Genomic DNA, 68,563 nt, shown 5'->3' on the forward strand with positions numbered 1-68,563 from the left:
CAGGATCTATACCATCCCCGTCCTGCCAGAAGCTCCCAAATGCACCATCATTAATACTAAATACTACCAGCTGGTGTTTCACTGAGGCTCTCCCAGCAGCATCCTGGGGCCTTGGGTCCCTACAATTTCCCCAGTCCTGCCAGGACACCCCTACCTGGACCCTCTCTGCCTCACTCTTCATCCCATAGGATCTCCTGGAAATGCTGTCTCCCCAAAACCACCTGAGTCTTCCAGGTCCTTCTCTCTTCCGAAGACCAGTCCTGGGAAATCCAAAAGCTATTGTGAAGATAGCAGGAGGGGAGGAAGGGGCCTCCCATTGGCCGTGAGAAGCCAAGATCTAGGGAAGCCTCCAATTCTGAAGGGTGAGGCGCAGCTCCTAGGCAGCCCCCTCTCAACTGTGGGAACTCTGAAAACCAGCCCCATCTGCACATGTCCTCACGGGGTCCTAGCAGAGTGGTACTACACAGGGAACACCTCAGTCTGTCTGCCTCTGAGTGTGTGAGCTGCTGGAGGGAGGAATCCCAGGTGTCTGGTTCCCCCCAAGCCCACCACTGGCATGCAGAGGCCCACAGAAATGTGAGTAGAAAGGAAGGACTGGCATCAAGTCCCAAGGTTGGGACAGGAAGCAGAGCTAGGTGACCTGACTCCACCCCCAGAGCCAGCACCACTGCCCTGCCCTGGAGAGGAGACAACCTCCTCCACCCACCCCGGGCCCCCCAAAGGCTCCCTGCGGGCCATGACTTTTTTTGGAGGCAGCGGTAAGAGGGGGCTGAGGTCTCTGAGCTGCATCTCTCCCCCTGCTCGGCTCCTGTCTCCTGTCTTCTGCTCACTCGCGTTCTCTCTCAAGCTCTCAATCTCTCCCGGTGTCTCTGCTGCTTTCTCTCCCTCCTTCCCCACCTCTCTCTCCCTGAGTCATTTGCAGAGCGGAGATGGCTTAGTCCATCTGGGAGCGAGAGCGCGGCTGGTGACGGAGGTGCAGGTAATAGCCGAGTGGAGGAGAGAGACGTGGAAATTTATGACATTGAAAATGACTGAGAGAGAGTGTGTGTGTGTGAGAGAGAGCGGGAGGAGGAGAGCGTGGGGTGAGCGGGAAGGGAGAGAGAGGGAGTGCTCGTACTCTCTCAAACCCACACACTCACAGGCTCACGCTCCCGCCCTACCCCTCCCTCCAACCTTGCAGAGAGGAGAGGACATGGGGGAGAGGGCTGCCAGTCCAAAGAGAGGCAGGCAGGCAGGCAGACAGACAGATAGTGGGTAGGGGTAGGACAGCTTGGGCAAAGGGAAGGAGGGGGAAGAACAGCAGGGAGACCAGGAGACAGTGAGACTGGGGACTTCTGGGGCAGAGACAAGCAGTATTTGGCTGTGGTGTCTGCTTGTCCCTGTCGTGGTCCCCACTTCAGGAGCTCTTATCTGAGGGCAGGGGTGTCCCCATGGCATATGGCAGCAAGGAGTTTGGGGCCCGAGCTAGAGCTGGAGATCATTTAGGGCTGAGTCTCAGAAAGGGCCAGAATCTGCTCCAGGCTGCCCAGAAGGCTTCTGTCCTCTTTGCATGGCTGTCTCCCCAACTCCCCAACTCCCCAACTGGGTGAGGGGGGCAGGAAGTGGATGGACTAGCCCTGGAGACCGCTCAGCTCCTCCTTCTGACCATGGGAGGCAGGCCAGAATGACCTGCCCATATCCTCTTGAAGTCACAGGAGAATTTGTTTCTTTGGGGGTGTTAAGCCCCTAATCCTTTCTGCCCTAACCACTCCTAGACCACCACCCCCCACCCCCGCCAATGGCGCTGCTGGAGACAGGAGTAATTAGACAGCCTTCAGAGAACTAAGCCCCCACCCCACGGCCAACCAGACCCAATACTCCAGTCCCATCCTTGGCTTCACTCTGTTACCTCCTGGCTCTAATGCTGCTGAGTCCCTTCCCAGTGGGAGACCTTAACCCTGGGCTCAGCTCTTTGCTCAGATTCCTTCCTTCTCTGGGCTGAAGTTTCCTCATCTGTAAAATGCCTGCACCCATCCTCCTTGGGCCAGAGAAGCAGTGCCAAGGCTGAGGGTGGACTCTGGTCTACCTAAGCCTAGAGACTCTTCTCCCTTGGAAAGTATGAGTCATCCTAGCTCTAAAGGTGTTCTCAGCAGTTCTGGCTTACTTTGTGGGTGAAGGTGGAGGAGACAGAACTCCCAGGCATTCCCTGCCGCCAACCCCATCACACACACACAGCTGTCTTCCAAGGAAGCCTATATATCAGGTACTCCAAGGACAGAATCTTCCATGCCTAGGTACCAACAGAAGGCTGAGGTCACACAGCTAAGAAAGTCTAAGCCAAGCCCTGGTCTACATGCCCAGGCCATGCACCCGGCCCCTTGTCCTGCCAGATGTGAGCAAGATAGGTGCCTTAGGGCTCTGAGAGACCTTGCCCACCATCTCCAGCAGCTTGGAGCCCAACTCTGAACAGGTGTCCAGATTTCCCCAAAGTGAAGATCATTCCCCACTCCACAGCTCTGCCCCCATCTCCCTGCCAGCCTTACACTAAGGCCCCTTCCTCTCTCCTCTCTTCTTCCTCCCCTGTTCTGTAGCCCTCTCTGCTGGAAAACTTCCTTGGATTAACCCTCCTGGACCAGAGCATCAGAAATGCGGTAATTGAAAGCATAAGCTTTAGGGCCAGAAAGGCCCTAAATTACAGCTCTGTCCTTGGGTTAAGTGACCTTGGACTCTTTATTTAATGTCTCTGAGCCTCATTTCCTTATCTGGCAAATGGAGCTACAAATGTCTGGCCCCAGGACTGTGGGAAGGATCACAGGAAATCATGGATGTAAAGTGACTAGCACAGAGGAGGTGCTTGGTAAATGCCAGTTGGCATCTGGCCCCAGGTACCACCACGACTGTGTCTTAGCTTTCTGGAGCACTTAGAGGGATGAGGGTGAAAGCTAAGGGTGGGGAGAGAAGGAAGAACAGTGGCAGCAGCTTCAGAGGACTCTTGCTCACTTGGAAGAAATGGAGCCAGAGCTATAGGGGGAGACTCAGGGCAGCCCCAAGAGGGACCTCCCCATTTTGAGACCCAGGAGGAAGCTGCCTGGTCCAGGGTGTTCTGAGGCCCTTGCCCTCATTCTGGAGGCAGCTCCAAGGCAGTAGTGGTTGCTCTGTCTGGGGAGCAGTGGGGGAGGTGAAGAGTTCACTAGGCCCACAGGCTGCAGGCCGAGGGCCTCCCACCCAGCCCCCGTGCCCTAGCCCAGCCCATTGTGGCCGCATAAAAGGTGACGGATGGTTAATGGGGGAGATAACAGGATTCATAAGGGAAATTTATCGGTCACTCTGGTGGTATAAATATGTTTATAGCAGACCAAGGGGAAATGAGGAAGCCCTAATAAATCACTGTAAAGCCACCAGCCATTAATAGGCGAGTGGCTGCAGGAACCCCAGTGTTGGCGCTTGCAGACACCCCCTCTGGCTGCCCGATAATGGCGTGGTGGGGCTGCAGGCTCATCAGGCCGGAAGCTGGCCCCCCTCACCACCATGGTGGGAACAAGACCCCAGGGGCCACCTCTGCCAGACCTGAACTGACCTGTTCACCTTTCCATGGCCCCCTCAGTAGACCTGGGCTCAGTCAGACTGGAAGGGCTGAAGGGACAGGATGGGGGTGGATGGGGTGTCCCAAATCTGGGAGGCACTGGGGCACGGGGATGAAGGAGGATCTGGAGTCAGACTTGACTTCAAACCTTGATGCTGCCAGTCCCCAATCCCTGCCCTTCTTTGAATTTTCTTGTCTGCAAAGTGACTTCACAATCTCAGAAAGCTGTTGGAAAGAAGAGAAAGATAACTCACTAGTCACAGGGCTTGACACCCGCAAGCCTCAATAGGTGGCAGCTATTCTTAGTCTTACTTTAGGCAGGGTCTTCCCCTCTGAGGCAAAATGCTATGCACACATGAGAACACCCGTGTAAAAGTGGATTGCACTGTCCCCATTTTATCAGGAAGGAACCTGAGGCTCAGAAGTTAAGAGGCTATCAGAAGCCACACAGCTAGAAAAGAAGGGGCTCTGCTTGATTCCCAAACCTAGACTTTACCCTCTGCCCTTTAAGCTCTACTCCTTCCTCCTTTCTGGGGGTTCCCTGTCCCCACCCACGGCAGAAGAAAGGGCCCTGAAACCCTAAAGGCAAAGCCCTGGGAGCCAGGGCAGCAACTTGCTGGTGCTGGTGATCCAGGCCTAAGCTCCTTGGCCTCCAACCCCTCCCCTCCGTGCACGGCTCTTGCCCTCACCCTTTGCAGAGCAAGTGCTAGACTCAGTGACTGTGAACTCAGTCCAGAACCAGGGTTGCTGGGAGCCTTTCAAGTGATCTGCACAGAGTGGTTTGTACTTGGCTTTTCCCATCCAAACTCTTGGTCTTGGTCACAGTCTCAGACCTGACCAAGGGCCCCTCTAGCCCATCTCACTCCTTCATCCATTCAGATGTATGTTGCTCCCTCCACAGGGCACAATACTCACCAAGGCCCTGCCCTTATGGTACTTGACTGAAATTTTCATGGAGAAAAGTCACACCTGGATCATAGAACAGAATGGAGTGTGTGCTTAGGCTAAGGCAGGCAGAGCAGCTAGGGAGGCCCAGAGTCAAAGAAGGAGCAGCAGCCCACTAGGAAAAAAACGTTTCCAGAGAGGAGAGCCTGGGAGGCAGACAAGACTTCCTAAGCCCCTGGGGCTGGCTGGTTTCACCTCTCCTCGTTCAGTGCTGAGAGGCCGCACAGAGGCCCCCGCATCAGGCTCTGTCCTCACTTCGTCCCTGATCTTCACCTAATGCTCCCGGTCACCTGACTGCACGGCAACCTGCTCCCCAGTTTCCTGCCAGGACAGGCTCCTCTGCGAAATACGCTCCCCACCCTATCCGAGCTCCACATCTACCCCCAGGGTCCCAGCCAGCAGTCCAGCCTCCCTCAGCCCAGGAGGCCTGGGTCTCCACCTGGACGTGGGGAGAAGCTGCTCCACCTCTACCGCCCCCGCTCTGCGGAGAAGGAATCAAGCCACCTCTGCCTGTCCGCTTCTCGGCGCGTTTCTCCAGATCTCTGTCTCTCGGTCTTGCCCTCCTGTCTCTGCGGGTCTCTGGCTCTCTTCCTTCCAGCCTCTCTTCCCCGTCGTCGCTCTCTCCCTCCCGGTCTCCGACGCCGTCTCTCCCGCTTCTGCCTCCCGAGGCCGGGCGGGGGGAATCGCTCCGTAAATAGGCGGATGGCCCCGGGCGCTCCGGGCGCAGACACTCGTTTTTAGAGCCGGTAATTGACTCCTTTCAGTTGATAATTCATGGCTTGCATATGCGCTTTAATGCGGGCGCCCGGGGAGGGCGGCGGGCGGGGCGGCCAGTGCGCGGAGCTGCCAGCGGCGGAGCGGCCGACAGCCGGCCGGACTCGGGCGCGTGGCGTCCGGCCGTCTGTCCCGCCATGTGAGGGCGGGGAAGGCCGCCTCCGCCGGGTCCGTCTGTCTGGCCCACGCGAGACCGGTGCGGGGGGATGAAATCTGAGTGCGGGGAGTGGGGCGCAGAGGCCCGGACAGCGCCCGGGGCAGCGAAGCGAGGCGGACCGTCAGAACCTTCGAGATGGATGGGGAGGAGACGGACACCCCTTCCCCTTGTAGCCGAAAGGGAAACTGAGGCCCAGAAAGGAGATAGGTCTTATCTGCATACCACAGCGCAGAAACAGGGCCGGAACCTCAGGTCCCGCTTCCTAAACGGTCCTCGGCTGGGGCGTCGGTCCCAGCCCCCGTAGAACCAACCACGCCCCTGGTGAGATTTCCTGTCTCTGAGCTCAACCCCTCTCCGTGAGCGAACCACACTAAAGCTCTCAGAGTGGCCCCCCAGGAGGAGCTGGGGATTCTGGACACAGACTCGGAAACCTGAACCGACCTCTCGCCCCTTGGTGAACCCCAGGCCGAGGAGGGGCAGCCCTCATCCTCTCCCACCTGGCCTTCACCTTCTGTGGAGGTCTTATCCCGGGGCGGTGACTGGGCCTCAGATACCATCATTATTTCCGTCTTAGAGAAGAAACTGAGGCTTGAAGAAGCTGGGAGACTTGCCCAAGGCCTTGGAGGAAGCAGAGCCAAAACCTGGACCTGTGGGCACCCAGATGAAGCTCCCCACGACGGGAAGTAATAGAAGTGGGAAAAAGAGGGCCAGGCGATGCCCTGTCTCTGGAGGTTCCATATACACCCAGGCACCTCGAAGAAGCCCCTAGGAAGAAAGGCTCTGAGAAAGCCAGTGACCTGCCTACAGTCAGGCAGACTGGGGTGGGGGTGGGGGGTGGGGGCGGGGAGGTAAGGGTTGGGGGAGAGGCTTCTGCTGAAGACGGTGCTGGCAGGAAGTGAGAGGTTAGAGGTCAGCGCTGGAGCTGGAGAGGAAGGCAGTTGTTGACCCCAAACTTCAGCTCAGGAGAAATGAGAGCAGCCCAGCCTGTAGGGAAGTCTGGCTCAGGGCAAGGGTTCCCATTTAACTATGCTCCTTGAGCTGGTATCTGCCACTCCCTTTCCCCAAGCTAATTTTAGCCAAAAATAGGATTCTTTCCCCATCTCCTAAAATCTGCAAATGCACCTGGTTTATTCCTGGTCCTCCTATCTCACTACATCTCCACCCAGTTTTCTTGGCAATGGAGCTAAGACAGGGAAAGTCCTGACGACAAGGAAGAAGGCCAGGTAATGTCTGGACTACGTGAAGCTCAATGCTGCCCCCTGGTGCCCAGACTTGTGCGGCCAGCAGGGTGTAGGGAAAGGAGGCAGGAGGCATTTGAGATAGAAAGCCTCTCTGCTCCTCCACTTCTCTGAGTCTCTTGACAAGGTGTGTGTGTTAATGCTCAGTCGTGTGGTGCTCTTTTACGACCCCATGGACTGTAGCCCGCCAGGCTTCTCTGTCCACGGGATTTCCCAGGCAAGAATACTGGAGTGGGTTGCCATTTCCTTCTCCAGGGGATTTTCCTGACCCAAACATCGAACCAAGTCTCCTGCTTTGCAGGCAGGTTCTTTACCTGCTGAGCCATCCGGGAAGGCCTGAGCCTTAGACCTCCCTCTTATGGGAGAGGAAGGACAGAGAAGGAGCCATACTAACCCTGACTGAGAAGATACCATGAGGATCCTTCTCCTGCAGAGATCTCAGACTCTGTGCTAGAGCCTAAAGAGAGGTGGAGGCCAAGGTGAGGTCAGCAGTAGTCCTGTCCAGCCTGCACCTGGACACCCCAGATGGCTGTTTCTATTGTAAGTGGAGTCAGAACTGCCTTTTTGATATGATTCCTGGGGTCTCCATCTTAGTTCAACTCGGGCCTTTTTCTGCGTAAAATTCCATCATTTTTGTTCCTGAGAAGGTACTCAACAAATGTAGAATAAATGAATGGATAGGTGAATTCCATTTATTTGCATTGGGATATTATCTCCAGGAGTTCTGGGCTATCAAGCACAGGGAGGAATGAGTTCATAAGTTTGCCTAGTTGATTGGAAGTAGGGCTACAAAGAGGAATGGGATAGAGGAAGGGGAAGTTTTTGGGGGGGAGAACCTCAAGAGAGTTCAGGTGAACGGAAAAGCATAGAGGAGATTGAGGGCTCAAAGAAGGCTTCCTGGAGGAAGTGACATTTGACACAGGACTTGAAGGGCAGTGAAGACAGTGATGATGTTTAGTTGAGGAGAACAGTATGGACAGAGGCACAGGCATACGTTGTGCTGGCAAGAGGGCTCCAGTTTGAGAGAAAGGAGGGAGGTTACGCCGTGGTGGAGCATGCCAGAAGAGGCTGTAGAGGTCCTCGGAAAATTTAGCAGCTCGTGGGCAAAGCTCTGGACTGTGAGTGGGGGACTGACTCCCAACACAGGCTGTGTTCTGACTTGATTTCACTCCCATGGCCTTGCTCTATGGAACTTTCTCTAGAAAATGGGGGCCATGGCAAGTTCTTGATTAGAAAAGTGCCTAGGAATCACCTCTCCCATAATAGTCAAGTACTGGCAAGTAACACAGACTATATCAAATCTAACCCCCTCAATTTGTAGATGGTAAGACTGAGGTCCAGAGAGGGGAAGTAACTTGCCTAGCATCACACACCAAGCCAGTGGCAGAGCCAAGATTTGGACCAGGTCTCCAAGCTCTCAGCTTGGGGCCTTCTCCCCTCTACTGCAGTCTGGGATAGCATCTCAGAAGCTGAACTGGAGGAGAGCAGCTGGAAGTAGAAGGCCACAGGAAGTCTACAGCCCTACCTCCCCATCTAGACCAGAGATCATGAAGCCAGCCGGTCAAAATGTTTATTGAACCCTTCACCCTGCTCCCCATGCTGGGATCATCTGGGAAGTCTGTGTACTCAGCAGCCACACAGAGGGACAACAAAGAAAACTTCTGGTGGGCTTCCAGGAGGAGGAGAAATGAGGCGGATCTGGTATTCCTGAGAAGGAAGGAACATTGAGAGCAGACTTGGATGAGGATGTAGAAAGACCTCCAGGAGAAGGAGTGTCTTGTCACTTGGGTTCCATCTGGTCCTTGACCAAGGTCTCCACCTCCTTCATAAACCGGAGACACAGTTCCTCTTCCCATGGCAAAGCGATACACTGCACAGCCACCGAAAGCCCCACAGATCCTCTCACCGCCTGCAGGGAGAGAGGGTCTATGGACTCAGAGCCTGCTTCCTGCTCACAGGCCCCTTGCCCAGCCATCCTCACCACCCATAGGTGTGTATTAATCCAAATATCTCACCCCCAGTCTTTATTAAAGTAGACATGCCCTGGATCTCAGAGTTCCAGGCTTCCTCAGCTCTCAGCAAAACCTGGAAAAACTGTTCTGCTTTGGCTACAATTCTCCAGGGTTAGGATGGAAAACTTGCTCCCTGTGTAGACAGCTGACTTTAAGGATGAAATATAAAACTGAGTATCCACCCCATGTTCTCAGCAAAGGAAAAGAGAATGTGCAAATCCCTGACCCAGGGCCTGATTACACTTCTGCAAGGAAAGGAGTGTCTTGACCCCCAAACACAGTTCAAGGAGCGTGGGGGTTTGAGCCTGAGTCCCTGCCATGAAAATCAAACATACTTGTAGGCATTCAAACATGTTTTCATTGCTTTAAGATACCATATAAGCCCTTACTTGCTTTCGTCTCTGGAGCCAGGTCCCATGGCTTTGAGTCCTGGCTCCTTCACTTCAGCTGGCAATGTGGCTTTGGTCAAGTCCCTCAACCTGCCTGTTCTTTCATTTCGTTTGCAAAGCCTCATGGGACAGTTATGGGATTTAATGATTTAATATATATACAGCACTTTTAAACAGCTCTTGGAACAGAGTAAGCGCTCAAGACACATTAGATAGTATCATTATTGTTATTTTCACAGAATTCAGGTCAGCAGTTCCACTGGGTAACTCTAGCACTAAAATCAATTTCCAGGAAAAATAAGTTACTTAATGTCTGACTCAGACACATGCATACTTTTCAGAGCCAGTTTCTCTTTCCCTCTCTCTCTTCCTCTGTCTCACCCAAGTCAGAGCTGTTATTTTAAACCATGAATTCAATAGGTCCATAGAAATATTTCCTTTGTGAAGCCCTCTCTGAATTAATAATAGCATTTTTTCAACAGTTCCTACATACTGGGCTTTATGCTAATTGCTTCAGTCTTTTTCGATTTAAGCTTTAGCACAACCCCACAAAGTGAAAGTAGAACAAAAAGTGAAAGTGAAAATCGCTCAGTCGTGTCAGACTCTTTGTGACCCCATGGACTGTATATAGAGTCCATGGGATTCTCCAGGCCAGAATACTGGAGTGGGTAGCCTTTCCCTTCTCCAGGGGATCTTCCCAACACAGGGATTGAACCCAGGCCTCCTGCATTGCAGGTGGATTCTTTACCAACTGAGCCACAAGAGAAGCCCAAATCCTGTCTTCCTAGAGAAAAAACTGTGTCCAGTTGAGTTACATAGTGACCTGCTAACCAGTCCCTTCGCCTTGTAATCTTCACAGTAACCTCCTAGCCTTCACCTTGCTTCACCGGCCCTGTCTCTGGGACCGACCTTCCCCACAGAAGTGTCAAGGAAACCACTGCTTTTGCACAGTAGTCTCCCCTGACAAGGGCAAAGGCTGACTTGGAGGTCAAAATAGTGTGTCTTCAGTGATGGGGTGAAACTGTAGCTGAGGTGGTAAAGAGCAAACACTAAGAGGGACCGGCCCCTCCCCACCCCAACAGCAGAAGAGGCAAAGAGGGAAACTGACCTCCAGGAAATTTTTGTCGGAGCTATCTCTGTAGTAGCCTTTATAGAAGGCCAGTTCCTTCTCATCCTGTGGCGTCACAGTGGTGACGGGCACCACGCCGGCAGGGAAGTTCAGGAGGTTGTAAAGGGCCAAGTAGGAGATGCTTGCTGTAGAAAGATCCAGGTTAGCTCAGGAAAATGATCAGCTCAGAAAACTCAGGGGACTTCCCTAATGGCCCAGTAGTTAAGAATCCTCCTTGCAATGCAGGGGGTGTGGGTTCGATCCCTGGTCAGAGAACTAGGAGCCCCCATCCCTTGGAGCAACTAAGCCCAAGCAGCACAACTAGAGAGTCTGTATGCTGCAACAAAAGATCCCGCATGACACAATGAGAACTCCGAGTGCTGCAACCAAGACTGGAGGCAGCCAAATAAATAAGAGATTAATTTTTTAAAAAAGAAAAAGACAGGGGGGACAGAGTGTGGGTGGGTGCCCCCTTGGGATCTTTCCTGGAACTGCAGCCTTCTGCTCGCAATAGCCGTTTCAGTGCAGGGAGTCAGACAGCTGCCTACTGCTCCCCACAGTGGAGGGAAGGAGAGAGTCAGAATCTGCTCTGTGCAGATGGCCAAAAAGCACATGAAAAGATGCTCAACATCACTAATTACTACAGAAAGGCAAATCAAAACTACAATGAGGTATCACCACACACAGGTCAGAATGGCCATCATCAAAAACTCTACAAAAAATAAATGCTGGAGAGGATATGGAGATAAAGGGACCCTCCTATCTACACTTACATTCATAAGAATGTAAATCAGTGCAGCCAGTATGGAGAACAGTGTGAAGGTTCCTTACTGTTAACAAAAAGTTAAAATAGAGCTATTCTATGATCCAGCAATCCCACTCCTGGGCATATATGCAGAGAAATATATAATTCAAAAAGATACATGCACCTCAGTGTTCATCACAGCACTGTTTATAGTAGCCAAGATATGGATGAAGTCTAAATGCCTATTGACAGAGGAATGGCTAAAGAAGATGTGGTATGCACACACAATGGAATATTACTCAGTCATAAAAAGAACAAAATTATGTCATTTGCTACACGGATGGAGCTAGAGATCATCATACTGAGTGAAGTAAGTCAGACACACAAGGACAAACACCATATGATACTATTTGTATGTGGATTCTAAAGCAAATGATACAAAAGAACTTAACTTATGAAACAGAAATAGAGTCATGAATATAGGAAACAAACATGGTCATCAGAAGGGTGGCGGAGGGATACATTGGCAGATTTGGATTGACATATACAGTGGAAGTGACACATAGATTCACGGGATTAGATCTGATAGAGTGCCTGAAGAACTATGGATGGAGGTTTGTAACATTGTACGGGAGGCAGTGATCAAGCCATCCCCAAGAAAAAGAAATGCAAAAAGGCAAAATGGTTGTCTGAGGAGGTCTTACAAATAGCTGAGAAAAGAAGAGAAGCGAAAGGCAAAGGAGAAAAGGAAAGATAGATCCATGTGAATGCATATTTCCCAAGAATAGCAAGGAGAGATAAGAAAACCTTCCTCAGATATCAATTCAAAGAAATAGAAGAAAACAATAGAATGGGAAAGACTAGAGATTTCTTCAAGAAAATTAGAGATACCAAGGGAATATTTCATGCAAAGATGCACAAAATAAAGGAAAGAAGTGATATGGACCTAACAGAAGCAGAAGATTTTAAGAAGAGGTAGCAAGAATACACAGAAGAACTATACAAAAAAGATCTTAATGATCCAGATAACCACGATGGTGTGATCACTCATCTAGAGTCAGACATCTTTGAGTATGAAGTCAAGTGGGCCTTAGAAAGCATCACTACGAACAAAGTTAGTGGAGGTGATGGAATTCCAGCTGAGCTATTTCAAATCCTGAAAGATGATGCTGTTAAAGTGCTGCACTCAATAAGCCAGCAAATTTGGAAAATTCATCAGTGGCCAAGAACTGGAAAAGGTCAGTTTTCATCCCAATCCCAAAGAAAGGCAATGCCAAAAAATGCTCAAAGTACCACAAAATTACACTCATCTCACATGCTAGCAAAGTAATCCTCAAAATTCTCCAAGCAAGGCTTCAGCAGTATGTGAACTGAGAAGCTCCAGATGTTCAAGCTGGATTTAGAAAAGGCAGAAAAGCCAGAGATCAAATTGCCAATATCCATTGGATCGCAGAAAAAGCAAGAGAATTCCAAAAAAAAGTCTGCTTCATTGACCACACCAAAGCCTTTGACTGTGGAAAATTGTTAAAGAGACGGGAATACCAGACCACCTTACCTGCCTCCTGAGACATCTATGCAGGTCAAAAAGCAACAGTTAGAACCAGTCATGGAACAAAGATATGGTTCCAAATTGGGAAAGGAGTACATCAAGGCTGTATATTGTCACCCTGCTTATTAACTTATATACAGAGTACATCATGTGAAATACTGGGCCGGATGAAGCACAAGCTGGAATCAAGACTGCCGGGAGAAATATCAATAACCTCAGATATGCAGATGACACCACCTTTATGGCAGAGAGCGAAGAGGAACTAAAGAGCTTCTTGATGAACGTGAAAGAGGAGAGTGAAAAAGCTGGCTTAAAACTCAACATTCAAAAAAACTAAGGTCATGGCATCTGGTCCCATCACTTTAAGGCAAATAGATGGGGAAACAATAGAAACAGTGATGGACTTTATTTTCTTGGGCTCCAAAATCACTGCAGATGGTGACTGCAGCCATGAATTAAAAGATGCTTGCTCCTTAGAGGAAAAGCTATGACAAACCTAGACAGCATAATAAAAAGCAGAAGCATTACTTTGCCAACAAAGGTCCATCTAGTCAAAGCTATGGTTTTTCCAATAGTCATGTATGGATGTGAGAGTTGGACTATAAAGAAAGCTGAGTGCCAAAGAATTGATGCTTTTGAACTGTGGTGTTGGAGAAGACTCTTGAGAGTCCCTTGGACTGCAAGAAGATCAAGCCAGTCAATTGTAAAGGAAATCAGGCCTGAATATTCATGAGAAGGACTGATGCTGAAGCTGAAGTTCCAATACTTTGGCCACCTGATGCAAAGAACTGGCTCACTGGAAAAGACCCTGATGCTAAGAAAGATTGAAGGCAGGAGGGGAAGGGGATGACAGAGGACGAGAAGGTTGGATGGCATCACCGACTCTATGGACATGAGTTTGAGCAAGCTCCAGGAGTTGATGATGGACAGGGAAGCCTGGCATGCTGCAGTCCATGAGGTCACAAAGAGTCAGACACGACTTAACCGATACACACTACTGTATATAAAATATATAACTAATAAGAACCAGCTGCATAGCACAGGGAAACTCTATTCAGTACTCTGTAATGGCCTATGTGGGAAAAGGATCTAAAAAAAAATAGTGGGTATATGCATGTGTGTTAGTTGCTCGGATGTGTCCGTATCTTTGCAACCCCATGGATTGTAGCCTACAAGGCTCCTCTGTCCATGGGATTCTCCAGGCAAGAATACTGGAGTGGGTTGCCACTCTTCTCCAGGGATCAAACCTGGGTCTCTTGCATCGAAGGCAGGTTCTTTACCATCTGTGCCACCAGGGAAGCCACCCTGGCCTCATTACATTGTTGTTGTTTTTTTTTTTTAATTTGACTGTGTCAGTTGTGGCTCATGGGGTATGTGTGTGTGTGTGTGTGTGTGTGTGTGTGTAAATTCACTTTACTATACACCTGGAACTAAGACAACATTGTAAATCACTATATGCCATTAATTTTTTTATAAATAAAAAGAATCCACACTGCAAAGCCTTATTCAGTGCCAGGCACTGCACTCCCCTCTCTACACTGCTGTGTCCTTGACTCCTCCCCTCCTCTGTGAGATGAGGATTACTATTCCCTGTGTACAAATGGGAAACCAAGGAGGCAGACAGATACACAAGTAGTGGCTAGCAGAGGATGCAGCTATGACTTCCAGTACTCAGGGCTCCAAGAGGGCTGGAGTGCAATCCTGAGTTGAAAATGTAGCTCCTCCCAGGAGCCACCTGTGTGCAGGGAGTGAGCATCAGAGTGTCAGGGAGGTGGACAGAAGACACTAGAGCAGAGCCACGTGTGGGATATGCCTTGGGCGACCACTGTAGGGGGACCCAGAAGAAAGGAGCCCAGGCTTGAAGGGGATTTGCATTCTGCATGGCATTGCATCTGAGACCTGCACCTGCGCTACACATGGGTGGCTGCCCTGTGTTGAGGCTTGCTTGCATCTGCAGGTGGGCTGCTGGGCTGAGGCCACCTCTGGAAGTGAGGCTGCAGAAAGCATGTTAAGAGTGAATGGGTATGCTAAGAGAAAGAAGTCAGACCCCTGCACCTCATACCTTTTGATTTTACTTATATGAAATCCTAGATGACGCAAAACTATAGTGATAGAAAGCAGACCAGTGGTGGCGTGAAACGCAACAGAACATGAAGGAAATTTGGCTAATGATGGAAATAGTCTCTATTGTGATTAGGTGGTGGAGGAGAAGGGGAAGACAGACGATGAGATTGTTGGATGGCATCACCAACTTGATGGACATGAGTTTGAACAAACTCTGGGAGTTGATGATGGACAGGGAAGCCTGGCGTGCTGCAGTCCATGGGGTTGCAGAGTTGGACATGATTGAGCAACTGAACTGAACTGATACATGTATACATACATATGTTAAAATTCACCAAGTTACTTAAAACTGGTGAATTTTATCTCATGTAAATTATACTTCAATAAAGTTCATTTAAAAAGTGAATAGAGGGACTTCCCTGGTGGTCCAGTGGCTAAGACTCTATGCTTCCAGGGTAAGAGGCCCAGGTTCGATCCCCAGTCAGGAAACTAGATCCTGCCTGATGCGACTAAGATCCACTGCAGTGAAATAAATTTAAAAAAATTTTTAAGTGAATGGAGGAAATCCCCTGGTCGTCCTGTGCTTAGGGCTCCGTGCTTCCATTGCAGGGGGCCACAGGTGCGATCCCTGGTCAGGGAACTAAGATCCCAGAAACTTCACAATAAAGCCAAAACAAACGAACAAACAAACAAAGGGAATGAAAATTGGTAGGGACTGATAACGGGTACGAGGTTTCTTTTCAGGATGATTAAAATGTTCTGGAACCAGATAGTGGTGGTGGTTGCATGACATTCTGAATATACTCAAAACCACTGAGTTATAGGCTTTAAATGGTGAATTTATGTTATCTGAATTTTATCTCCATTTAAGAAAATTTTTTAAAATAGTAACTAACATCAGAGTAAAGGCCAGAGGCTGTGGGAGGACTCAGAAGTCCTGGACACCACACCCCCACCCCAACCCCACCCCCTGCCAAGGACCCAAAGTTCTCTCACTGTTTGCCTTGGCAGGATAGCCAATATAGAAGGCGGGGTCCAGAGCTGGAGACAGCAGCACATCCAGGTCCAGGGACCTCCACTTGGCTATGAACTCTTGCTGATATTCCTGCAGGAATAGTGGCAGGCAGGAAAGGTGAGACTGGCAGAGGTCACTGTTTGCAGGACAAAATCAGACGCCGCCAGGCTGAGTCAGGTTAAACACCAGGAAGAATTCCCAGGCTGTGAGGTGCAGACTGATATGGGGGTGGGGCGGGGGGAAGTCAGGGTCTTCCCAGGGGCCAAGGAGGAAGGATGGGAAGGACAGTCTCAAGCTACAGTAATCTGGGGACAATGTATCATCCTGGCCCCAGGGAGACAGACTACATTAACTTCCTGGTCATCATCCGGGTGCAGCTGAGCTTCCCCTGAGGGCCAAGACAGAGATCTACCATCTGCTGGGCTACTTCTGTCACCACCCAGGGGTCTGCTGCCCCAGTTCTGGCCATCCCTCGAGGTCTCCCCAGGCAGGTATTACCTCCACTGCTTTGTGCAGCTCCCACAGTTTCTTGGGTGTCCTGGGGAATGAGGAAGAAGGAGAAGTCCAAAGGTCAGCATGGGAGGACTGCTTTTTATACAAATGAGGCATGACACCCAGGAGGCAAGTTCTGGACTCTATGCAGGGTGCAAATCAGCTGATGGGCTGGGAATCACCCTGTATCTTGTCCCCTGGCCAAGACCCATTACCTCTCCAATGTTCCCAGGGGGACCCATCCCCTGGTCAAAGCCCCACCACCTATGACAGGCACCTACAGGGTCCCTTGAAACCCCAGGTCCCTTCCCCTTAACTATGAGGCCCCAGGTCAACCCTCAGGCTGCTCCAGCCCCAGTTCCAACCAGCACTTCAATTCCAAGCCCACCAGGCCAAACCCAACAGCAAACCCAAACCAGACTCCTCTCCCAACCACATCCCCACCCCAACTCCAATCTTAACCCCAACCCTGACCCAAACCTAACTTCAACTCAGGCCCAACTTTTGTCCCAACCTAACTCAATTCTAGTGTGTACTCAGAGTTCAACTCCAAAGTAAACCCCAGTCCTACCCAAAAGTCTAAATTTAACTCCATGCCAGGCATGATTCTAAAGCCCTTATTAGATCCCAAAGCCTTAAACAGCCCTGCTCACAGTGGACAAGGCCTCCAGCTACATGACCCTTACCTAGTTCCCAAGGAAACCCCTCGTGAACTGGACCTGAGGAGCCTTGATCACTTACCCTACTCCACACCACATTTCGAAAGTCTGGCTAACCCGGGGCTCCTGGAGGTGGGGAGAGAGGGGGAGGGCACTTTCAGAAACCATAGGGTGATGTCACCTGCCCGGGACAGGGGTCTAGGAAGGGAAACTCTGCCCCGCTCCCCCCCAAGCCCCTGACCACAGCACCAAACCCTGATCCCCCTCTCTAAATCCCCTTCCCTCTCGCTGAAGCCCCATCTCTCTGAGCTTCTCTGAAGCCCCCTCCACTCTCAGACAGCACTGCTCTCTTTTGACCCCCATCTCCCTTCTTTCAGTTCCTCCCCCATTGAGTCTTTCTCTGAACCACCACATTCTCTGGGCCTCATCTTCCTCTCTGACCTGGCCCCCACCCCCACCCCACTCCTCACCTCCAAGGGAGCCCCTTCCCCTTTCTGAGCCCCTTGTCCTCTCTGGGCGCCACCCCCCCCAACTCTAAACCCACACTCACGATATACTTCCAGATCCAGGCCAAGAAACGTTTGAGTGAGTCTGGCAACCTGAGAGAGTTGACTGTGTTCTTCATGGAGGGGTCCACAATGTCCCCCTGACTGAGGAACCACAGACACACAGCTGGTCAGTTATGGCTTTCAGCTGGCCATCACCCAGCCATCAGCTTCCCCGCTGTAGATAAGCTACAGAGAGAGGTTTGACCCAAAGAAATACTCTGTTCCCAGCAGCACCACCCCAGAACATGTGCATCCTAAAGGCAGGGCTTCGTTGGGTGACTTGCTGCTTAGGGTCACACAATGAGCCAGAGGCACCAAAGCAGCCCAGGCCTGCAGCTCCCCACCTAGGGCTCTGCTGCCACCAGCCCCTTCCTCAACCCCATTTCCACCACACCCCACATCTGAGTCCCAGCAGACATACAGTTTCTCCAGAAGGGTGGCCCCTCCATCAGCAAACAGAGTCCCTAGGTACAGGTGAAAGAAGGCATACTCTGTTCGGGGGACAGAGAAGGGGATGACCTGGGGAGAGAGAGGCCGAGTCAGGGCCTGGAGCTCCTCCTGCTCTGCCCCATGTTCTCTCTGCATCCCTCAGGAATTAAAGAGAGAATACCACATCAGCTCCTCAGCAAGCTTGGGAAGCATTTGTGCTCTGCCCACTGCCTCACCCCCACACAGAGATGAGGCAGAATTTGAGCTGCTTGCTTAACAGTGATCCAACCCCTTGCCAAGTGCTTTATTGGGAGCTCATTCAATCATCACAGCCACCCAGTGCGGTAGCAACCTGAGGCTCATAGAGATGAAGAGACTGGCTCAGCAATTCTCAAAGGGGTGGGGGGGCAGGGACAAGCCACTGGGGCATGGGAAGTAGGGGAAGGAGGGGGGCACTCTGAGGACAAGAGGCTCCTTACAGCCATCTGATGGAGACAACAGAAACCCAAGCTCTAGGAATTACAGGACTGAGTCTCAGAGTTCCCGCTACTGAAGGGGGATGCCTTCCTCAGGGGATGGGACCCATTCTGCCCCCACCTCCACTCCGTCAGTCTCCAGGAAGCCTAGGGGAAACACAATGATCTCACTAGCACAAACTCAGAAGTAACCTTTCTCTCCAAGAATGGACCAACCCAGCGTCTTCACTGATCTGGCCTCCCTCCCAAGGGCTAAGTAAGCCTACCTGGTGTCCAGCATCCCGGAGCAGCCTGGATGTGAGTTTCACAGCCCTGGCCATGCTAGGTGATGGCTGGGTGAAGCCATCTGATTCATAGTAGCCAATTCGAAGGGGACGGTTACTGGAGTACACCTTGGGGAAAGAGGGGCTGGGTAGGGCTCTGAGGGGAGATTGGCCAGAAGACAAGGTGGCCTTTGAAGGACCAAGGCCCTTCAAGGGCCCCTTGAAGCCTCCCTATATACTCTCCAGGGTTTAGGTCCTCTGAAGAACCCTCCAGAAGAGGAAGAAATGGATGGGGACATGACTGATTGGATAGCTGGAGTGGATAGTTAAACAGATTCACGAATGAATGGGTGGGTATATGAGATGGTAAATGGGTGAGTGGGCAAGGGTTAAACAGATAAATGGGTGGGTGGATAAATGAATGGATGGAGGTGAGTGGGCAGGCAGGCAAGTAAGTACATGAATAGACACAAATATCTTAAAGCCAAAGAAGGGTCAGGAGAGGAAAAGGATGAAGAGACCAATAGAGGCGAATAATAGATAACAGACTGACCACAGGCTGATTGTACTACAATATGTGTAGGGAATCAGATGAATAGACACTGGCTGAATGGTAGACAAAGACTCTCCCTACACAGCAGATCCTGGAGTCAGATAGGGCTGGGTTCCAAGTCACTATGTGATCATCAGAAAGTCATTTCACTTCCCTTCAGTTTCCTCACTTGTCAATGGGAGGAGTGACACCCATTCTATAGAGTGAGTGTTAGAATGAACTACAAAGAGCCACCACATAGTAGGTACCAATAAGTGTTCCTGAGTGAGTTCATGCAAAAATGAAGAGTCAGAGCTAGAAGGGTCTGGAGCAAAGTTCTGGCTCAACATCTTCATTGTACCAATGTGGAGGCTGAGGCCTAGAGAAGAGATGTGACTTGGCCAGGGTTACGTAGAGGCCTAACAGCCCAGCTTCCCTTGATACCAGGCTCTCTACATCACACTTGCTGAGTTTACTGCCCCTGTGTGTTGGGTAAATGATGATGGAGTTCCTCTCTGGAGTAATATCATCTATGGCTCCAGGTGGCACAGAAGCCAAAGCAGCTGGCATCTGGTCAGGTTGGGGAATGAACTGATTGAGCATGTGGGCTTCCCGCTCGCTGCACCTTGGGCTGGGAAAGGAAGGCTTCCCAGGGAATGGTCCTAGTGGCTGGTTGTTGAGGACTGAAGGGAGAGGAGAGGGAGCCCTCCAGGCCTGCTCCCTACCCAGCTCACCTGCTCCCTGAAGGGCAGGAAGGGTGTGGTGGGGTCCAGTCGGTGCATGTGTTCACTCAGCAGCGCTCGCAGGCACAGTGCCAGGCTCTCCACGTCCCTGGCCAAGGGGCCAGCCACTGTGATCCCTGAACAGAGGGGGTGGAAAGAGGCAGACATGCCGCATCTCTTCTGCTCTGGGGACCCACACTGCCTGGCCTCAGAGGGTGGGACCCAAGGTCATGATCAGGGCAAAGTGAAGAGGCCCTGGGGCCATCTTGAGTCAGGGGTTGATAATGAGTGGGGTTGGCAGACTAGCTCAAACAACCTTCTGGCCTTAAGGGAGAGTCTCCTCTGGGGCAGAACACTAGGAGAACTAGGAGACCAGCAAGCGAGGTGAAAGCTAAAGAACAGGAAGCACCTCCCCAAGGGGCAAGGGTCATTGGACTAGAAAGCCAAGCAGAACCTTCCCCCATACTCCCTGGTCACTGGTGGTGCTGGTCTGTCTGAGATACAGTGAAATGTCCTTGGGAGAAAGGCAAGCACGTTGCCTTTGAATGGATGTGGCCAACACAGACAAGAGCTTACCTGCTTTCTTGCCCTTGACAGCAGAGGCAACTCCAGAGTAGCTGCAAAACCCACCCACCCAGAGCCCAGCTCAGCACCTGAAGGGAAGGACTTAGGGGCCAAAGAGGCTTGAACACCCAGCCAGTGCATTCCCCCAGGGCCCAGCACACAAGAATAAAAGCTGCCTCAACCCTCCCATGACTCTTTACTGTCCACAGCATAAATCTGAGCCCTTTTACTGCCCTTCAGGGCTCTAAATTATCAACTCTTTCCATAACTTCCTTTTCTAGCCCTTCCACACATACTCACACATTGCTCCAGGCAAAATAGGCTGCTTATAGAATTACAGCCTTCTAGATGCTACTCGATGGACATGAGTTTGAGCAAGCTCCAGGAGTTGGTGATGAACAGGGAAGCCGAGCATGCTGCAGTCCATGGGGTTGCAAAGAGTCGGACACAGCTGAGTGACTGAACTGAACTGAACTGAAGATGCTTCTCCAACTCAGCATGTTCATCCTTCAAAACCAAGCTCAAATGCTGCCTCCTCCAGGAAGCTTTCCCTGCCCTTGACCTGCTTGTAAAACTTGGCCTTTAATAAATTCTACTGAAGAAAATGTCAACTTCATCCCTCTCTTTGACCCTCTCTTAAGCCTGGATTCAGTTCAGTTCAGTTGCTCAGTCGTGTCCGACTCTTTGTGACCCCATGGACTGCAGCACGCCAGGCCTCCCTGTCCATCAACGACTCCCAGAGTTTACCCAAACTCATGTCCATTGAGTCGGTGATGCCATCCAACCGTCTCATCCTGTGTCATCCCTTTCTCCTCCTGCCTTCAATCTTGCCCAGCATCAGGGTCTTTTCAAATGAGTCAGCTCTTTGCATCAGGTATAAGCCAGTTGGATGTTAACACAACAGGGCTGGGGGCTGGGTCTGAGAGTGTTCTGTGTCCCTGTTTAGGGCTACACAGTGTAGGTAGTCAGAGTGGGGTTGAAATATGGGTGAATGGGTGGATAGATATATGAGTGAGTGCAAAACAGATGGAAAAATTAATGGAAATATGGATGAATTGGTGGGTGGATGGATGAATGGAGGCAAACATGGATTAATGGATGGCTAGTTGAGCAGAGGATGGAGAGATAAATATCCGAATGAACGAATAAATGAATGGAAGGAAGGATGTGTGTAAGTTCTTCAAAGGCTTGGATAATTGTCCATTTTGTTCACTGATGCATCCCAAGTACCTAGTTCAGTGTCTGGCACAGAGTAAACACTCAATAAACATTTGTCAAATAAATTAAATGGCAGATGAATGGTGAAATTGTTTGATGGATAGAAACTGGGATGGCGACTGCAAGGATGCATGAATGGATGAGAAATTGATATTGATGGATAAATGGATGGATTGATGTATGAGGAAGGAAAAGGGGGGTAGTAGATGAACAGATGGACAGATGAATGAATTAATGAAATAATGAATGAGTGGACAGTCTACCCACTCCCTCCTGTACCAAACGGTGTGTTTAGCTGCGGGGCTGAGGCAGGAGTTACTGGAAGCCCTCCTACCTTGTCCACTTCCCCTAGTACTGAGCTAATGAGAATCGTTATATGGACAAGACCCCTAGTTCCTCCAGGCTGGGCTGAGCCTACCCAGACCCCCCACCACCAAGTACCTGAGACGGTATCCTGTGACCCGGATACCACAGACACCACAAAAGCTGGCTGGAATACGGATACTGCCTCCCGTGTCGGTACCCATGCCCAAGATGGAACCCCCTTCTGCCAGGAGAGCTCCTTCACCCCCTGAGGAGCCCCCAGGCGTCTTCTTTAAGTTCTGAGGGTTCAGAGTCTGTCCATAGATGGGGTTGCTGCAATCAAAGCTGCGGGAAGCAGAAGAAATGGGGCTGGGAGGGGAAGATATAACTGGAGAAGACTGCTCTGCCCAAAGAGAGGCCAACCTCCCTTGGAGTCAGCCCCAGGACCGGTGAGCTCCCCTCGTGGGCCAGGAACTTCCTGGTGTCCCTTCAGCTGAGGCGAGAGGCTGCTGCTGCAGGAGAGACCAATCGGGACTCCTAAAATGAGAATCAAGGAGCCCATGGCTCTGCTGGATAGTGGGGAACAAGTTACAGAAACAGAAATAGATGCACTAACGGCTGAGTGGGGTGGGAGGAGAATAGGGAATGAAAACAATTAGAGAGCTGGAGTAGAAACAGAGATGTAACTTTTCAGTACCTCTGGGCCTGAGGGCCCTTAAAAACCATGGAGTCCACCCAAGTGTTGTCAGATGAGGACACTGAGGCTCAGAGGGCAGAAAAGACTTGCCCAAGACCTCCGTCCCAAGGTCTACATGACCATCCCCACCTCACCCTCAGCCCTTCAGCGGCAGCTTCATCCTGGGCCCATCCTTGGTCCCAGCCCCTGTCCCAGCTCTGGCCCCTGCCCCAGCCCGGGTTGGCCTGCCTGTTGCAGAGACCTTTGCAGCGTCTGGGAGATGTTGGTCTTAACAAAGGGAATAGCTCCCTGAGCCTTTAACACTTTCACAATGACTCCGTCCTTGGCTGCCGGCTTCTCCAGGAACTGGGCCAGGCCACACGAAGAGTCATGGCCCTGCAGGGAAGTGACACAAGCTCCAGCCCCTGGGGGTCAGAGTGGAACCAGCCACCAAACAGACTCTCTCTTGTGCGCCACTCCTGCTCACAAGCATTCTCTCACCTGCTGAGATGCAGGTGCTATACCCTTAGGATTCATGAGTGACAGGAGAGATCAATGGTGAAGAGATTGGGTTTGGGAGCCTGACTGCTGGTTTGGTTTCCAGCTGGCCACTTTCTAACCATGGGGCCTAGATTGGGCAAGTAACTTGCCCAATGTCACACACTCAGGTGCTCACATGTACACATGCACGTGTATTCCCAAGGCTCACCATGCAGTCATAGGTGTCCTTGAGACTGATGGGGACCCCATAGAGGAGTCCTCGCTCACTCTTCTTGAGTTTCTTCAATGCCTGCAATTGATCCTCACATTCATCTAGGAAATCCGTCAGGCAATTCACCTCCTGGTGTGCCTTCAGTGCCTGAGTATCATTGAGGGAAACCAGAGAGGGGCTCAGGGCGTGACCAGGCGCAGGACACTGAGTCACCTCAGCCCCTCTGCCCATCCTGACTCAGAGCAGAAGTGACGAATGACTGTGGCACAAGCTCCCTCCCAAGCTGGCTGCAGTGCCACAGGGTTACACCTGTCCCCCAACTATTCCACCCAGAGCCCCAGGATTGGGCTCTGACTGGGACTGCACCTCCTCTAGGTAGCTGCAGAGGACACTCTCCAAACTCAGTTCATCAGCAAGCATCTTCTGAACCAGCTTCTCCAACGGCAGCTCCAGAATGGGCTTGGGGTCCAGTTCTGGCTCCTGCAGAGATGGGGGGGGCAGGCAGATATCACACTGCTCCACTCAGGCCCCCCCCCCCCCCACCATCAACATCATGCCCAGGTGGACACAGAGTACTCATCACATGTTCCTGGGCCCATCCTTAGCTTTAAAGACATCTCCCAATCAGTCTCCAGGTTGGCATAAGAGCCCTCCGGGGGCACAAGTGTCCTCCTCTGTGTCGGCCTCCCCAGAGTCCAACCCCAGGGCCCAGTGCAGAGAAGGCCAGGCCCTTCCTCATGCAGCTATCCAGCAGGGCCACCCGAGGAGTAGGAGGGACTCTACATGAACATCTTGGGATGCAGGGCTTATGAAAAGTGAGGCTCAGTTCTGTGAGGTTTGCCTTCAGGAGTCACCCCCCAGCATCCCACCTTTCCTTCTTCTCTGGTCCTCCCATACCTGCTGATCTGACCTTGGGGAAAGGTCAGGGTGGCAGGAGAGTTGGGAGCCAGCCTTGACCACAGCCCTGGTCAGTGGGGTAACTCAGGTGAACCCCTTCCCCTCCTGTGACCTAGGTCTCCTCAGAGAGGAAAGTATCAGAATACAGTCATGAGTCAGCCATGCAGCAGAGCATAGACAAGCCCCCCAGCTGCCCTGAGCCCAGCCCCTGGGGTGTAAGGCAAAGCCTGAACCACCCTGAGGACTCCTAATCAAGGACCCAGCACACAGTGGGCATTCAAGAAGATGAAGTTGCCTATCTTTGTCCTCCATGGTCCCAGCTGAGCCCCCCATGCCTTCAAGTTGGAATGTGGATTGGGTGGGCCTTTCTTGGTCCTGGAGGGGAGGTAGGGAGACAGAGGGATTTTCCTGGGAGGTTAGGGCTTTGAGGCTTCTTGGACTCTTCCAGTCCTCATCTTATTCTCCTCCGTAGCATCTGACTGTTAGAAACTTTCCTTCTGGAAGCTCTCCATGCCCTCAACTCCCCTGACTTCCCTCTCCCTTCCAGCAATTCCTGTGCAGTCTCCTCTGACCCTCTTCCTCCAGTAAAGGTTGGCTACCTCTCTCCCTACCTGTCTCCCTTCTCTGGTGAACTCAGTGGCTAGTTCTCCCCATTTCTCCAGTCCAGACCCACTTCCTTTCAGGCCTCAGGCCCATTTACCCACCCAGGGGCCCACAGACATCCAGGACTCATCATTTTTCTGTCAAACCTGTTCCTCTTCATGAGATTCCCAACCGATGACACCTGTGTCATCAACACAATGAATCTCAGATCCCCTGGGTCCTCACCCCAAGTTCTGATCATGGCTAGATAAATACCAACACAATCACACATAAAATGTGTTACAACACTTAAATATATGCCAGGCCACCTTCCAAGAATTTTACGTATAATAGTTTATATTACTCCTTGCAACAACTCTAGGAGGTAAGTTAAGCTGTGTGATTTTCTCATTTTACAGCAGAAGAAGATGCTGAGGCACAGAGAGCTGTTTACCCAAGGATCTAGATTCACTGGGAAGTGCAGTCCCAGCCACCATTCTCTTATCCACACTCAGTGCTGACAGGTGGTTCTGCCTTCTTCAAATCTCCCACTTCTGACTTCTCAGACTCCTTCCTGCCTAGAACCTTCTCTGTCTCTCAGTTTTCTTCTAGCCTCCTCACTGGCCTCCCTGCCTCTAGTCTTTACCCTTCCAACTCAGCCTCTTTACTACGGCCAGAGTCATACGTGTAGTTCTTGTCCTCAGTCCCTCAGTCATGTCTGACTCTTTGTGACCCTTTGGATTGTAGCCCACCAGGCTCTTCCATTCATGAAATTTTCCAGGCAAGAATACTGGAGTGAGTTGCCATTTCCTCCTCCAGGGATTGTCCCAAACCAGGGGTGGAACTTGAATTTCTTGTGTCTCCTGCTTTGGCAGGCAGATTCTTCTTCTGCTGAGCTATTGGGAAAGCTCAAGAATACTGGTGTGGGTAGCCATTTCTTTGTTCAGGAGATCTTCCTGACCCAGAGATCAAAACTGTGTCTCTTGCATTTGCAGGCAAGTTCTTTACCGCCTGAGACGTAACTACTTGTTTAAAACCCATGACACGTTCTTAGTGCAGTAAGTACCGGGTAACTGAGAATATTGGTGTATCTATATGTGAACACATTAGATGTTTATGGTGACCCTTGTAGAAAGAGAATGTTGTTGCAACTTTATTCTGAGGGCTCCCCTGGTGGCACGATGTGGACAAGTGCCCATCATCCATATAGACCCTGGAAGCCATTGCTCCCTGGCAGTTGTCCTTGTGTGGCCACTGGTGAAAATGACAGCCTGACAGGAACTGGGGAGAGATGGGGAGAGAAGGCCAGGGAGGTGTGAATGGTGGCCCTGCAGGCCTCTGCTGGGACTGCTCCCTGCTAGCGCTCCAGTGACCTAGGGTGGGGGGCTTTTAAGGGTCCGAGAAAGCGTTTTACCAACCCTGATGAACGGAACAAATCTACTAGAACAAATTCACTGAAACTCACTAGAATCCCACTCAGCAAGGACAACATTATTGCTGAAATGAGAATATCACTTGGAAAATGCTTGCTGTATACCGAGGCACCACTGTCAAAATTATTAACTTGTGGACAATAATTATAATGGTCACTCCATCATAGAAGTGAGTAGGTTAAGGCACAGAGGAATTATTTAAAATGTAAACGTTAGAGTCAGGATTCGAACACAGGCAGTCCAGCACTGTCTTAACTACCACACTCTTAACCAGCGTGTTACAAAACTTTTCCAAAGGCTTGTAAGATTAGGTTCAATGAAATTTATATGACATTCTAATAACAATGTTTATTGTTAACAACAGAGATCCCTGAAGACTATATAAAATCTCAAAAGGTATCAGAAGAGCCAGGAATTCTGAGTGTCACTGCTACTGGTTCAGCAGAAACTGAGCGAGACTCAGCCTAAGGAATGATGCATTAGTGTTGAAAGTCTCTACTTAATGAGACTGCAGGTCACCTAATGTTTCAGCTTATTGAGAGAGCTTAATAAAGCTCTTAATGAAGCTTGAAAGATAGGGACATCTTCAAAAGATGATAGCCATATCAGAAGAGCCCCACAAATTTTCAAAAAAAAATCAACAAATTATTTGGAAATTATTACAATAATTTGATGAAAGAATTGAACTTCAACTTACATCACTTTTAAGCCATTTTAGTATATAGTTTAGAACAAATCACCCCTCCAGCCAAGCTCCCAGGACATCTGGCCTTCTGCACACTAAGCTAGTGCTGCCTCCATGTGTGGTTTGAAAATCAAAGAAAATGCACTTCAAAGTTTTTAGTAAATTGGTTATTAATATCTCCAAAGTGGTCATTACATATGTTTAATATCAAAAAATCCCTCAACCTTCAGGGTGGCAGTTTCCACCTGAAGTGACCAGAGCCTCCTAGCCAACAGTCGTCAGTCAGTAGACCCTACAAATATTATTTTCTAAGTGTTCTATAGCAGCAGTCCCCAATCTTTTTGGCACCAAGGACTGGTTTCATGGAAGACAATTTTCTCATGGTTGGGGGGGTTGCAAGCAATGGGGAGAAGCTGTAAATACAGATGAGGCTTTGCTCACTCACCTGCCACTCACCTCCTGCTGTGAGGTTCCAGGGGTTGGGGACACTCCCCCGCCTCCCCACCACTTTATAGAAACAGTGCCTTACCTCAGGTACTCTCTCTGGTACTGCCTTTCTTGTTCCCTCCTCCTTTTGAAAAAACTCCTACATATCCTTCAAGGCTTAGTTCCAAAACCACTTCTCTGTGAAGCCTTCCTCACACAACCCTCTCCAGGTAGCAGATCACCTCTCCTGCCAAGTCCCACAGATTTGAGGGCATCTGACCTTTGCCACCCTCAGCTGAACTGCCTGCCTCCCTTCATGGTTCTTGCAGCTCTGCCTCCATCACACCCCACCCAGACTGGGAGCCTCTTTAAGGCAAGCTTGGGTCAGACATCAAATGTCAGATTATCTGAATAATGCATCTGTCCTCAGGGTCCAGCAGAGGCAAGACCCAGGAGAATCCTTTGTGAAATGTTCCTAAATGGAAATGAATTGGATTTGTTTGAACCCTGTGAGGGTTTGACCTATGTTTCAGCCTCGCATCTGCCTAGGTCAGAAAGCTGCTCACCTGACCTTGAGGGTAACCCTGACAGAGGAGTGATCTGATTGGAAAGGTGCTCAGGACAGACCTGTATAACTTTGTTGGGAAGAGAATAAGGTGCTGAGAGCCAAGAGACTTTGAGGGAAGGCTGGTGGCACCATGGGTGATCTCACTCCAAACCCTTTACAGTCTTCCAGCCAACCAGACACCCCTTTCCAGGTACAGACTAATAGCTACCTATCCCAGATATCCACATGTACACCAACCAGATGCCTAGACACACCAAAAACCAGACATCCTCACACACCAGGCAGAATCACATGGGTACATACTCAACCAAACATACAGACCCAAACCAGCCACACATATCCAGATGAATATACCCCAATGAATAACACATATACACTCAGCCAGGCCTACACGAAGGCACATAACCAAACACAAACAGCTCACAGCAGACACACACCCAGCCAGCACACAGGAGGGACACAGTAGCAGACCCTGGTGTTTGCAGTGTAGGAACCTAAACCCACCACTTTGCACAGATGGGGCCTCCCCGCTCACACAGGAATCCTCTCTATCACACGGAATTGCTGCAGCAACCCCATTAGCCCAGATTTCCTCCTCCTCAACCAGGGAGGGGCAGCTGCTCTCTGGGGGCAGATTGATTTATCCAACTAATTAGCCCCAATTAATATTAATACACAGTCTCAGAAACTGCAGCAGCTAGGGCAGAGGAACTGTCCACCGGGGCCATCAATCACCATCCAGGGAGATGGCGAAGGACACTCAGGAACTCTGGAGCATGGGGACACCACCTCAGGCACTACCCCAACCCCCACTCCCAGAGGGAGTCTACCACAATCACCAAAGATACCACGAGCCCACCTCTCCTTGGGCAGATGGGGAATCCAAGGCCCAGAAAAAGGATGGTCACATCGTGCAGGCTACCCAACAAACCACAGTCGCAGTATAGAGTTGTCTCTATGCCTCTCCCTCCCCACTCTCTGCCACTATGGACAGGCTCCGCTCTGGACAGACAGACCCACATCTCAACTGCCAGCCACAGTGAGTGCCTCGTTGTCTTCCACCATTGCCAGCCAAATTGGCAGACTCACAGATTTAGAAAATGAACTTAAGGTTGCCAGGGGGAAGGATGCAGGGAAAGGATAGTTAGGGAGTTTGGGATCAACATGTACACACTGCTATGTTTTAAACTGGTAACCAACAAGGATCTACTGTATAGCACAGGGAACTCAGCTCAATGTTATACAGCATCCTGTATGGAAGGGGAGTTTAGCAGAGAATGGATACCCGGAGACATGCATATACATGGCTGAGTCACTCTGAAGTCCACCTGAAACTACCATAGCTATACCCCAATATAAAATTAGAAGTTTAAAGGACAAAAAAATTAATTAACTCAGATTCACTTCAGAGCCTGTGCTCTTAACAATTAAAGGAAAGAAACATAGCTTCCTGTGAAGACCCCACCTTCAGTGATCCCCAGTGTTTTGCATTTGTGATGTGCTCAGCAAACATTTGCAGAACCCCCACGTGGGGTATGAAGGGGACGGGAGGCAGAATTTGAAGACCAGGGTCCTGTCCCGGTGGGGTCTAAGGGTGCTCAGGGGCTGAAAGAAGCCTGGCCTCCTACCTCCAGTTGCCTCCATCAGTTTTAGTTCAACAAATAGCCCAGGTAAATACCCACCATGCAGCCGATCCCTGTGACAGGCACTGGAAGAGAAAGAAAACACACTGCCCCTGACCTCAAGGGGCTCAAAGGACACAGATGAAGGAGGAACTGATAGGGACACAAGAAGCCAGGTTAGGAAGCTGGCGGGGGGCCGTTCCGTCTTCTGAAGGAGATGAGGTCATGGGAGGAGCTCTGTCCTGAGGTGGGACCCACTATTGGGATTGAGGGTCAATGTTCACTCACCTGCTGCCGGAGACGTTCTGCCAGGGCTGCCATCCGCCTCAGAGCCTCCTCCCTACGCTTCTGTGCCCTGGGGATCTTGCTTCGTGCTGGAGCCTGTCGCCAGAAGAGCACGGTGGCCCCCAGCAAGACAGCCCCTAGCAGGGCCACCAGGAGTAACACCACTAGCGGGTGAGATAGCCAAATCATCCCAGGCATTGTGGGACCCTTGTAGATGCACCAACTGCTTCCTCAGGAAGGCTGCCTTTTTATTTGTCAGCTCCACCCTCCCACACCTTTTTCCCAAAGGGGCAGGAGCCCCAGGTGTTGACAGAACCTAACTTCATCCCAACTAGTTCTTACAGCCATCTGGACCTTTCCTTATGCAAATAAAGTCCTCTGTTCCTCGGGCCAGGCAGATGAAGAGGCTGTGGCAGAAACTAGCCTGAAGAGGAGCCCAAGACACCAGGTGGGCAGGTGACTAGGCTCTGATCCCACTTCCTTCACATTCTCCTCCCTCATCCCACCCCTCAGACACCCCACCAGCACCCCAACCTGACCCTCACCAGTTCTCAGGGGGCTGCTCCTATGGTTTCCTGTGGTTTGCAGGATAATCACCAAACCCCTTAACGTGGCTCTCAGGCCACAGGGAGGTGGACTGAACAGCCCACCTGCCCAGAATCAGCAGCTCACTCTGGGGGTGTCTGAGGCCCAGGCAGAGAAGAAAGGAAGGGACACCTGGGGATCCAGGCAAGGTTCAGAAGGCATCCATCCCAGGAGACATGATGTCAGGAAGTGAGGACCAAGGCAGGCAGGCATAGTCCTCGCTCCTTCCTCTGCCAGCCCAGCTGAACTTTTGTTCCTGATTCCCCAAGCAAGGCAACTGCTGCCCCTGGGACTGAAGCCTCCCTAGTCTACTGCTTCACCCTTCCAGACCCATCTCCCATTTTATCACTGGACTAGGGACTCCCTACCACCAAGGAGAGCAGGCATCTTCAGGGTGGGGTGGGGTGGGGTGGGGTGAGGAGGTGAATGTGACTTCCTGCAGGAAAGACCAAGAGGATGTGCAGCGGCAGAGCAGAAAGGACTTGATTTGGGCATCCTTCTCCGCCCGTCTGTTTGGGCCTGATCCTCTGTATCAGAGAGGGAGAAGGGAGCAGTCGGAAACATCTGAGGCTGCCAGTCACTGGCAACCTGGAAAATGGTGGCTCTACCCTCAAGCCTGGGAAGTCAGAAGCAGATTTGGTGGGAAAGAGATGGGCCTGTGGTTCGTAATGTTGAGTCTGAGCACCCAGAGCCAGATTGGAGTCAGCAGTTGACCTACTGATCATGTCCTAAAGGGTAACCCTGAGGTCATCTACCTTCTACCACTCTTCACCATCTCCAAGAGGCCTCTGGAATTAGCCTTCCTTGACATTTGCAAACTCCCTGTGACTTCCTCCTGTTCTCCCACCGTTCCTTTCCCCACCCCCATGTGCTGTCACTGAACCCTGACTTACCCTGACAGCTCAGGTCCCCCAGGCATCAATTAGCAGAAACATCTCTGCTGCAACCGGGGCCTTGTTACATCACCCTTTCCAGAACTGCATCCCTCCGTTTCATCACCTCATTATATCTCTGCATCACACTTACCATTCACTGAAATCATTGTTACTTATTTCTTGCCTCCCTCCCTGAAAAATAAGCTTCTTAAAAGCAAGTACCTCATCAATCTTTTGCAAAGTGCCTGGCACATGGCAGTTGCTCAATGATACTTCTTAAATGGAGGAATAACAAATGGGTCGAGCCCTTTATTTTTGCCTTTACCTCTATGGATCTCCTCTATTACCTTTATGGCTCCTTTCTAGCAGCATTTAACATCTTATGTCTCTCAATTCTTAAAAAAAATAATAATAATAAAAACAAATTCTTGAAGACCTTCTCAGATCTACATCCTACATAGCTACCACGTTGACATGTTTCTTCTACTCCCAGCCAAGCTTCTCCAGTTATCTACACTTGCTGCCTTTATTTGCTCACCTTTCATTCACTCCTCCACTCAATCCAGTCTGATTTATGCCAAGTCATTCCGACAACCTTCCTAAAGTTAATTCAGCAGTATTTGAAGTCTTTGCCTCCACCTTCTTCCTTAATTAATTTATTTATGGTTGCGCTGGGTCTTCATTGCTACATGTGGGCTTTCTCTAGTTGCAGCAAGTGGGGCTACTCTTCCTTGTGATGCATGGGCTTATTTCAGTGGCTTCTCTTGTTGCAGAGCATGGGCTCACTAGTTGTGGCGCACAGGCTGAGTTGCTCTGCAGCATGTGGGGTCCTTCCAGACCAAGGATTGAGCTAGTGTACCCTGCATTGGCAGGCAGATTCTTAACCACCGGAACACCAGGGTTATCACTCCATCCTTCTCTTTTTTCTTTTTTTAAATTGTATTTGCTTATTGGCTACACCATGCAGCATGTGAGATCCTAGTTCCTTGACAAGGGATTGAAACTGTGCCCTCATGCTTAGGAAGGTGGAGTCTCAACCACTGGACCTCCAGCGAAATCCCTCCACCCTTCTTAAAATACATTCATTTCCTGGCTTTTGTGACAATGCAGCTCTTGGCTTAAATGTCACTTCCTTCAGGAAGTGTTCCCTCACACACACACACACACACACACACACACACACACACACACACACACACACACACACACACACACACACACACACACACACACACCCAGGATGAACGAGGTACCATTTAGTTCACTTTCATAAAACAAAATAGTGCTTCAGTTTTATGGCACTTCTAACAAGTGTCTTTATGTGATTGTGCATTTGGGGTCTGTTTGCTAGAAAAGTGGGAAAAGCTTCCTTCAGCAGGGACAATTTCTGATTGGTTACCCAGAGGTGATACCTGGGGGAGGAGTTCAATATATTTATTGGATGGATGGTTATGAAGGGGGTATCCTAGAGATGGGGAAGTGGATGGATGAGGACTTGCAGACTAGGAGAAAGTCACAGAGTGAATATAGACTGGGAGCTATTTGTCCTTATGAGCACAAATCAAGGTCACAGCTGTAGTAGGATAAATGTGAAAAGGGCTGAGGGTCAGGGCTGACCAGGACACTCCTGTTTAGGATGAGAGAAGGAAAAGGAGGAGTCAGATGGGTTCACTAATAAGCCATCCACTCCTCCATTCAACAAGCCTTTTTGGGGTACCCACTGAGTACCAGGCACCATGCTGGGTGCTGGACCTACAAGGGCAAACCCCACACAATCCTGACCCCAGGTCATCTCATCTGCCGCCGTACACAGGGACAGATGCCGCCTGTGCCATCAGATGCCACATACAGACAGTACCACCACTCCCAATCTACATGTGGGGAAACTGGGAAGACCCGCCAAGGCTGGACGGGACGTTCAGGACACGATGAGACTTGATTATGTGGCTGTCTTTTATGCCCACGTTATCTGGGGTATAAAGGTTCTTTCTTTGGCTCTGATCTGATTGATTATTTATTGGTAACTTGCATGAGGTTGGAGAGGTTCAGTGTTCAGATTTGTGGATAGACAAAGCTGGGAGGCTGAACAGAAAGTGTGAACAACAGAGCCAGGATCCCAAAGGCTCTCAGTGAGCTGGGGTTCTGGGATAACCCTACAAGATGGTGCCTCTTAGGGACAAGTGGGAGGTACAATACTGAAACCCTTCTGTAAACACCTGTTACCAGATACTAGCAGAGGAGCACAGTGTTCGGACATGGCTTCTGTCTACAGGGTTGTGGTCACTTAGCACAGAACTTGGCTCTCAGAGAGGGTTTACTGCATGTTCTTGGGATGATTGTTCAAACAAAGCATGTACACCAAGTTTAGAGTTGGGTATGTAGATTCAAGTTTTCTCTGCTCAAGTCTTTGACCTTTAGCAAACTGGCTGATCTACCCAGTGTGTGGGATCTTAGCTCTGACCAAGGATTGAACTCATGCAGCCTGCCTTGGAAGCACTGTATCCTAACCATTGGGTCGTCAGTGAAGTCCCTGTCAGTAACCCTTTCTGAATTTCAGTTTTCTTATCTACAAAATGGAAGCAATAGTGTCCATTTTTTCCGGTGAGATAATGGATTATCAACTCCACAGCCTAATTGATGTTGGATTCTATTATTAAGATGCAGACCCTGCTTTCATGCTTTTAGGCATGAACAGAAGCACCAGGAAGCCCTTTCAATACAGCCTGACAGTTGTAAGAGAATGGCCACCCTTACCTTGGATTGGTGGGGCAGGGGGCTCCTTAGGTAGAAAAATGAATTCCAGGCAGAGCAAGTACAGTGAGCAAAGGGCATGGAAATGGGAGATATACAGTATCCCAAGAACTGCCTGAGGGTCCCAAGGAAGGGGAGGAATTCAGATTGGTCAGTTGCACGGTCAGGTGAAGCATGGCCTTGTGGGTCAGAGCCAGGAGTCTGGACTGAGTACAAGCTCTTAGGCATGATGAGATTTGCTTTTAGAAAGGTCACTCAACTGCCATACGAGTCCTGGCCACAGGACTGGAAAAGGTCAGTTTTCATTCCAATCCCAAAGAAGGGCGAATCCAAAGAATATTCAAACTACCACACAATTGCACTCATTTCACATGCTAGCAAGGTAATGTTCAAAATATTTCAAGCTAGACTTCAACAGTATGTGAACCAAGGACTTCCAGATGTACAAGCTGGATTTAGAAAAGGAAGAGGAACCAGAGATCAAATTGCCAACATCCAATGGATCATAGAAAAAGCAAGAGAATTCCCAGAAAAACATCTACTTCTGCTTCATTGACTACACTAAGGCCTTTGACTGTGTGGATCACAACAAACTGTGGAAAATTCTTAAAGAGAATAGCTAAGACCACCTTACCTGCACTCTGAGAAACCTGTATTCAGGTCAATAAGCAACAGTTAGAACCAGACATGAAACAACTTACTGGTTGTTGGGAAAGGAGTATGTCAAAGCTTCATATTGTCACCTTGCTTATTTAACTTATATGCAGAGTACATCATACAAAATACTGGGCTGGATGAATCCCAAGCTGGAATCAGCATTGTTGAGGAAAATATCAACAACCTCAGATAGGCAGATGACACCACCTTTATGGCAGAAAGTGAAGAGGAACTGAAGAGCCTCTTGATGAAAGTGAAAGAGGAGAGTGAAAAATCTGGCTTGAAACTCAACATTCAAAAAACTAAGATCATTGCATCTGGTCCCATCACTTCATGGTAAATAGATAGGCAAAAAATGGAAACAGTGAGAGACTTTATTTTCTTGGGCTCCAAAATGACTGGACAGTGACTTCAGCCATGATATTAAAAGACATTTGCTCCTTGAAAGAAAAGCTATGACAAACCTAGACAGCATATTAAAAAGCAGAAACATCACTTTGCCAACAAAGGTCCATATAGTCAAAGCTATGGTTTTTCCAGTAGTCATATATGGATGTGAGAACTGGACTATAAAGAAGGTTGAGCATTGAAGAACTGATGCTTTAGAAGTGTGGTGTTGCAGAAGACTCTTGAGGGTCCCTTGTACAGCAAGGAGGTCAAACCAGTCAATCTGAAAGGAAATCAACCCTGAATACTCATTGAAAGGACTGATGCTGAAGCTGAAGCTACAATCCTTTGGCCACCTGATAGGAAGAGCCAACTCATTGGAAAAGACCCTGACATGGGTAAGGATTGAGGGCAAGAGAAGGGAGCAACAGAAGAGGAGATGGTTGGATGGCATCATCAACTCAATGGACATGAGTTTGAGCAAACTCCGGGAGATGGTGAAAGACGGTCTGACCTGCTACAGTCCATGGAGTCACAGAGTCAGACACGACTGACCAACTGAACAACAACAACAACAACTCAAATGCCAGTTGGAGACAGTTGGAGACGACCAGTCTGGAGTGGGGAGGCCAGGCAAGAAGCTCTTGCAGTGGACTAGGGAGTAGAGGAAAGGCTGAGACCAGGCAGTAGTCACGTGACTTAGAGAGCCTTGAGGCCACAAGACTGGTGGTCAGACAGGAAGAGGCAGTGGTTGGATTATGCTCTCACTCCTCTGGGCCTCCGCATCTTGGGACATCAGGTATAGAATAAATCAAATATTGATTCTAATTCCCCACCTCATTTCTATATGTAGAAAACTGGGTGGACCCACAAAGGCAGGTTGGATCATTCAGGACTTGATGAGACTTGTATTATGTGGCCTGATCCAAGTCACCAGTAGGTACTTAGTCAAATCAGAGCCAAGGAAAGAGCCCTGGGGTTGTCCTGCCCAGAAAACCTGGGCATGAGAGATGGCCACATAATCAAGTCTCATCAAGTCCTGAATGTCCCAACCAGCGTTGGTGGGTCGTCCCAGGTTTCCTACATACAGAAACTATGTGCTTCTAGCTGTGGGGCCTTTCTGCAGTGAGAACACAAATACACACAACAAGGTTAGTAGGATAAAATGACATGATGACTATGAAGGGCCTAGATATTAGTTGGCTCATATTCAGAATGTTCTTCTCACTTGCCCTGATTAAAATCATCTTATCACTCCATGTATTAAGTTGGAGAAGACTCTTGAGAGTCCCTTGGACTGCAAGGAGATCCAACCAGTCCATCCTAAAGGAGATCAGTCCTGGGTGTTCATTGGAAGGACTGATGCTGAAGCTGAAACTCCAATACTTTGGCCACCTCATGGGAAGAGTTCACTCTTTGGAAAAGACCCTGATGCTGGGAGGGATTGGGGGCAGGAGGAGAAGGGGACGACAGAGGATGAGATGGTTGGATGGCATCACCGACTTGATGGACATGAGTTTGAGTAAACTCCGGGAGTTGGTGATGGACAGGGAGGCCTGGTGTGCTGTGATTCATGGGGTCTGAGCAACTGAACTGAACTGAACTGAACTGATGTGGAGGAGAGTACAGCAACCCACTCCAGAATTCTTGCCTGGAGAATCCCAATGGACAGAGGAGCCTAGCAGGCTACAGTCCATAGGGTTGCAAAGAGTCAGATATGACTGAAGAGACTGAGCATGCACATTAAAGATGTAGGTCTTTAATAGCACGCCTGCCTGCCTCCTTTCATTCAACAAATATGCTCCAGAATGCAGCTCTGAGAAGACAAGATCCTAGTCTGCCACGTTTATCACTGCAGTCCCAGCATCCAATACAGCTCCTGGTCCCTAGTAGATGCTCACTTGGTGTTCACTGAATTAACTAAACACCTTATAAGCACCATTCCACACACTGAGTACTGTGATGAGCATGACAAAGTACAGTTCTCAGGAAGCTTATTTGAGTGGAGACACACACACACACACAAAAAAAAAACCCCAAATGATCCTAGTGACAATGGTATTAAGTCTAAGGGGTGGCATGTTAGGAGATGTCAGAGGAAGCTGTTTTCCAAGTAGGTGATCAGGGAGGGTGACATTGGTGTCAAGTGTTCCAAGCAGAGTGACAGCTAACACAAACGCTCTGGAGTGGGGACCAGCTTGAGATGATCGAGAGACCATAAGGTGCTCATGTGGCTAGAGCACAGGGAATGAGAGGAAGAGACATCCAAGATGAGGCAAGGGAGGTGGGCAAGGGCCATGTCATGTGGGACCTCAAAGGACTTGAAGAGGCCAGATTTTTGTCTCGTTTGATTGGGAAGCCATTGCAAGGTCTTAGGGAGAGAGGTGACTCAATCTGATATACACTTTTATGTGATCACTCTGGCTGCTGTATGGAAGATGGACTGGTTGGACAGGTGGGAAAGGAAGCAGGGACCCCAGTTTGGTTATTGGTGTCCAGGTGAGGGGCAGGAGGCTTGGACCAGAGTGTAGCTGTGGGAGTGGAACACAGTGGGCACTTGTTTCCTCACTGACCATCTCCCCTGCCCTTGGCAGCACTTGGCCCCATCGTCTAACCTTTCCCTCATCCCTGATCATGATCGAGCCAACATGCTTGTGCCAAAATCTGCCACCCACACAGACCCCAGAGCCTCTCAGAGATGACAGACAGGCTTGGAGGAGCTTCAGCACCACTAAGAACAGGGCTGGGCATGGCCATGCTGGGATTAAAGCGGGGAATCCATAACCCAGTTATTGACTGGAATTATTGATTAGAAAGAATGGAAGTGAGGTCTGAAAGCACAAGGCTATCAACCAAAGAGAGAAATGGGGCAGGAAGCTGAGGCAGATGCTGAGTGATTCCATGGAAACCTATGAGCCAAAATGACAATAGCAGTTATGAGAAATCACAGCAAAGTGCAGCAGCTTCTTGATCATCCCAATCTAGGTGTCTCTGTGGATTAGGCCCTCTAGTCAGCTCCCAGGGAGGCTCTTGTCTGCCCTGAGACTTGCCCCACCGAGGCCGGGTTACTACTGACAGAAAGTACAGGGGCCACCGGGCACATGATGTGGAGGGGAAGACACCTCTGGAGAAGCAGGAAAATCTGGGCAGAGAAGGAAGCCTTGGGAAAGCAGTTGTCCTGGAAAGAATCTGATGTGGGTCAGGTGGGAGCCAGGGGCCCACCCTGCCCGAGGGCTCAGGCCAGACACATCTTTGACAGCAAGAAGGCGAGTTAGGGCTGGAGCCAGGGAGGCACGAGGAAGCTCTGCTTGTGGGCCCAAGCGGCCCCCAGAGCAGCCCAGATGAGCTACCCGCTGCCCACCAAGCAACACAGGCCCAGACAGCTCACTTCCACCCCAAACCGCCGCCCTAGCTCAGGCCCCAGGCCCTTCCTCATACTAGGATCATGGAACAGCCTCGTTACCCCCTCCAGGCTCTGCCACTCCAGTCTACTCTCCTCAGCACACCTGGGTGATCTTTCAAGAGCACCTCATTGCCCTGGAGACTGGATTCAAGTTCCTGAACTGGCCCCCCAAACTCCCTTCATCTGACCCCCACCTACACCTCTCTGCTGCTCCTCCTGGGCCCACACAATGCTTCCATATACCAAACTCGTCCTAGTTTTCAGGCATATTTTTCCCTCTCCCTGGGATGTCCTCATCCCCTCCCTCAGCCTCTGGGAACCGTCTCTACACAACACAGGTTCTCCTCCTTCGGGAAGCCTTCCGAGAACATCCAGTCCTTGACTGGTCCTGCAAGCACTCTCTGCCAGATCACCTTGTCTTGGGCTTGCCTCAGGCTTGCCTCCCCAGGCCTGTGGGCTTCCCTCCCCATACAGCATCCCAGACTCCCTGCTGCCCTGTGCCCAGCCCTGTGCTGGCCGCTGAGGACGAAGATGTAGAAACAGTGCCCCTTCGTCAAGGAGAGCCAGTGTGCTGAGGCGACCCACCTGCAGATGCCCACCACCCAGGGCTGACTGGACAGAAACAGCCCCCCTACTCCAGGGCTCAGAGGGAGAAAGAGGGATCTGAGCTGGGCCTCAAAGGATTTAATGGTAGAGGAGCAGAAAGGGCCTCCTCAGCAGAGGGAGAAGAGAGAAGACAATGTCTGATGAAGTAGGGCTTAGTCTGAGGGTTGGGAGGCGGAGACGAGGAGGCAGTGGGTGAGGGTGAAGAGCTGGGGCTGCAAGAGCCACCCCAAAAAACCTGTGTCCATGCTGTGAGTGATGGGAACTAGAGGAGGTTTGGGAGCAGGAGACGGACATGGCTAAAGTCGGGTTCTAGAAGGGCGGGTGGCCAACCCCCGGGGCCCTAACAGTGACCGCCAGAAAGCACACACGCCAGACACCAGTTCTTGACTGTTAGTCATCATGTCATGCCCACTGGCTGCCACAGTGAGGAGGGTGGTCAGGACAGAGAGCGGACCTGGGGAGGAAGTGAGGTCCAAATTCAGTGGGTCTGGGCTTCTTGTAGAGGGCAACAGGGGAGGGACTCAGAAGCCTGAGCCCAGGCTGAACATTCCTGGCGGGGCGGCAGCTGTGCCCTGACTAGGCTGGATGCAGCTTCGGGCGGGTCTCGGGTCCTCCAGGGCCGGGTAGGCCGCAGTCAGGATAGCTGCTTGTCTGGGTTCATCAGTTGCTCCACCTCCCGCATGAACCGCAGACACAGCTCTTCCTGCCAGGGCAGAGCCACGCACTGCACAGCCACGGGCAGCCCCACGCTCTTCCTCACAGCCTGCAGGGGACACAGGGGTTAGGACCCGAGGTGTCCAGGCAGGGCCCCACCTGGGCCCGGGAAGCACCCCAGCTGGGAAGGAGGGGCAGCACAGCAGGGCCCGTCCGCAGTCTCTAGGGGTCCTGCATTAAGAAAGGCCCACAAGGCCTGCGCCTGTTTATACTGTCCTCTCCACTAGAGGAAGGGGTCCCGGCGGGGAGACGAGGGGAAGGGACTCACCTTCTGCAGCATCTTGTCCCAGATATCGCCAAAGTAGCCCTTGTAAAGCTGCATCTGGGCCTCGTCCTCGGCGGTCACCGTGGTGACGGGTACCACCCCCGCAGGGAAGTCCAGGCAGTTGTAGAGCAGAGTATAGCTGATGGCCCCTGAGACACAGCACAAGGGGCTGAAGCAGGTCAGCCGACCTCCCGTGACGACTGTCCACTCCGAGCCCCCATCTTCCACCCTGAGAGAGAGCACTGGCCTCCACCAGCAGGGAGGGGTTCTCTCCGAGGGCTGAGACTTGAGTAGAGTGACAAAGCCCAGGAACCTGGATTCAGGGCAGGCTGGAGAGCCTGCTGATGCTCGCCCTATGCCTCCACCCCTGCAGCTTCATTGCTGTTTTCTTGGTTTATCTAAATCCCACCTGGACTTCAAACACCACCTCCCAAAAACCATAGACTCTGTAACAAGACCTCCAACTTGAATATCGCTGAGGACGAGGAGCTCATTCCCTCCCAAGGCATACCACCTGACTCCCATCTCTCCAGCCAACCAGACTGCGAGCCTATCGGGGGTGGAGTCCTCCCCCAGGGTTCCTCTCCTTCTACTTCCCAGCAACCCCACCAGGCACAGGGCGGAACTCAGAAGAGAAGAGACAGGTGAGAGGGATGTGATGGGGCTGCCAGCCTCACCTGTGGCCTTGCCTGGGGCGTTCAGGTCTAGAGCAGGGCCCAGCATGGGGGTGAGCAGCACATCCAGCTCCAGGGCTCTCCACTGGGCCACCACCGAGTGCCGGTACACCTGCAGAGGACACCGCACACCCAGTGAAGCGCTCAGACCCAGCCCATTACACGGACTCTGCAGCACAGGCACTGAGGCGGGGTGACTGGCCCCATGCCTGCCCCAGATCTGAACTGAACCACGATAGGATGGAGGGCCTCAGGATATTCAGACAGGGATGCTTTCAGGGGGCATCAAATGCTCCACGGAGCCACAGAGACCACTCTTCCTGCCAGGGCAGGGCCACAGAGTGCTGGTTACAGGCAGCACCAGAGTGGGGAAGAGGTGTCCAGGGCAGGAGTCCCACCCAGGCCGACCCAGGCCCTTAGGACGGGCCTCCAGGCAAGTGAGGGTCACAGAGCAGGCCCCAAATGGCCTGATCCAGGGAGTAGGAGTGGGGGATGATGGGCCACTCCAGGGGAGCAGAGGGACCAGTGCCCAAGAGACCCCGAGGCATATGCCCTGTCCGACCCCACCCCCACCTGCCCTACTCTAGACCAGGGGCTCTGGCCTCACCTCAATCTCATGATGCAGTTCCCAGAGCTTTCCAGCTGACCTGGACAGAGGGAGTGGAGTCACCAACCATGATGATCACAGCCATGAGGATTAGCAACATCAGGACCCTACTCTCAAAACCTCCCAGATCTCCTTCCTCCTCAGACCCTTCTCAATTCCAGGGCACTCTGAGAGGAAAGCAGTGCAGGGCAGAAGTTCTAATCCCTAAAATTCATATCCCATGGAGTCCCCAAGAGGGACTTAGGCCAGACCCCCAGCTACTCTTAGGACACAGAGCTGCCTGAGGTCCTCAATGCCTGGTGGTGAGAAAAGGAATGGGCTTCCCCCGTGGCTCAGTGGCAAAGAAGCCACCTGCAATGCAGGAGCCACAGGAGACACAGGTTCAGTCGCTGGGTGGGGAAGAGCCCCTGGAGGAGGGCATGGCAACCCACTCCAGTATTCTTGCCTGGAGAATCCCTTGGACAGAGGAGCCTGGCGGGCTCCAGTCCATTGAGTCACAAAGAGCTGGACACAATTGAAGCGACAGCACACACACATAAAAAAGAAGGGAAGTCCACAAGTTGTAAGGGCCTGAGAATCAGGCAATTTACTCCCATCTTTTCTGCCTTGAGGCCCCGAGGGGCAGGCAGGAGCAGGCGCAGTGCAGTTCGGTCTCTACGACGAGCACTTCTCATGGGTCCCCAGTATCCCCCGCTCCTTGCCACCCACTAGCTCCTTTCTGGGCCTTTCCACCCATATCCAGGCAGGGCCATCTCCTCCTCTTCATCCTCTCCCAACCCTGCTCTCCCTCAGGTCCTTACTCTCCAGCCTTTCCTGTATCTTGCTAAGACATTTTCAAGATTGCCCCCCCACCCCAACCAAGGCCACTGAGGTTGCCACCCTGCCTAGACCACTTCCAGCCTCAGAAGCTACTTCTCTCATCATTTCCCATTGGAGAGCACTTGGACCCAGGTCAGGGGAACAGGCGTGTAGGCATCTGGGCATGGGAAAAACTCTTACCGAGACTTCATACTGCTGAGAAAGGTTGAAAACCTTGGGAGCTGCAAAAGAACAGGCAGTGTCAGTGACTGTTTAGGCCGGGTGTGGCAATAATCTTCAGGCCACCTAGGCCTCCTCCCTCTGTCCTTCCCCGCAGGCCCCAGGTCAGCACTCCTCTCAGCACGCAGGTTGGCTGAAGATGGAAGAGCATGAGGGGAGGAAAAGAGATAGGGTGGGGGCTGAGAAGAAGAGGAGGCTAAGGGAAGTGGGAAAGAGCCCAGTGGCGCCCACCCTTCCACTCCTTGTGTCCTCACCAGAGGCTTCATCATGAAAGCCAGCAGTCCTTTAAGCCATCCGGGCAGCCTCAGAATTGAGATCAAGTCCCCCAAGCAGGGATCCACGAAATCACCTTTGCTGGGAGACAAAGGGTCCGGTCCAGGTGCATCCACCCAAAGCGTCCCTCCTGGCTCACCCCCACCTGCGGCATCCCCCAGTCTCCACTCAGTGACTCTACCTCCCTCCTCACCAGACTCCGGTAACTGCAGCCTCCAGCCCCTTCATCCCAGCCTCTCCTTTCCAATAGGTGACATGTGTCTGCAGACCCTTTGGGATGCTTGGGCTCCACCCATATCCACTGGAGCTCCCCAAGGCAGGGCTCCCTATCTCCCTCCATTGCAAACTCAGCTCGGAGCAATAAGAACTGTGGGCAGCATCTCCCTGGCCCAAAGATACTGCCTAGGGCATCTCCCCACAGACGCTGATGCCAGCCTGGAGGCACGAGTGGTGTAACCCCAAGTGGGTGCAGTAATCCTTGCCTCTGAAGCTATCTCTGCTCTCGATCTCAGGGAAAGGTCTCAGGCAGCTGATCCTGGAGCCTCACCCCTAGGGCCAAACTGAGGGGTGGCCCTTTCCACTGAAGTGAAAGTTGCTCAGTCGTGTCCAACTCTTTGTAACCCCATGGAATAGTCCATGGAACTCTCCAGGCCAGAATACTGGAGTGGGTAGCCGTTCCGTTCTCCAGGGGATCTTCTCAACCCAGGGATCAAACCCAGGTCTCCGGCATTGCAGATGGTTTCTTTACCAGTTGAGCCACCAGAGAAGCCCAAGAATACTGAAGGAGGTATCCCTTCTCCAGTGGATCTTCCCAACCCAGGAATTGAACCGGAGTCTCCTGCATTGCAGGCAGATTCTTTACCAGCTGAGTTACCAGGGAAGCCTCCCAGACCATACTTGGCTACTGGCAGAAGTCCATTCAATCTGGGCATGTCCCCAAGAGGCAACTTCAAAGACCTGCCCTGCCCCCAACAGCCTTTAGAACTGAAAACATCCCCGTGGGACCAGCTTCTCAAATATGAGCTCTGCAAAGCCCCATAAAGCAGGTGTGGTCCAATCTTCTGACTTTTCAGACAAGAAAACAGATCCTGCTCAGAGGCGGAAGATGTGGCACAAATCCAAGGAGTGTGGAGTAATGGCAGGTCTATGCCTCGGCCCTCCTGCTTGACTTCACCCTTGTTCCTCAATCTTTCACCAATAGATAGGTGACTTCCTGCACAATTCAGCCCAGGGCCAGGCCAGGGCTGCTCAATCCTGCCTCTCCACACACTGGCACCTTTCCAAAGTCTCCCTGACAAGGCAGTTCTAGGCTCAGCTTGAAGCGGGAGGGGTGGTAAGGTCCCTGCCCAGAAAGCTCCAGACCTTCTTCAGGTTCTGCCGAGGCCTGTCCTCCATCTTCCCCAGTGGCCTGTCCCAGGGAGGAACACAGCACTCAGATGCTCTCCCTGTATCTACCCATGTCCTGATCCCACCACCCACCCCCAAACCCAGTCACTCACAAGTTCTGTAGGAAGGTTGTGCCACCATCACTGAACAGCCCACCTGTGCCTAGGATCTCCAGAGCATGGGGTATGTTGCTCGGCAGGAAGGGAACCAGCTGCAGAGATGGAGGCATGTAAGGTTCCAGACCTAGAAACCCTTGGGTCCCATTCCCCAAAACACACTGTCCAGGCAGCCCTCAGCCCTCACGGTGCCCTCACTGGAGCCACAAAGACACCCTTGTTGGCCCATGATAACTCCCCGTAAGATGTGTATCCTGAGAGGAGTCTGGAACCACATATAAGCTGTCTCAGGTGAGTGGCCCCAAGCCTGCCATCTCAGTGCCTTGAGAACTCCTGGACAGCTGTGCACCACTCTTTGTGGTTGACGAGGAAGGACCACTCCATGCAGCTCCCACATCCCAGCTCAGAGGTGAGGTCACCATCAAGCATGTACCCCAATACTTCTGATCAGCCCCTTTTAACTGGTCCCCCAGGGGTCGAATTTGCAACCCCAATCTCAGGACAATCAGGGTGCAAGGGTGCCAGGGATGGGTGGCAGCCATGGGTACCTAGAAGGCTTCCCTGAAGGAGAGGCAATGCCAGGACCTGTGGGTTCCCCCCTCCCCTAGCATACCGTGTGGCCAGCAACCTCGAGTCTCTGCTTGGTCTCCAGCAGGGCCCGCTTCATGGCCGGCGTGGGCATGGTATAGTTGTCGGTCTCATAATACCCTATACGCAGGGGCTGAGAGCTCCTGTAGATCTGGGGGCAGCACGCATGAGTCAGAGTCAGGTCAGGAGACGGTGGCCCGAAGCAGGGCTCCCAGAGTTCAGAGCCACTACTCAGCCCCAGACACAGCTTTGAGGCTGCTGCCTAGATCCCCCGAAAACTGACCGCCAAGGAGGCCAGCCCCTGTTGTGTTTGACCCCTTCACAAAACACCTTCCCAGTGACTCCGCAGGTGGACAGAGCAAGAAGGAAGATTCCACAGGCTTCAGGTCTAGATAGGGAGATAGGCCCTGAGCAGGGCCGGGACTCGCCCCAGGCCACTCGTCAGGGCAGAGTGGCAACATCAGGGCAGAAACCCAGGCGTCCACAGCCTGTTTCAAGAATGCAAGTCCTGGCTCCCATAATAGATTGCTCCAGACCTTGGGACAGGGGCCTCATTGCCTCTCCTCCCTCTCGGGAAGGGGCCCTTGGGTAGAGTTAGAACATCTCCTCAGCTAAGGAATGGGAGCTTGCCCTCCCTCGCCCCAGCCCAGATCTCCTGCTGCCCAGGGGTCTTCACTGTTTCCCAGGCAAGAGGTCTGTAGTGAGTAACGCCAGACCGCTGAGAAACGGCACTTACATCACACAGCTTACACAGTCTACATTAACATGGTTTTACTACACCACTCCTGGAGGAGGGCATGGCAACCCACTCCAGTATTCTTGCCTGGAGAATCCCCATGGACGGAGAAGCCACCAAGAGCTACAGTCCATGGGGTTGCAGAGTCGGACACGATTGAGTGACTAAGCACACACTATACCACTGCTCACATCTCTAACTTGACTGCTCCTGAAATCTGTTGCCGGTAAAGTACAGATAACTTTATTAGTCATTCTTAAAAGACCTGTCAGCTCTTCAATAGGATCACCAAACGACAGTTTATCCTCCAAGACTCCTTGAACTGCTCTCCTCAGAATCCTCACTTCGCTGCACCCACCCGTCCTAACCAATTACATTATGACCCAATCCTAACCAACCCCCTACACTGACATGAAAGTGAAAGTGAAAGTGACTCAGTCGTGTCTGACTCTTTGTGACCCCATAGACTATACAGTCCATGGAATTCTCCAGGCCAGAATACTGGAGTGGGTAGACTTTCCCTTCTCCAGGGGAATCTTCCTAACACAGGGATCGAACCCAGGTCTCCCGCATTGCGGACGGATTCTTTACCAGCTGAGCCACAAGGAAAACCCAAGAACACTGGAGTGGGTAGCCTATGCCTTCTCCAGCGGATCTTCCCAACCCAGGAATCGAACCGTGGTCTCCTCCATTGCAGGCGGATTCTTTACCAACTGAGCTATCATTGAATCATTGACATATCCGCAAACAAACCAACATCAATATTCTAACTTTGTGCTCCTCCCCCATGCCACTAAGGCTCTGTGTGGGCAGCGCCCTCCCTCACCACAGACAGTAATACACTCAGCCTTATCTGATCTACAGGCTGTTTGGTGATATGTTGGGGGAGCCAGTATCTGACAGATTCCTGCCCACAGATTCCAGTTTTCTCTGGGAGAGAGATCACTCCGCTTTTAACTGTTCTTAACTCACTCAGCCTCCATGCCAAGCATTCTGCTGGAGGCTGGAGATAGAGGAATGAATGCTGTAAGAAAGGCTCCTGTTCAGTCTTGTCAAACGTGGAAGAGGTTCGGGAGTTCTCCCTCAAGCTGTTCTTAGCCTCAAGGTCCCTCCTGTTGCACAGCGACAGGCCCAAGGCTCCGGCTCCCAGCCAGCCAATTTGAAAGGCTCGGGATTTCCAAACGCAGGAAAGGGCACCATCTGGTGGCTGTTTGCAGAGGTGCTACTGCGCTCAGTCACTAGGTCGTGTTGGACTCTGCAACCCCATGGACTGTAGCCCACTAGACTCCTCTGTCCATGGGATTATCCTGGCAAGGATACTGGAGTGGGTTGCCATTTCCTTCTCCAGGGAATCTTCCCGACCCAGGGATTGAACCCACGCCTCCTGCATCTCCTGCATTGGCAGGCGGATTCTTTACCCCTGTGCCACCAGCAGAGGCGCTAGTGCTGGCCTTAGACTCCCCGGGGGCTGGTTTTCAGGAGACAGGGCCTCCCAGGCCTGCCTGCAAGGGCTCAGAAGCACCAGCGAGCCCCGAATCCAACTCCATGCCCACCCCCACCCCTGCTCACCTCCTCCCTGAAGGGCAAGGGGGGCACGGTGGGGTCCAAGCGGAACATGTCCTCACACAGCAGCGCTCGCAGGCACAGTGCCAGGCTCTCCACGTCCCGGGCCATGGGGCCGACCGCGAGCTGTACTGTGGGGCAGGGCGGGGCAGAGAGAGAGATCACCCAGCCCCGAGGGGTTCCGGGGCTGGGTCCAAGCAAGGGCTGGGCCAGGGCCCTGGAGTGTGAGCAGACAGGAGGTAGGAATGCAGACCTAGAGTGACCTGGGGACCCAACACTGCCCCAAGGAGAGGCAGGGGCACAGGTGCAGACCCCCCTCCTCCAGGGCGCAGAGGGAACCACAGACCTCACCTGCTACCTGTCCATAGACACAGCCCTTCAGGCCACTCTTGCTGGATAAGAAACACAAGAGGTTGGAAATGGGAAATGGCCACCCCCTGCCCGACCCCACATCCAGTCAGCAGCCCTCAACTCTCTCACCACTTTGGCAACTAGGAACCAGGGGCTGGTGGTGCCGTGACACTACCTCTTAGCAAAACCCCAGTCAGGGAATCCCTGCCTGGAGCCCGGAGAGGTGGGAAGCTAAGCCAAGGTCACACAGCAGGACTCAGAGGCTCACCTGCCACCTACATCCTACCTGAGGCGGTTCCCTGTGGGTTTGAGGCCGCAGATGCCACAGAAGGCTGAAGGAAAGCGGATGCTGCCTCCAATGTCGGTGCCTAAGCCCAGTGGGGAGCCCCCAGCAGCAATGAGGGCCCCCTCGCCTCCTGAGGAGCCACCTGGGCTCTTGGAAGAATTCCATGGGTTCATGGTCGGGCCAAAGAGGGGGTTACTGCAGTCAAAGCTGGAGGAAGCGGGAAGGGGTCAGCCCCTGTCATGTTGGTACCAGTGCCCCTGCCCCCCACGCTGCACCCCTGGGACCCAACCTGAGCATGGACTGGGGGACATTGGTGTGCACGAAGGGCAAGGCGCCCTGCAACTTCAGCACCTGCACCAACACACAGTCACCCTCCGCTGGCACCCCCTGGTTTAGGCTCAAGCCCAGTGTCGAGTCCTGGCCCTAGAAGGAAGGATGGGTGAGAGGGACATGGTTGATGAGCCAGGGGGGCTTCAACACACAGGGTCTGCTCCCACTACCACCCCACAGGCCAAGCCAGGACACACCTGTGGTGCCCTCTCAAGGCCTTTGGACCTAGGACTTCCTCTGAGGGTGACCCAGGACCCAGAGCTGGCTGGCAGGGACTGGGGCAGGGCACACCTTGTAGCTGAAGCATTCCTTGAGGCTCACGGGGACACCATAGAGCAGGCCCTGTCTTGGGACCTTGCACAGCTGAGTCTCGCAGTCTGCCAGGTAGCTGATCACACAGTTAGTCCCTTTGTTGACTTCCCAGGCCTGGGGGAGGGAGAAAAGGACATACGAGGCTGGCTTCTTTTGTTTTTTCAACTGTGGTATAATCAACATAGCGTAAGATTGGCCTTTTCAAATCTACCACCAGTGACAGGGTAACCATTAACATGACCCAGAGCCAGGAGCACAGAGGGTTAAGTAGGCCCAGTACTGGCCCCACTGGGGACACGTGGCCCAGCTTTACCTAGGCTGTCTCTGACCTTCAACTCCAAGACAGACAGAGAGTGCTCCAAGGACCAGGACACTCAAAGGAACAAGATACTGACCTCAGATGTCCTCCAGAGATGAATAGAGAGTATGTGTGTGCTGCAAGGACCACAACACTCCAGAGGAACAAGATAGTGACGTCAGATGCCCTCCAGAGGCCGAGCTGGGGGGAGGGTGACCCTTGGCCACCCACTCCTTCAAGCTACACCAGTGCCCAGTGAGGCTAGATCCCCGTGTTGAGTCGCACCAGGAGTCAATGCAGAGCAGGGCTAGACCCAGGCTTCTGCTTCCTGGCACCCAGCACTCTCCTCTGCCCCAGGCCTGGCCCATACCTGCCCAGGTGAAACCTCCACCCCTCCCCAAGAACACCTGAATCTGAGGAATGGCTGGCTATTACCAGCTAATAACATCATGAGTGTGGCCCTACTGCCAACTCAGGTATGTGAAATCTGTCTGCTGCCCAGGGCAGGAAAAGAGGAGGCCAATCTGTAGCCAGAATGCTCTCTGTGGATGCTCCCTCTGAAGGGCTGGAGCTTTTTCAGAGACATGGATTCAAAACAAGCAGCCCCATCTGTTGAGACTGTGTCCTTTCAATGCACCTAGCCCAGGGGTGTCCAGTCCTTTCTCCATAGTCCCTCTCTGTCCCCCTCTCAGCTTCAGTCACTCACACCACTCTCACATCCCTGGCACTCATGTCCACCTGCTTAGGGGTCAGAGTCACTGCCACGTACTCTCTTCCAAGAGATCATATCACATACAAGTCATTCTCACAAAGCACAATTTCTTCCTTCTTTTCGTTTCAAACACATTTCTTGAGCACTTACTATCAACATATAAAAGACATAGTGTTAGGCCTAAGGTACAAAGACAAATAAGACTCTGTCCACCAAAAGCCCACACATGTGCCTTGGGAAAGAGAAAGACAAGGCAAGCCCTACAATGTGATGAGAAATGTGCTATTAGTAAGTGAACGCTGAAGAGGAAACCCTAACCCAGACTGGGAGGGGAGGAGGGTTATGGGAAGCTTCCTGGAAGACGTGACTCCTCTCTGAAGACTCATCAGGGGAGCCTGTTGCACTGTGCAGGGCAAGAGCAGGGAGAAGAGCCTTGCAGGAAAAGGGAACCCAGAGCACAGCAGGCTCTGGGGCCAGGTAACTCCAGCAGCTGAGCCGCCGATGCCCCAAGGCCCGGAATCCTTGACCAGAGAGGACGCTGGAACGCTGAGCGGGCAGCCGGCCAGGAGGCTGGTGCTTGGTCCTGGAGGGAGACTGGTGGAAGACCAGGGTAGTGGGGGAGACAAGGGAATGGTCTAGAGGGAGCTCTAACAGGGAACAGACCAGACTCAGTGACTGATGGGGTGGGGGCGGAATGGGGAGGGAAGTCTGGGCTAAAAGCCAGGTTTCTAGCTAGGACAACATGCTCAGTGTCCCCAGCACATGCACATACACAGAGCCTTCTCTCTCATACACACACACAGCTCTGGCTCCCTCCCTCTCTCCCTGGCAGCCCTTGGCACTGTGGTCCCACCATGGCCCTCCAGCCAGGTTTTCCCACAGCCTTGCAGAGAGAGAGGAGGAAGGAGCAGGGTCACTCCCTGGCCTTACCTTTCCCATGTAGGTGAAGAGCACAGCCTCGGGAGACAGGTCCCCATTTTGTAACTTCTGTACCAGTTGAGGCAGGGGCAGGGCCAGCAGCGCCTCTGAGTCCAGGTCAGGGTTCTGGGGAGACACCTTGGATCAATCCCTTACTCCCCCCAGGCCCCATGTGCCTGCAGCAGACACCTATGGCCCATGCCCACAAGTCCCAACAACTACCAAGCACGTGCTCACTGTCACATGCCAGCCCATAACAGACATGCCCACCCGCAGCTGACATCACAAATGTGCTCCAGCCTGGGCAGGCCCTTGCCACCTGTGGACGGTACAGATCTATCTACAGATCTATCTCTTCCAGAAGCTCACTCAAGGGGGGCCCAGGGAGAGGCCACGTCCAGGCTGAGTATTAGACCATTATGAAAAAATTTCCCAGGTGGCGCTAGTGGTAAAGAACCCGCCTGCCAATGCAGGAGATGTATGAGACAAGGGTTCAACCCTTGGGTGGGGAAGATCCTCTAGAGAAGGGTATGGCAACCCACTCCAGTATTCTTGTCTGGGGAATCCCATGGACAAAGGAGCCTGGCGGGCTACAGTCCATAGTGTTGCAGAGAGTTGGACATGACTGAAGTAGCTTAGCACAGTGGTTGCTGAGTGTGGCCACACACACACCTTGTTGATGTGCTCTGTGTTTGGATTAAATGTTACCACCATTCCCATTGCACAGCTTAAAAAAACTGAGGTTCACAGAGGGGAAGTGCCTTGATTAGGACTTACGGATAAACTATAGTTCTCTGTCCATTCAGCACAAGCTGCCCACTGGTTGTCCACCTGCACCTAACTATTCAACCCTTTGGCAGGGGAGGGCAGAAAGAAGAAAACCCTGTCCTAGGTGGCTGTGGTTGAAGTTAGAGCCATATATAAGAGAGAGGTTTTTTTCCATTCATTCCATACATATATATTAGGCATCTACTCTGTACCAAGGACCATGCTAGACATAGGTATACCAGAAGTGAACAAGAAAGTCACCTCCAGGCTTTGGGGAGTTTGAACAAGGTGCAGAGTTGGGAGTGAGGAAATAATTTGGTGGCTCAGTGATAAAGAATCTGCCTGCAATGCAGGAGACCCGGGTTCAATCCCTGGGTCAGGAAGATCCCCTGGAGAAGAAAATGGGAACCCACTACAGTATTCTTGCCTGGAGAATCCCATGGACAGAGCCTGGGGGGATACAGTCTAAAGGGTTACAAAGAGTTGGACACAACTGAGCAACTAACACACAGAGATCATTTATAAGTAAACAAATAAGAATTTTACATAGTCAGAAATAAAGAAAATAACAAGTGGGCAGCACACAGGTAGAGAGGGTGGTCAGGGAAGAGCTCTCCGAAGGAGGGACGGTGGTCAGACACCCACTGCCAGGCCTCGGAGGCCTCCAGAGTCTCTTGGATCAGCCCCTGCCTGCAGACTCCCACTGGCTTCCCCCTCAAGGGCTTTGGGCTAATCAGGAGAGCATCTGAGTTCAGCCACCACATCTCATCTCTACCCTCCTCTGCTCTTGCCAAAGTCACCAGGGACTTCCTCGTTGCCCAATACAGCAAACACTTGACTCTTCATTCTGCTTTGAGTCTCATGGAGGCGTTCACAGGGCTGACTTCAGACTCCTCCTGGGCACAGGCATACCCCGTTCCCGGGATTCCCTCCCTCCTCTACGCTGTTTCTGTCATCCACTCATTCAGCCAGTCAACACACATGTTCTGAGCACCTACTCTGTATTGAGCACTACGTTAGGGCTATGAATTTAGAGATGGCCAAGACAGACAAGTCCCTGCTTTTAGAGCTTACCTTCAAGAAAACAAATTAATTAAGAAAAGAATTTGAAAAAGAAGAAAAGAAATTTTAATAACACAAGGGACATCCCTAGTGGTCCAGTGGTTAAGAATCCGCCTTCCAGTGCAGGGGATGTAGGTTCAATCCCTGGTTGGGGAACTAAGACCCCACATGCTGCAGGGCAACGACAGAGCCTGCGTGCGCTGGAGTAGCAGTCCCCAAACTTTTTGGCACCGGGGACCGGTTTCATGGAAGACAATTTTTCCACAGGCAGGAGGGATGGGAAGGAGATATGGGGGTGGGGGGGGTTCCTCAGTAACGCGAGCAATGAGGAATGGCACATGAAGTTTCGGTCACCTGCCCCAGAGCACACCTCCTGCTGTGCAGCTGGTTCCCAACCCACCATGGACTGTTACTGGTTGGTAGGGGCTGGGGACCCCTCCCCTAGAGCCTATGCTCCACAACAAGAGAAGCCCACACACCGCAACTAGAGAAAGCTGGCATGCCACAATGGAGACCCAAAGTTTTTTAAAATAAAATAAATTTTTAAATTAAAAAAAAAGAAAGTTAACAAATGATGACAGATCACAATACGTGTGAGAAAGGAAGTAAACAGAGTCTGTGACAGAAAGAACAGCGGACAGACTCAGATGCGCGGGGCAGGCGGAGACATCGTTTCAGCTACGACCTGAAGCACAAGAAGGAGCCAGACACAGGGAGAGGCAAAGGCTCCCGGAGGCTCCTCTGGGCACCTGCTCTTCCCTCTCTGATGCTGGGAGAAGTCATGCCTTCTCTTGGCTTCCGCTCCAGGCCCCTACACCTATCACATGGCCTCTAGATCGTCCTTCAGCCTCCAAATTGTCCCTTGCCTGACCCAACTGAGCTCAGACCCGCTCGCTCGACTATTCCCTTTGTCCCCTCTGTTCCTGTGTCCTTCCCCTGAGCTCACTGCCTCCTATCTCCTTTCCACCAGCTCCTCTTCACCAAGGAAGGATGCTGCCATCTATCCTCAACTCCGCCTCCTTCCAGCCACATCTAATCAGTCACCACGCCCCTAAGCAGCTCTGGAAAATGGCCACCTCTCTGTCTCCTCTACTGAGACCCTTGCCACTGCCGATCCTTTCTCTACTGGGTCACACAGGGGCCACCTAGCTGGCTTCTGTGCCCAAGCTTTGTCACCAGACCACACAGCACAACAACGAGCTCACCTTGCCTGTCCCCTTCAGGTTGCCTCCCACCACAAGGTCCAGAAGATGCTTCTAGGCTGAGGTCCTGTCAGACCCCCCTGCGCCCCCTCAGTGTGACACGGCCCACTCACTCCCACCTCATGCCCAAAGCTGAACACCCATCACACACACACACCACACAGCCTTTGAAACCCAGCCTCAGTATCAGGAATATTCTACCCCTTCCCCAAATTTGTTAGAGATACAACACTTACTTGGGATTTTTTTATTTTCTTTTTTCCTTTTTTAATGATATAAGGAGAGACAATCAGAAAAAACGGATCCATGATCTACCCCCAACATACTAGATAACTCCTGCGTGCTAAATCTCTTCAGTCAAGTCTGACTGTTTGTGACCCCATGGACTGTAGCCTGCCAGGACTCCTCTGTCCATAGATTCTTCAGGCAAGAATACTGAAATGGGTAGTCATGCTCTTCTCTAGGGGATCTTCCCAACCCAGGGATTGAATCTGGGTCTCTGCATTGCAGGCAGATTCTTTACAATCTGAGCCATCAGGGACGCCCAGACAACCCCTGATGACTTTCTTTTTTTAAGATATGCAAAATGGAAAGGAAACACTCCCCCCGCCTCTAGGACCACACTGACAAGTCCCTCTTCTGAAAAGGAAGTTATAGTTAACAGTTTCTGATGAAACCTCATAGGGGAAGAAAAGTTTGTGAAAAACCCACAATGTATATAGTTGTTTATATATATTCTATTTTTGGACAGAGGGATCATACTATATACACAGTCCTATGCCTTGCATTTCTCCCCTCACAATGAAAATAGCAAGATTTTTTTCTGATTATATAAATATGTGGTCATTGTACAAAACGAAAAACGGCCTACCAATTTGTGGAAGGAAGTAAGAGAGCCCACCACACTGGGGTAATGATCACCAGGAGCCTGATCACCACCATTCCCCACCTCACCCAGGGTGTCCACAGAGGTCCTGTGCATCTCAGCTAGAAGCTGTCAGTGAGCTCCTCTCAGTTCTCAGCACAAATGTTCATTCTTTCCTCTGCTCTTCTGTGTTGACAGTTGATGACACTGTTGCTAACAGCTATTTTTAAGTCTTCAACTAGTTATCAGGCAGCTGAGACATTTTCTCTTTCACAAGACACCAGAGTAAGTCTGAATGTCCAGGAGGCCAATCTAAGAAAATGGAGGAAATTAAAATGTATATGGAGAATGCAGGGAAGTATACAAATAAGATCTCACCAAGCATGTGGCCATCTGTATGCCTTTTTTTATTACAGCTATCATTGAATCACTGCCCCTCCTCAACCTGTTTTTCTTCTGAACCACCTACTGTCTTAATTTCAGCTACCCTAGATGGTCCTTCAAGTTGTTTTTTTTTTTTTTTTATTCATGGTTGATTGTTGTTATTATTTTATTAAATCACTTCTGTTCTATTTCAAGATATACATTCCATTCGATCATGTGACCACTGACATTGACTGAAACAAAAACCATACTGTTCTTCCATTCATTTACTGAACTGCTTTAAAATCAGCTTCTGGTTGGTCTTGGAGATGCCAGGAGATGGAACTACAGGTCAGATCCAGTTGAAGGGAGAGACATTTGTAATCCAGTGGGATTTTGACAAAGGGGCTTGTAAGGTCTGTGCGGCAAGGGCGTTCAGGTTAAAACCAGAGGTGTAGAGGCACTGAAGTGTGGGCAAGTGGGATGGCTCTCCCAGTCGTCGTGGTCTATCAATGGCAGTCCCTCACATCAGTCTAGAAAGGATATTAAAACTTACTTAGGGGGCTTTCCAGGTGGCTCAGTGGTAAAGAATCCACCTGCCAGTGCAGGAGAAAAGGGTTCAATCCCTGGTCTGGGAAGATCCCACATGCCATGGAGCAACTAAGCCCATGTGCCACAACTACTGAGCCTATGCTCTATAGCCCAGGAACCATAACTATAGAAGTCCATGCACCCTAGAGCTCATGTTCGTCAACAAGAGAAGGCACAGCAATGAGAAGCCCGCATGCCGAAAGGAGAGAGTAGCCCCAGCTCACACAACTAGAGAAAAGCCCGTGCAGCAACAACAACCCAGCACAGTCAAAAATAAAACAATTCATTTAGGCAGTAAGGTAGAAGCAAATGGGCAAATGCATGTTACAAATTAAGCCTCATGGTCAACAGAGCGTATGAAAAGCATGCCTCACTCTAAAGTTGCTCTAGAGTCCTGAAAGAGATGAACAATTTTGTGAAGTTCAGGAGGCGCTTGGGACCTCCCCTCCTCCAGCAGCACCTTGGGACACAGGAAGTATCTGGGTCCCAACTCACTTCTCTGCAGTCTATCAGGCAGGATCTGTACCACAGGCTGCTGTATTCACCCAGGGTCCCCCTGACCTCAAGGCCCCCTTCTCAGTATAGGGCTGGGCTGAGAAAGCCCCAGAAGAAAGGCTGCTGAAACAGCCTCAAAATGCCCAGCAACTCCAGAGCCAAGCAGAAAGAGCCTTAGGGATGGGATGAAGGAGGGGCTTCTCCCTAAGGTCATGTGTGAGCTCAGCTAAACCGCCCACCTTCCCCAATGGCTCAGTGGGTTAAGAATCTGCCTGCAGTGCAGGAGACACAGGAGATGTGGGTTTGCATGGGTTCGATCCCTGGGTTGGGAAGATGCCCTGGAGGAGGAAATGGTAACCCACTCCAGTGTTCTTGCCTGGAGAATCCAAGGACAGGGGATTCTGGTGGGTACACAGACCATGGGTCAAAAAAGTCGGACACGACTAAGCAACGAAGCACACCAACTGCCCACCTCCTACTGATCCCAAAACTATTGTCTTCAAGACCTCACCCCCTGTGCTGACTGCTCAGAACAAGACTGCCAAACCAGTTCTCCCTTTCTTCTGTCAGTCACTAGAAAACCAAAAGGGAATTTCCCTACTTACTCATCTGTGAGAGCCAAGTTTTGGTGTTCTGAGGCCAGGCTCCGACCCACAGAGGATGTTTAAATAACTTTTGGTATTTCAAAGCCAAAACCTGCCCTGGAAGTTATTGTTGTGTTGCTGTTCAGTCACTAAGTCATGTCCTGCTCCTCACAACCTCATAGACTGCAGCACGCCAGGTTCCTGTGTCCTTCACTATCTCCTGGAGTTTGCTTAAATTCATATCCATTGAGTCCGTGATGCCATCTAACCATCTCATCCTCTGCTCCCCACCCCCATTCTCCTTTTGCCTTCAATCTTTCCCAGCATCAAAGTCTTTTCCAGTGAGTCAGCTCTTTGCATCAGGTGGCCAAAGTACCAGAGCTTCAGCTTCAGCATCAGTCCTTCCAATGAATATTCAGGGTTGATTTCTTTTAAGAAATCTACCATGGAAGAGTTGGTTCTTAAAAATAAGGAAAGGCTGTTGCTCCAGAAGGAAACTGGATGCTTGGATCCAGATGCTGATGCTTGGAGCTGAAGTGAGGGAAGACCCACCCTTCTACTACCCCACACCCCTGCCAGCTGGTGGGTTCCTTGCAACCAGGAGGAGAGTCATGTGGGCAGGAACTGTGGGTAGATTCCTGCAGCTGCCCCCACACATTCCTTGGAGCGGGCAGAACTCAGCTAGCTAGTTGCACAGGACTTGGAGTCTCCGGAGCAACCAAGGTTCTCTAGGCTGGGCCTGGCATCACTGCAAGGATCCCTAAACAGGGCACCAGGTAGCTCAGCCAGAGAAGAAGGATCAGACAGTGACGAAGCTTTGCTCAAGTAGATAGGGGAAGTGGCCAGTTTGGATTGAGTCCCTAAGAACAAACTGTGTACTTTCACTGATTGTGTGCCAGGTCAATGAGTGAGGGCTAGAACCAGATATGTTCTTATTTCAGTAAATAAACAAATAAGACATTTTCCTGGTCCAGGAATGGTATGGTGTAAATTCATACCAGTACATCCAGCTAAAACCTCAAAGCAATCAAGGCCACACCCAGGGCCAGGCATCCAAGGCTGGGTTCTCCCTTCCTAATCTTTCTTTCCTGCTCCTCTCCACTGGAATGAGGCTGGATGGTTCCACCAGGCATCTGGGTTCTAGTTCTAGCTCCTGCCTCATCCTGTCCCATCATCTGGAATGCCTTCCCACCTTATCACATCTGAATTCCATCCAGCACCCCTTGGGGCAAGTCTTCTCTCTCACAGCACAGAGGAACTGAGTTTGGTATTTTGACTTGTAACTGAGTCCAGCGTGTCACACATAGAGGAAAGCCTCCTCTTCCAGGCCGCTTCCCTCATCCCCATACACACACTGAGCTGATCCAGAGGGAAAGAAGCTTGTTGACAGGTCACCCAGGGAAGGGCTGGAACTAAACCTATCCATGAAAGGAACTTATAACCCATCCGACTCCACAGCCAGGTGACAGGAGTCCACCTCAGCGGGTAACACCCTGTGGACTTGAGCAAGTCCCTCCCCAGCTCCCTCTGAGCAGCCTCAATGAATTTGAACTGTAAGCTCTCAGAAGCCCCTTGGCCATCACTTTATGATTCCAAAGTCCTAAACCCAAGCATCCTATTGGTTCTCATCTTGCAGTTTAAGCGTCCAATAAATCCATGATCTTGAGATTATCTGGCACACAGCAAAGCTCCTCTTTGACCCAGTGAGGCGACAGCCTTCGGCGACCTGCCCTGTCCCTTTCGTTTCCATTCTGCCTCTAGGCCCCATCTGGCTCAGAAAATAGTACGGAATGCATGATGGCGAGAGGGGTGTCAGAAAGTACAAACCTGCGCTGCCCACACACCTGAGCTGCCGGCCGCCAGCCCCTCCGCGCGCCCCGGCGGCTCAAAGCGCGGCTACCACCCCTCCCCCTCCCCCTCCACACCGATTCCAGCCCCGGCTGTCACCTGGAGCCGGAAGCGCTGCGCCGCCTTGTCCATGGAGCCAAGGCCCGCTTTCTGCCTCCGTCGCGCCCGGACCGCCGAGGCCCGCGCTGTCCGGCGACTGGACCAGCGCAGGGCCAATGCCGCCGCCACGAAGCAGCAGGCCAGGGCGGCCCCGGAGACGCCGGACAGCCCGGCCCACGGTTCTTCTAGCACCATGATCTCCCGCCGCCGACCGGTTGCAACCGATAAGGAATCTGCGCACGCGGACTCCGCCGCAAAACCCGACCTGGATCAGCCCGGGATCCAGCGCCCGCCTGCGCCGGAGGGAAGGCAGGGGCTGTCGAGTCGCCGGGCCAAGCGCTGTTGCCTGGCAGCCGGCTGGAGAGAGGTGGAGCGCAACGGTCAAGGTGAAGCGCCGCGGTTCCGCTGGGACGGCTCTCCAAGTTCTAAGGCTCTGGGCGGTGCCGAGAGGGAGGAGCACCCGCTTCCCGTGGGCGCCCTCGGAACCTCGAGCCTAGCAGCGGTTCGGCACCCGCGTCTGGCCTGGCCTCAGCCCGGTGCACCCAAGACCCTCAACTCACAGAAGATGCTGTGCAGCTCGAGCCACTTCGGGAAAGAGGATGGAGAGCAGCGACAGTCTGTGCTCGCGGACCTGATTAACCCTGCAAAGAGTTTAGCAGTATCATTCCTGGAGAAGCTTGTGTTGGGCTGTGTACTGTAGGGCACTCGCCTCTCCCCTGCGTGGGGCTTGGGGGTGCCAGCAGGAGAGGGGCACAGGATGTTTCTCTCAGGGAGCCCACCTGCTGCCCCCTCCCCTCCCCAGTCCTGGGACCCGGTGTCTTTAGGGAGGTGGGGGGAGGGGAGCGGATTATCTATATACACACACTACTTCTCCAGTCTAGGCCTCTCTCACAGGTCTTTATGTGCTTAATTTCATTTGTCCTCCCAACAGAGAGATGAGGAAAGCATTTTTATCATCCTCATTTACCAGTGAGGTAACTGAGGACAAGAGGGATTAAATGACCCCCTCTGTGGGTCATGCAGGTGTCTGAGTGGAGATTCAAACTCAGATCTGATCCTAAACCATTGCTCTTCACCATCAAGCTGTACTACCATGACTGCCCCTGGAAGTGAGGCTGTGTGGGGTGGAATGGGATGTGGGGAAGAGTGCTTTGTAACTGGAAAACGCTGTCTGCCAAAACACTGTTGTTCATCCAGTTCTATCTTTACCTCTGAATCCATGCTTTTTCCTTGAAAAGGAGGAATGCCTATAATCTAAGATTGTTAGGAGGAGTCTATGAGATCCTGGCTGTGAAATGGGGAACTTGAGGATGTACCAGATCTTCAGTCTGGCCTCATGGAGCTCAAGGTCTGGTTGAAAAGGAAAAAAACATGCATAGAAAAAACAAAAGCCATGCTTTGGTGGAAATGCAGAAATCATGTGACATGAATCCGAAGAGCAGTAAATGCTGGGCCCTTGGACTGAATAGTCCTTGGAAAAGCCAGAGAGCACAGTGGTTTAAAGTTTGCTTCTGGAGCTAGAGTGTCTGGTAACCCATCCTTGTTGCATGACTGTCCCCGTTTCCTTACCTGTAAAATGAGGATAATAATACTCCCTCCACTGGCCAATTCTCTAGTACTATTGTAAGACTCAAATGAGCTAGTACTTGAAATGCAACCAGAACAGAGCCTAGCCTATAGTAAGCAATCCATGAATATTCATTATTATATTACTGTTGTTGTTCTTTATTATTAGAATAGAGTCCAGCGCGCTGGAGTCTATGAGCCCCGCAAAGAGTTGGACACTACTTAGCAACTGAACAACAACAAACAGAACTACAGAGACGGTTTTTCTGGCCTGAGAAGCCCAAGTTCAGGAACCAGACTATCTGAGTTCAAATCCTAACTTTGACACTTACTGTGGAACTTTCAGTAAGTCACTCTAACCTCTTGTGCCTCAGTTTCCTTATCTGCAAAATGGGAGCTAATAATAGTGACTCCTTCATAGAATTGTGAAGATTAAATGAATTAATTCAAAGGAAGAGCTTAGAACAGTACCTGGTCCTTTGTAAGGGCTCAATAAATGTTGATTCATTGTTATTTTAAGCAGAGTCATGATGCAAGTGTTTTGGAAAGGCAACATGGAGGACTGGGAGAGGCAAGCTGGAGGCAGAGATGTGGAATGGGAGAGCGGGGAGACTTGAGAACCCAGCAGGGAAAGGTTTCCAGGGCTCCACCTGTATTATCAGAAAAGCATCTGTACCTCAACACCACACCATTCCAGGAGCCAAAACAGCATGTCCCTGCACTCAGACTGTGTTCATATTTGCAGTTGCTCAAGCAGGCCCTGATGGGTTTCCTGAGCAGGATCTGGGTCTTCACCCACTCACTGGTGACCTTGAGTGAGTCATCCTTCTGTATCCTCAGCTGTTGAGTGGGAAGACAGGTGAGTATCTTGCCAAGTGCAGTTGGAGGTAGGGGCAGGGCAGAAAGGATGAGGGGGAGAGCTTGCAGAAGGGAAGGAAGCTTCTCGGATTCCAGAGGGTTTGAAGCCTGTCTTTGTTCTAGGGTAAGAAGAGAGAGTGTGGCCTGGTTCTCAGTAACTGCTCTGCTTTGCTTCCCTTCATCTCTGTGAGCCTTTCCTCAATACAGAAGGGGCTGGCAGAAGCAGGGCACGGCCTTGCTCCCAGGAACTCACAGGTCCACAGGTGACATAAGATTACCACACTCAGAAGCACTACCTGTGGAGCACTTTATAATTTTTAAAGCACTGCCAGGTCTTGGCCTCAGTTGCCTGAGCCCCTCACCACCTCAGAGGTAGTACTATTATTCTATTATACTCTCCTCAGAGGTAGGGGAGACTTTGTCTTCTCTGGTAAATGATTTCAATCCCACGCCTTTCTATATCTTTGCTCTGTGCAAAGAGCTCCTCCATCCCTTCAGAAGGGAGCTATGTCCCCACCCCTGCAAATCTGAGCTGAACTTTGTGACTTGTTTTAACGAACAGAATGCAGTGCACAGGATGTTGTGCTAGTTCTGAGCCTAGGCTATGTCAGCTACAAATTGGCACTTGCCTTTGGTACTTGCATCTGTCTCTACAAAGATTAAATCGTGAGCCACTGCAGCTGCAGACTTTCAACACCCCTTGAAAGGAATTCAGAGTGGAGAGCAGAACTGAGGTGCTCTGGGGAAAACTGGCAAAACAGGTCTTCAGATAGTTAGATATTTTCAGGAGCCACCTTTATGAGCCCAATTATTGTATTTCCTCACATGTCCAACTCTTTGCGACCCCATGGATTAACAGCATGCCAAGCTTGAGTCGATGATGTCATCCAACCATCTCAGCCTCTATCGCTCCCTTCATCTCCTGCCCTCAATCTTTCCCAGCATCAGAGTCTTTTCCAGTGAGTCGACTCTTCACATCAGGTGGCCAAAGTATTGGAGCTAAAGTTTCAGCATCAGTCCTTCCAATGAATATTCAGGCCTGATTTCCTTTATGATTGACTGGTTTGATCTCCTTGCTATCCAAGGGACTCTCAAGAGTCTTCTCCATCACCACAATTCAAAAGTATCAATCCTTTGGTGCTCAGTTGTCTTTATGATCCAACTTTCACATCTGTTCATGACTACTGGAAAAACCATAGCTGTGACTATATGGACCTTTGTTGGCAAAGTGATGTCTCTGCTTTTTGATATGGTGTCTAGGTTTCTTATAGCTTTCCTTCCAAGGAGCAAGTGTCTTCTAATTTCATGGCTGCAGTCACTGTCTGCAGTGATTTTGGAGCCCAAGAAAATAAAAGATGTCACTGCTTCCACTTTTTCCCCTTCTGTTTGCCATGAAGAGATGGGACCAGATGCCATGATCTTAGTTTCTTTAATGTTGTTCCAAGCCAGCTTTTTCACTCTCCTCTTTCACCCTCATCAAGAGGCTCTTTAGTTCCTCTTCACTTTAGTTTCTTCTCATATCTAGAAAAACACTAAAATTCTTCATGGTGACTGCTCCCCATGACTAGCGGAAACTTTCTGCAAAAATATGTACCTGATTGCACATACTCCCCCTTCACTAAAATCACATATATGCTGACCTTCCCCCTCTGCCTCTCTGGAGCAGTTTTTCAGAGCTATCTGAGATGCTGTTTCCTGGGCTATAATCTTCGTTTTGCCCCAAAGAAAACTTAACTCACAGCTCTCACACTGCAATTTTTCAGGCCAGCAGCTGCAAGAGAACTGTTTCCTTTCTCTCTCCTGGAACCCTACCAATGCCATGAGAAGCAGCCCAAGCTTGCCTTCCAGAAGACAAGGCATGTAGTGTAGAGTTTGCTCAGCCCAGTTGTTCCTGCTCAGGCCCTTATACAGGTCCCAGCCACAGTGAGAACAGCCAGCCACTTGAATGCAGATACGTAAGTGAGCCTAGCCAACCAATAGACTCAGAATCATAAACAGTTGCTTAACTTGCCAGTTTGGGGGTTGGTTTATTACAAAGCAATAGCTAACTAATCTACCTTCCAATCCCCATCGCCCAGATGAGTAACTGAGCCCCACAGACAACCAGGGACTTGCTCAATCTCCATAGTGAGTGGGAGCCCACTGCAAGTCAAAACTGGATCTTTGAGACTCACTGCTGCCTCTGTAACAGGGATACAGACACCTAGACTCTAGAGCTGTTATCAGACTTCCCTGGTGGTCCAGTGGTTAAGAAACCACCTTTCAGTGCAGGGGACAAGAGTTCAATCCCTGGTCAGGGAACTAAGATCCCACATGCCACAGGCAACTAAGCCCATGTGCCACAACTAGAAAAACCTACAAACCTCAATGAAGAGCCAATGCAGCCAAAACAAAAACAAAAATGTTATCAAAAGTTCCTAGTCGCTAACCTAGAAACACACCAACCATGTCTTACTCTTCATCTGTTTTCCTCAACCTGTTTTAACCCATGTCATCCTTCGAATATACACAAAATGCTTTCTCCCTCCTAAATTTATTTGATACTGGGAGGCAAGTTTCTTCACCATTCTGCCCCCTGAGTTTCTTCATCTGTAAAATGGAGGTATTGTACTACCTCATTGGTTATTGAGAATTAAATGAGTTCACTTTAGTAAAGTGTTTAGAAGAGTGCCCGACGTATAGCAAGGGCTAAAAAATAAAATAGAGTAAAATAATGTGACTAAACATGAGCCATAGCAATAGCAATTTTATTAGAGAAATGTTTTATTTTGATCCTGAGAGCTACATATTTTTCACTTGGCTCTGGGGACATCAGTATGAGTATTGAGTCAGCTTGTATGCCCTAAGTTTGTATCCAAGACAGTGTGGAAGAAAATATCTCATGGTTGGCAAACCAGTTTTTGAAAACCAGACATGGAGAAAAGCACATGCCTCCCTTCTTGAGAAGCATCAGTAGGACATATATATTTACCTCATATTTCACAGAGGGTTTATTCTTGATAGCTTGTGTATAAATCAAATCTTAACACATAAATCTATCTTATTTAAGGAACTTACCTGGGGAATCATTCTACAAAGAGAGGATGGCTTTTTATAAAATCAGTATACCTTTGAGGGACATTCAGAATTTTGACTAGACATGGGCAGAATTTTTGCCTAAAACAAACCTGCACACCTAAGGTTCCCGCAAGTGACTCCGGTCTTTCTCTCTAGGGCTGCCTGTTACTGAACCCTGGTACAACCCAAAGAGGGCCCTTGCCCTTGGTTCTCTAGGGCTGGAATCTTTGCAAGATGATCCCTTTGAAACCAGACGGTGTGGGGCTGTTGTCCTCAGTGACTCTGACGTCACTGTACTGAAAGTCTGGATATTCAGCTACCAAGCCCTTTGGCTTCTGCTCAAGCTGGCAACAACCTGCTTACAACTTCCGTCACAAATGGGGTCCTTTAAGAGAGACAGAGCCCATAGTCCCAGCTGGTGCCCTCATCTGCTTCTGTGAGTTGGGTTAACATACTGGTAGAGTTAAAACTCGGGCTTCCCTTGTAACTCAGTCGATAAAGAATCTGCCTGCAGTGCAGGAGACCTGGGTTTGATCCCCGGGTTGGGAAGATCCTCTGGAGAAGGAAATGGCAACCCACTCCAGTATCCTTGCCTGGAAAATCTCATGGATAGTGGAGCCTGGTGGGCTGCAGTCCATGGGGTCACAAAGAGTTGGGCACAACTGAGCGACTAACACTTACTTAGAGTTAAAACTCGGTATCTAATGATGACTGGCAGGCTGTCAGGATGATAACAGGTACAAAGAACTATACTCATTTCTCAGCCTTCCTCAAACACTTTAGGCCCCAGTGTTTTTCTCCTTTGAACACCCTTCCTTTGATCTCTAATGACTGATGTTCCTCCATAATCTTCACCCCCACCCTGCAGCACACACTGCCTGGCAACTTCTGTTCATCCTTTAAGACCCAGTTTAGGGGCCTTAGGTTCCAGATGGCAGATGAAGTACATGCGTTTACCTTCTTCATTAAAATAACAGAAAAACATATTTTAAAAAGAATAACAGAGGTGTTACTGGTAAGCAAACAAAAAGAAGTAAAATTTTTAAAAGATAGAAAGCAGGTGATATCAAACTGAAGGAAAAGGAAACAGTCTAAGACACTAGAGGGAGCCAGGGTCTTCCCCCAAGAAAGACCCAGGGAAGGTCCAAGCAGGAACGGACCATGAGGACAATCTTGAGAATATATAGAGTACTGTTTGGAACTGCTGTGACTTTGGGGCTGTTCCCTGCCCCCTTCAATAAATAAACAATCCAGGTTCAAGTCTGAAGAAATACTCTCTAAACGAAGTGCCCCTGTTTGAGAAGAGCTGCCACTAAGGGCATCAGGGCTTGTGAAGAACAAAACAGAGAGGAACTAAGTGACTCTGGTCCCCTAGAACAGACAAAGAAGGGGGAAAAGGGAAAGGGACAGTGATTTTGTAGGAGTCCCAGTCAAGCTGCCCACTTCTTGGTCACATTCCCTCTCCTGATCAGTGAGCCCTCTGGGTCAGGGGATAAGCCTCCTGGGAGGTAAGAATGACACAACTCAGGAAGAAAGGCATACCACTAGTCACTTTCCTAATAATTCATCCATTCATCTCATCAGGTGCAAAAGGCTGAGTTCATTTCTATTCACAGGACAATACCATCATTGATGCATCCAAGTCCCTCTCATATCTATTTACTCTTTTTATCTTTGTTTCCCAATCTTATTTTCCCTCCACCCATAAAGCAACTCTTATAATTTAATGCCTATTTTTTGCTTGTATATGTTCTTTTAAAATGTTGTTTTATATGCATATATGTAATAGCTTTATTGAGATATAACTGGTGTACAATAAACTGCACATATTTAAAGTATACAGTTTTATGACTTTTTTACATATGTATAGACTTGTATACATTACTACTGGCCACTCCTTCAGAGCCAGCCAGTCCTCACGCCTTGGAGGTGTACTATCTTTTGTTTACCAAATAAAATTCTGATCCATAACTGGTATGTTTAATACTATAAAGATAGCCATCATCCCCAAGTTTCCTCATGATCCTGTGTAATCTAGCTTTCTCTAGGCAACCACTGTCTGTTGTCACTATAGATTGGTTTGTGTCTGATATTTTCTATTCTTTTGTTAAAAATATACATAAAACAGATAAGTAACAAAGATTTACTGTATACTACAGGAAACTATATTCAATATTTCAGTATCTTGTAGTAACCTATAATGGAAAATAATTTTTAAATATATATGTGTGTGTGTGTGTATGTTTCTGAATCATTTTTTGCTGTTCACCTGAATCTAACACAATATCGTAAATCAACTATACTTCGATTTTTAAAATATCAGCGAGAAAATAAGGAGCTGGTCCATGCCTGCTCTACCAGTGAAAAAAGACCAAGTTAGGGGCTTCCCTGGTAGTCCAGTGGTTAGGACTCCATGCTTTCTCTGTTAAACGTCCAGGTTCGATCCCAAGCCAGGGAACTAGGATCTTGCAAGCTACATGGCCAAAAGGAAGAAAAAGGAGACCAAGTTATACTTCAGTAACCACATAAACTCTCAGAGGCTGAACACAGCATTTTCCACTCTCACTCCATGTCTAATGCAGGTCCACAGCGGGTTCTGCTCAACACAGTCACTTAGGTACTCAAGCTGATGTAGGTTCCATCGTAACATATGTTCCCATGATCACTGTGGTTGGAATGACAAGGCAAACCCAAAGTTCACTGTCAATGCTTCCATCCAGAAATATAGAAGACACCACTTCCACTAATATTTCATAAAGCAAGTCACATAGCTAACCACAGAGGTAGAGGGGAGGCAACCCTTCTGAGGAAGAGGAGTAACCTTTCCTTCAGGAAGAGGAGTAACTATTTCTGAAATGTCCTCATGCCTCCCATACCCACAAAATTGACTCCATGACTATAAATAAATCATGGTTGTGAACCACAGTTCAGTAAGCACTAGTTTAAAGGGAGATCAGTGGCTCAGCTGGTAAAGCATCTGCCTGCAACACAGGAGACCCAGGTTCAATCCCTGGGTTGGGAAGATCCCCTGGAGAAGGAAATGGCAACCCACTCTAGTACTCTTGCCTGAAAAATTCCATGGACAGAGGAGCCTGGGGGGCTACACCCCATGGGGTCGCAGAGTCAGACACGACTGAGTGATTTTACTTCATTTTCACTTTTTTCCCCCCAGTGGCAGAGATAGTGACTCAATGGATAGAGGGAGTTTACACACCTCAAGCAAGATCCTGGAGCAGTACTCCACCACGGTCAGCCAGGACTTGACTGCAGTCTTTGCTGCCAGGTGTATGTGCTCAGTCGCTCAGTCATATCTCACTCTTTGCGACCGCATGGACTACAGCCTGCCAGGCTCCTCTGTCCATGGGATTTTCAAGGCAAGAATACTAGAGTGGGTTGCCATTTCGAGAATTGATGTGAGGCTGGCTCACTGATTACAGGGAAACTAGCAGAAGGGCACGCTCCTCAGCACCCCTTTGATAAGCTGTCACAGGGTCTAAAGCTAGAATATGGCCTGGGGCAAGCATGTGGGAAGGTCAGGTGAGTAGGGTGCAGGTGAAGCAGGTACTGGTCAAGCAGGGGAGGTACAAAGAGCAAGAGAACAGCCATCTCCTGGCTTAATGCTCCCAGTTGTTCTTTCCAGGATGGCACCTTCAGTTTCCTCTCCATCCTGGTCACCCTTCTGGGCACATCTGACTTTGCCAGCATGCCTCCTGGTGGGCACCTCGAACTTCAGTACAAGCAGCAGGGAGTGCCACAGCTCCCTTTACTCAAAGAGGGGAGGGCTAAGGAAGCTTAAGTACTGGACTGACCTTCAGAAGCATTTTGTTACGTCTAACTTCCTCATTCAGCAACTACTATTGATAATCACATTCCCAGTGGGAGGCCCTTGGAAATCTGATCAGGTCACTTCCCAGCTTAAAACTCCTACAATGGCTTCCAATTACTCCAAGTACTCACTGCTTCAGAGACCACTGACTTCCGCCTGTTCTCTAACCTCATATTTCACAAGCATCCCCTTCTCTCTATGTTGCAACATACTAGACCTTTCAGGTTCCAGAATATACTCTCCAGTTTCAGAAGCTTCAGTCACATGGCCCATTATCTCTGCTGGAAGATACCTCTCATATACACACATCCCTCTCCTCCTCATCCCCAGGTCTGTTTGAATATGTCTTCCTCCAGGCTACCCAGGTGGCTCAGTGGTAAAAGAATCCATCTGCTATCCTCCCTCCTGTGAGGGAGACACAGGAGATGTGGGTTTGATCCCTGGGTCAGGAAGATCCCCTGGCGTAGCAAATGGCAACCCGCTCCAGTATTCTTGCCTGGAAAACTCCACGGACAAAGAAGCCTGGGGGGCTACAATCCATGGGGTCACAGAGTCGGATATGACTGAGCACGCACGTCCTCCACCACGCTACATAAGGTCTCCCAGGTAATAGGCACTCTACACTTCTCTCAATACTTTGCTCCCTTGTAATTTACTTGTAATTCACTTGTAGTTTCTTTTCCATCTTGCCCACTAGGTTGTACATCCCTTGAGAAAAACGACTTGTCTGTTCTGTTCACCCCTCTCTCTAGTATCTAGGATTAGGTCTACCACATGATAGTCTGTACTTTATACCTTATATGTACCAAACATATTTGTACTGGAGTGTTAGAGACACAAAAATGAATACGAGCTTCCTGCCCCGAATAATTCTCAGTTCAGGGTTGTGGTGAGGAGAGAAAGCACACAAGGGAAGCGTTATATTCATAACATATACAGAGGGCAGGGGAAGCAGAGAAAAAGAACAACTCAGTCTGCTTTAAAGGAATCAGAGAAGGCTTCCTGGAGGAGATGGAAATCTGGGCTAGCAAGAACAGAGAAAAGGGCATTTAGACAGAGAAGACAATGTATCATGACACATAGGCCATAGGGGATAGGTTACGCTTGGGATACACAAATAACTTCTAAGAGAAGGGTGCATTGGGGGATAGGGAGATGAAACGCAATCAACAACCAGGGGCCACTTGACCCTGCAGGCAATGCAGAAAGAACAAAGAATTATAAGCAGGTAAGTAAGTGACAGATTTGGGTTTTCCATGTGTCAATCTTTGTTGCTGTGTAACAAATCATCCCCAAAC

General features: G+C 50.6%; 2 protein-coding genes across 3 annotated transcripts; both read right to left on the reverse strand.

The window, feature by feature from the left end:
* Positions 1-7,391: 7,391 nt before the first annotated feature.
* LOC133041402 (vitamin D3 hydroxylase-associated protein-like) lies at positions 7,392-30,141 on the reverse strand. The gene is made up of 15 exons (XM_061122001.1): positions 29,654-30,141; positions 23,519-23,632; positions 23,150-23,299; positions 22,703-22,836; positions 21,903-22,109; positions 20,256-20,296; positions 19,692-19,816; positions 18,429-18,554; positions 17,679-17,776; positions 17,260-17,359; positions 16,792-16,835; positions 16,057-16,096; positions 15,540-15,648; positions 10,186-10,331; positions 7,392-8,585 (listed from the first exon to the last, which is right to left on the reverse strand). Exons 1-15 carry the CDS (start codon positions 29,846-29,848, stop codon positions 8,457-8,459), a joined length of 1,758 nt encoding a protein of 585 aa, XP_060977984.1. The 5' UTR covers positions 29,849-30,141; the 3' UTR covers positions 7,392-8,456.
* A 9,153-nt stretch (positions 30,142-39,294) lies between these two features.
* On the reverse strand, positions 39,295-58,307 carry LOC133041403 (fatty-acid amide hydrolase 1). 2 transcript variants are annotated; one of them, XM_061122002.1, is made up of 15 exons: positions 57,959-58,303; positions 50,094-50,207; positions 48,133-48,267; positions 47,801-47,934; positions 47,512-47,718; positions 47,226-47,266; positions 46,881-47,005; positions 44,601-44,726; positions 43,985-44,082; positions 42,467-42,566; positions 42,174-42,214; positions 41,175-41,214; positions 40,571-40,679; positions 39,897-40,042; positions 39,295-39,677 (listed from the first exon to the last, which is right to left on the reverse strand). In XM_061122002.1, the coding sequence occupies exons 1-15, from the start codon at positions 58,151-58,153 to the stop codon at positions 39,549-39,551; spliced, it is 1,740 nt and encodes a 579-aa protein (XP_060977985.1). In that variant the 5' UTR covers positions 58,154-58,303; the 3' UTR covers positions 39,295-39,548. The 2 variants fall into 2 exon arrangements, with proteins under 2 accessions (XP_060977985.1, XP_060977987.1); XM_061122004.1 differs by lacking the exon at positions 47,512-47,718 and having other exon boundaries at positions 57,959-58,307.
* Between the last annotated feature and the right edge of the window lie 10,256 nt (positions 58,308-68,563).

The sequence above is a fragment of the Dama dama genome, chromosome 20 (genome assembly GCF_033118175.1).
Source record: "Dama dama isolate Ldn47 chromosome 20, ASM3311817v1, whole genome shotgun sequence".
NCBI classification, from domain to species: Eukaryota; Metazoa; Chordata; class Mammalia; order Artiodactyla; family Cervidae; genus Dama; species Dama dama.

What these genes read in the sequence shown, in the direction of transcription:
- LOC133041402 (XM_061122001.1), bottom strand. Translation starts at nt 29,848, where the DNA reads ATGCCTGGGATGATTTGGCTATCTCACCCGCTAGTGGTGTTACTCCTG. An exon ending in GCCACCCTTCTGGAGAAACT is followed by an intron (nt 17,360 to 17,678) that starts GTATGTCTGCTG and finishes GTGGTTCCTCAG; the next exon opens with TCAGGGGGACATTGTGGACC. An exon ending in AGCTGCACAAAGCAGTGGAG is followed by an intron (nt 15,649 to 16,056) that starts GTAATACCTGCC and finishes CTATTCCTGCAG; the next exon opens with GAATATCAGCAAGAGTTCAT.
- LOC133041403 (XM_061122002.1), bottom strand. Translation starts at nt 58,153, where the DNA reads ATGGTGCTAGAAGAACCGTGGGCCGGGCTGTCCGGCGTCTCCGGGGCC. An exon ending in TGTCTATGGACAGGTAGCAG is followed by an intron (nt 47,006 to 47,225) that starts GTGAGGTCTGTG and finishes CCTGCCCCACAG; the next exon opens with TACAGCTCGCGGTCGGCCCC. An exon ending in TCGAGGTTGCTGGCCACACG is followed by an intron (nt 44,083 to 44,600) that starts GTATGCTAGGGG and finishes CCATCTCTGCAG; the next exon opens with CTGGTTCCCTTCCTGCCGAG.